Source organism: Alnus glutinosa, chromosome 8 (assembly GCF_958979055.1).
Source record: "Alnus glutinosa chromosome 8, dhAlnGlut1.1, whole genome shotgun sequence".
NCBI classification, from domain to species: domain Eukaryota; kingdom Viridiplantae; phylum Streptophyta; class Magnoliopsida; order Fagales; family Betulaceae; genus Alnus; species Alnus glutinosa.
Window position 1 is genome coordinate 15893992 of NC_084893.1, and position 72089 is coordinate 15966080.

Genomic DNA, 72089 nt, shown 5'->3' on the forward strand with positions numbered 1-72089 from the left:
CATACACACACACACACACACACACACACACACACACACACACACACATATATATATATATATATATATATATATTGTTAGAACAGATTCCGGTTTGGTGACTTGTCAATCTGCAAGAACCTCTTAATCTGCAAAAGGAAAAATTGTGTTGGGGGAATCCGACAATTCCCTCTTAATCTGCAAAAGGAAAAATTGTCAAGTGTATATCTCTTTTTATCACAGAGAGCAATCAAATGTACTAGCGTAGTTGTGAGGTATTTATAGATGGAGTGTGGAGGGTACTCCTATTTTTTCATTGGACCACATGTAGGGTCTGGAGCATTTGTAGACAATTCAGATTGTGGGATCATGGTACATGGTGCATGATGATCGTGGGGTCGGTCTTTAATCGGTTCTAGATCGATCGTGGAGCACCTTCCGTGATAATCGGTAGGTTGGTTAAATAACCGACCTAGGATCGTGGGGTGTACGCCATGATCATCGGAGGCTTGGTATTTTACCGACTCTGGGTGAGACGGTCTCGGTATTTTACTGACTCTGGGTGAGAAGATCTCCGTAAAATGTCATTGTGAACCCGTTGGGCTTTGCTGCTGTCGAGTCCAATGGGTTTGATTTCTGTAGTTTGTTGTTGGGCTTGGTTGAATAGAAACTTGGCCCATTTGGTAGGTCGAGATAATTTCCCAACTATATATATATATATATGTGTGTGTGTTTTAAAAAAGAAAAGAAAAGTATGTTTTATTAGAAAATGGAATACTTTTGTAGCGCCGTTACGCTGCCCAAATATTTTAAAAATAATTCCTGGCATGTAATATATTAATGCCGTTATTTTGTCTGATTTAAAGGAACAAAATAACAATATTTTTATACCCCTGTGTTTAAATATGTAAAAATAATATTTTATGAATATAATATAAGGTTATATTTATAGCCGTTGTAATGTCCGAATAGTGTAATAAATAAGTAGGTTAATTTAGTATTATTTACTAATTGGTTAATGCATAAATGTAATTATGCAGTTACTGAGGATAACTTTGAAGTTGAACTGTAAGTATCTTTATACTTACTGAGAGTGATGCTGGTGGACTTTTCCTTAATATGATATTTACTGTTTTATTTATTTGTTTGTGCATGCGAATTTACATATTTTCTATTTTAATTAAACTGTTTAATAACAAAGCTGGTAGGCAGAAGGGGAATAGGTCAGTAGAACCTTTGGATTCCGTGTTAACTTAATAAATAACCTAACGTTGGGACCCTTGGCTTCCAGTAACAAACCAATAAGTTTTAAGTGAGGGGACCTTTTGGCTCCCGGAACAACACACTAATCCAGACCGTTGGTTCCATTATAAGAGGAGTGCAAAAGAAAAATAATTAATATATTGCATATAAAATTGTCATATTACTACTTAAGGGTTATGTTGATATTCAATCTATATCTATGATTCATGACCTTAAACTATATATTGCATATACATGTGACTATGATGCCATATTTCATTATGTTGCATTTCATAAATAAATTAGCATTCATCATATTATTAGAAGCAGTTGACTCAGGTATTTTCTTTTGTACTATTCTCTTCTCGGTATTAAACATTAATAAAGGTTATGAGGATGAAGAGTATCAGGATTTCCCAGATGGTTAGACAGATCTTGATGATGGTTTTTGAGGCTGAGTTGCCTCCAATTTTATGGACTACTATGTAGTAGTCCATTATGTTAATATTCAGATACATTATATTTATATTTCAGCTGGATTGTAATAATAATACTTTTGTTGACATGATTGTAAATTATTCGTGCCTTGTGTGCCACAAGTATTATCGTATGTGTAATTAGCTAATTACAGTTACTAATCTATTATGAAGTATGAGTCTATTAGATAATTATAAATCTATTCTGCTGCCATTTTATAACTTTGATGATGTCATAATGACATGTGCAAATATCGAAATTTTTTACTTATGTCTTTTTGTAAAAGGTGGATCGTTACAGTGGCTAGCCCACCGTACGTCTCTCTCAAGCTCTCTGATTCTCTCGCTTGGCTGGATCTCAATCTTAAGCTCTCTGATTTGCTCCATCTCTCTCTTGGTCTCTCTGGTATCTCTCTCGGTGTTTGGTGGAAAAGGAAAAGAAAAGACTGAAAAGAAGAAGGAATGGGAGGGGAGGAAAAAGAAGAGAAAAAGAAGAAAAAAGGTAGGCGTGCGTGTGATGCCGAGATTCTCCAGAAAATGATCACTTCACTAAACAAGAGAACAAAGCATTTAAACTTAAGAGGAAATAGAGAAAAGAAATACCTGATGTGTTTGATGGATTTTCACGATGCTTTGCTTTTGCGGAGGTGAGGAGAAAATGGTTCATTTGGGTTTATATAGGAAGGAGAAGGCAGATGGCGTGGTTGCATTTCTCTGAGAAAATTGAGCATAGTTGCAACATGTTGCAGGAAGGCTGAGATGTGGTGATGGAAGTCTGCAAAGTGGCGATGGAATTTTTTCTTGTTTCACACACGTTGAGGGTTGGGTTGTTTTGCCTCTGAAAGGAGAAGGCAGGTTCTAATTCTAGAGACTTCTCTTTTTGGTTGCCATGTGGGTGTTAGTGAATGGAGAAAAAGAAATGGTTTGAATTTTTGGGCCTTAAGTTGTTGTTTATGGCCTTAGCCAAATTGGGTCAGCATAATAAAATGGGGCCAATGAATTGGTCTAAATGACAGGGCCACTACAACCTTTGGTCATACTAAAATCTTGAGAATTTATTTATCTCTTGTTATTATTATTATTAGTGTCTTTTTAATCTCTTTTAATAATACTTAATATTATTAAAAAATATATTTCTTTAGGTTCTCATATAATAAAGAAAATTATACTGAATTTTTTGAGGTGTTATATATAAGGTTTATTTTTGATCAATGATATACATAATGTGATTTCAGTTAATATAATGACTCTTAGTAGATATTTTAATTGTAACTAATATTGATAAAATATTTTATTTTTTCGCTGCATAATATTATCTTTTTAATGAGTATAGATCTATGAGTCTTATTCCTTGTGGAATGAGATTAGAGGACGAACCGTGAAGTTAATTAATTTATCGGGGCTTTACATCCTTAAACTACTACTTTATTGTCAATGCTTCCAAATTATCAATTGTGTCAATGTTCCATCCTAAAGTACCTAAAAAGTCAATGTCCTCAAGGACAAAAATATCCTTCATAATTTTTTTTTAAAAAAAAAAATTAAAAAAGAAAAAAAAAATAGAAAAAAGAAAAAAAAAAACTTGAAAATTATAATTTTTTTTGTTTTATTTGATATTTTTTAAATTTTCATTTCTTGTTCTCGTTTTTTATTTTATTTTATTTTTTAAAAAATAAAAGTGACATGAATATGAAAGTAAAGAAAATATAGTTTTATTGTAAGCATCCTGATCATGTGTATGAATGAGAAATTGAAAATAAGAAGTAAATGATAAAAGAGTAATGAAAAGTTGTGAAACGAATGATAAAGGAAAATTTCACTTAATCCCATTGAACTTTCATCACTTTTGCACCATTTTATTAGGATTTTTTTCTGTTAAATCTTAACAGATCACTCCAAAATATCTAAAATACTCATATTTTAAAAAAAAGAAAAAAATTTGCTACCGTGGGTTCCAAATTTTTTTTATTTTTTTTTAGAATTTTTTATTATTTGAAAATTAAATTTTAAATACAGGGATATAAGGGACATTTCAGTTGAATTTGGTAAGTTTAAAACCTTTAGGTTATGTTATTTTTTATTTATTTATTTTTATTATCATTTCAAAGTCATACATTTATTATTAAATTCACTACATTTATTTATTTATTTTTCATCTTCTTCTCTTTGGGTAATCATAATCGTAAATTGTATAACAAGTGAAATATTAATTTATTTAAGTTTGCATATAGCATTATTTAATATTGCATATAAATATAGATATTAATAAAAAATGCCAATTTCTTTATATGCGGATAGTAGATAACAATCATATTTAATATTGTAATAACCATACGGATGCAGATAGTAATAACATAATGCGAATGCATGTACCTAAAAATGATAACTGCATTATATAGATGCGATTATTATTAATAACTACAATCATATCCGCATCTTCACCCTTGATATGCTAGCACCTAACGCATAAAGTTCACGCACAAAAACTTTATTACTCGAAGTAAATCCAACCCGGCTCTAAAATTAATGTCAAACGAATTTTCAAGTAACTCAATATAACTTTACAAATAAATATTTATAATATATATTTTTTTATCATGGGCTGGTCCGGGGTCGCAGGAAATCCAAGCCCAAATAGAATACTATGAATTGGTACCGGACCCGTTTTCTGCAGCTCTTCTGACGTGTCCAATTTGGTCTGCTTATCGGGGCTCCCTCTCCCCGTGGAAAGAAAGTTGGCGAGCTTGACAGAGAGAGTCCGTATACCGTGTGAGTTGTGATTTCAGGGGATTTTCTGTAATGGCAGGTAAGCTCGCGTTCCTTCATTTGTTTTCTTGAGTTCATTGGAATTCTAAATACAATTTAGGAGTTTACTAGTACAAGGGCTGAATTGTTTTCCTTTTCTTATTTTGATGTAATTTTAATGGGCGATTTTGAAGGGAAAAAAGGAGAAGAGGAGAAGAAGATAGGAAGGAGAGGGAGGGCGTGCGTGGTGGTACTGGGGGACCTGGGCCGCAGCCCTCGGATGCAGTATCATGCTCTCTCACTCGCCCGTCAGGTGTGTTCAATTTTTTTTTTCGTTCATTTATATATCATGCTCTTTCCAATAATTTTGAGAACCTCAAAGTGAGCAATATGATCCAAAGAAAAATTTAAACAATTAGATGATCCTAGTTTTCTGTGGTAAATTGTGGATATAGTGCAGAACCTGCTAACTAGGATATATATTTTTTTTTTTGATAAGTAATGATAGTATTATTGAAAGCGTAAGGCGCCCCTACGTACACTAGAAGTATACAACAAGAAACACCTAACTAGAAAGCGAAAAAGAAGTAAGAAATTCAGCAAAGCTGATAGATAAAGGGTACAAATAAGCCATCGACCAGACATACAAAGTATGAAGAAACAACTCTAGCACCTCCTCAAGGGAGCTTTCTAGATTCTCAAAACACCTAAGGTTTCTTTCTCTCCAAATACACCAAAAAAGGCAATTAGGCACCATCTTCCAAGAAGTAGCGCTCCCAGATCTCCCAGACTTCCACCAACAAGCAACTAAGTCAAGCACACTCCTAGGCATGACCCACGCAATCCCAAAGCGTGAGAAAATGTTGTTCCATAGAGCTGAAGCCAAATCGCAATGCAGAAGAATATGGTCCACTGATTCCCCATCCCGCTTGCAAAGACAGCATCTATCCACAATAATTAAGTTCCTCTTCCTAAGATTGTCCAAGGTCAAAATTCTGCCTAGAGCTGCAGACCAAGTGAAGAAAGCTGCCCTCGAGGGAGCCTGAGACCGCCACACACACTTCCATGGGAACCGAGTACCTCCAGCACACATCATAGAACCAAAAAATGACTTCACCCTGAACACACCTTTCTTGGATGGGACCCATTTAAGACAATCTGCCCTCTCCATATTCACCTTGGTGGAGTCCAGCATCTGGAAGAAAGAGGCAAAAACATCGACTTTCCAATCATGAGCCTCTCTAATAAAGCTCACGTTCCATTGAATGGACCCGCCCAAACTCTCCAAATTATCAGCCACTGACGCATCCTTCACCCGAGCAATGCCAAAGAGATCAGGGAACACTTCTTTCAGAATCGAATCTCCGCACCACAAGTCATGCCAAAATCTGATCCTACTCCCTTCCCCCACCTCAAATCTAAGGAGTTTGGAGAATTTCTCCCAACCTTTCCTTATAAACTTCCACAACCCTACTCCAAACGCCCCAGCAACCTCTCGGGAGCACCACCCACCCCACAAACTTCCATACTTTGAGTCCACCGCGACTCTCCACCAAGCATCCCTATCCATGCCATATCGCCATAACCATTTGCCTAGCAATGCACGATTAAACTGAACCAACTTCCTAATGCCAAGCCCCCCATTCGAAATTGGAGTACAAACCTTCTCCCAACTCACCAAGTGGTATTTAAAAGCTTCACCCATGCCACCCCAAAGAAAATCTCGTTGCAACTTCTCAATGCGAGAAGCAACACTCACCGGAATAGGGAACAGAGACATGTAGTACGTAGGTAAGTTAGAGAGCGTACTCTTGATAAGGGTCACTCTCCCTCCCTTAGAGAGGTATAACCTTTTCCAACTAGCCAACCGTTTTTCAACCTTCTCAATAACTCCATCCCAAATACGAGTAGACTTGTAAGGAGCCCCCAATGGAAGACCCAAATACATCATAGGCAAATAAGCAACTTCACACTCTAAAATGTCAGCTAACCTACCCACATTATCGACATTCCCCACTGGAATAATGCTGGATTTGGCCAAATTAACCTTAAGCCCCGAGACAGCCTCGAATAAGAGCAAGAGGACTCGCAAAGACCGAATCTTTGAGGAGCTAGCATCACAGAAAATCAATGTGTCATCAGCGAACAAAAGATGGGAAAAAGAAGCATCACCCACTCTGAAACCATCCAACACACCCCCACTCACTGCCGCAGTAATCATGCGACTCAGCGCCTCCATAACAAACACAAACAAAAGGGGAGACAAAGGATCTCCTTGCCTTAGGCCTCGAGAGCTGCTGAAAAAGCCGTATGGAGAGCCATTAACAAGCACCGAGAACTTAGCAGAAGAAATGCACCGAGCTATCCACGAACACCATTTACCCCCAAAGCCGCATCTCCTCAACATATACAACAGAAAATCCCAATTAACGTGATCATAAGCTTTTTCTAAATCCATTTTGCAAATGACTCCCGGCTCCCTTGATATAATACGACTATCAAGGCATTCATTCGCAATAAGGATTGGGTCAAGAATCTGCCTTCCTTTGATGAAAGCACTTTGGGATTTGGAGATAACCTTGTCCATAACCGTCTTCAATCTGTTGGCCAAGACTTTAGCAATGATCTTGTAGATACCTCCTACAAGGCTAATGGGACGGAAATCTTTGAGAGACAAAGCTCCTGGAGTCTTAGGAATAAGAGAAATAAAAGAAGCATTCAAACTCTTCTCAAAAACTTCTCTAGCATGAAACTCAGAAAAAACCTCCATAATGTCCAAGCGCACCACCTCCCAACAAGCTTGGAAAAAAGCCATAGAGAAGCCATCCGGACCCGGCGCTTTATCACCATTAAAAGCAAACACAACCTTTCTAACTTCCTCCTCCTCAAAGACTCTCTCCAACCACCTTGCTTCTGACTCTAAGATGGCATCAAAGGAAAGATCATCCAACCGAGGCCCCCAACTATGCTTCTCAGAGAAGAGATCTTGATAGAACTGAACCACATGCTCCCCTATCTCTGCCGGATTAGAAGAAATGGAATCTCCAATCAACAAGGAATCAATAGAGTTATTCCTTCTGTTTGAGTTGGCAATGGAATGGAAGAATTTTGTGCATTTATCTCCTTCTTTCAACCACGTCACCCTGGACTTTTGCCTCCAGCAGACCTCCTCCAACAGAGAACATCTCTCTAACTCACTGACAACCTCCAGCTTCTTTTGAAGTTCCCCCTCAACCAAAGCCCTACTACCTTCCACTATATCAATCGCCTGAAGCTCCTCAAGAAGCTTTCTCTTGTTCCTCTCCACATAACCAAAGGCCTCTACATTCCACGTTTTCAAATTAGACTTGAGGGCCTTTAATTTACAAGCAAGCACAAAGCTAGGAGAGCCATGAAAGGAGAATGAGTCCCACCAATGTTTCACCAACCCCACAAAACCATCCACCTTGAGCCACATATTTTCAAACTTGAACGGCCTACTTCTTGCAGAAGAGTGAGCACAATCGAGGATAATAGGAAAGTGGTCAGAGAACAGGCGGGGAAGCCTCTTCTGAGACGCCTCAGGAAACCTATCTTCCCAATCAGGAGAGACAAGAAAACGATCAATTCTGGACCAAACAGGAGGATCACAGGAAATCGACCACGTATAAGAACCTCCAGCGAGCGGAAAATCCATAAGACCCTGGTCAGAGATGAAATCACAAAAGTCCCTCATGGCAGTTACACTACCAACTCCAGATCTTTCGCTAGGAAACCTAGTAGTATTGAAGTCTCCCCCTATACACCAAGGCAAACTCCACCAACTCATAATCCCCGCCAGCTCATCCCAAAGACCCCTCCGATCAACCCTGCAATTCGGACCATACACTCCCACAAAACCCCACTCAAAGTGATCATCAACATTCCTCAAAGAAACTGCAAGTGTGAATCTCCCCACGCACACATCCACTTTTTCCACCACCCTCTTATCCCACAAAATAAGAATACCCCCTGAGGCCCCACAAGCATCCAAACAACACCAATCCACATAATTACACCCCCAAAGACTACGCACAAACTGCCTAGAAGGATCCTTAACTTTTGTTTCTTGGAGGCAAATAAGATCCACCTTCCAATCTCTGAGCAAATTGCAAATCCTTAATCGTTTACGCCTATTATTCAGCCCCCTTACGTTCCAAGAAAGAATCTTCGGCTTCATGGCACTACTACTAGTCCCCTTGCCCTCCTCTTACCGCTACTCAATCCGGAACCTTTGGTATCATAGTTAATAGAGCTCTCCAAATTCTTGATCTCCCTCTTACCCTTCGTGCGTCCTTTAGCCAATCGACGCTCCTCTTTTCTCTCCTCTTCTATACAAGTCAAAAAAGCTAACAATTGCAATTTATGCCCCACGAATGTCATCCCAACAATGGGATAAATCTCGTTAGCACTCTGCATCACCCAGTCCGAGTACCCCAAGCCACCCAAGTCTAGAGAGTAGGCATTGATAGGAGAACCCACAACAACAGCCCCTCCCCCCTCCTTGAACTCCACCAAACCAACTTCCCCGGGAGTAAAGCTCCTTGAATCCTCACCCAACAGTCCAACCTGCAGACCAGGGGACACTGAATCCTCCACTGGCCCCCCCATCCATTCACAACCTTCCCCTCCAGCACTACCAAAGCATGGAACAATCTCCATATCCACCGATTGAAGCCCAAACACGTCCCCTGTCATCTCCCGAGGCACACTCAGCATACCCACACTCCTCAACTGCGAATTTACCGAGTCTTTCACCCTCACTAGACCACCCTCTAAGCACAAGACAGGGCTCTCACTACAAAACAACTGCTTCTGCTCCGAAAACAACTCATCCCCTGCTGCACCGGACCCAACTATCAGCTCCCCCTCCCTCTTCTGACCCGGCTCCTCCCTCTGCACCGCCTCTGCCTCCACCTGCACCTCAGAACTAGGATATTTAAGAAATAAGCACGACTATTCTTATCCTACTGGGTAAAATCTTAATGATTTCAACTATGTTGGTACATATGTTTTTTACTAGTGCAACGTTTTTCGTTGAGGTTGGACTTTTACTTTCCATTTTCTATATTCTTCTCCTAATCCCATTTTACTGGATCAAGTTGTTCTACCATGTGGTGAATGAATACTGTCCATGGTTATTGGAATTGTTGAAGGGGAATTAAACATACCTTTAAAGAAGAGTGGTCTTAGATAAATAGAAACAAACTTTACTTTGGTTAGCTTGATTCACATCTGCAAACATTGATTTTGCAGGTATCTCTAGAGGTGGACATTGTTGCATATGGAGGTACACCTCTGTATTCTATGGACAAATTCAAAGTGTGATATAATTTACTACAAACCTATTCTTTGATCCAATTGTTGTGGAATGCTTCTATGCTTTGCTTGATAGCAGTGTCATAAAGAACGAGACTAGGTGCTTACTTCCTTAGCAGGTGATGTGATGCAATCAATTAAAAAAAAGAATAAAGAAAAAGATATGGGCTACTTCGAGAGAGCCGTGATCTCTAATGGCTATTTCGAAGGAGCCGTGACCTCTAAGATACCAAAAAAGGTTATAGGTTTTCATAATATTCAGCATGATATTTTATTGGTTAGGGTTACACTTATATAGAAGACGGCTAAGTCATAAGACATAACCATTAGGTCTAGCCGTCATTACATCATGGAGGAAAATAAATTAGGAAGGAAATAAACTAATGGAAAATACACTCCTTATTAGCTAAAATGCTTTAGGGAAATAATATATGGCGATTATACTCCTTATTTTCTGCCGACTTGGGCTTTAAGATTGCCATGTGTGCTACCACATAGGCCCTGGAAATCTGAACGTATCATCCTTCTCCCCTAACATCTTCCTTGTCCCCAAGGAAAAATTCTGGAAATTCAGCCTTGATCATGTCTTCCTCGAGTGATATCATGCCCAGATGAGATGGATCTCCAAGCATCATCTTCGCAACCAAGTAACCATCAATTGACTAGGTTTGGAATTTACGGGTCTGCTTTCCAATGTCTCGACCCAGCTTTCTATCATAATATTCAGGCCAGTTGTCTTTTAGCAACCTGGTTTCAGCAAGTTCAATGGCACGTCTTGCAACTTGGGGCTGTTCGGCCTTGATACATGTGGCAGTGAGGGGCCCCAGTTATGAACCCCGATCCAGCGATAAAATCCCAAACACAAGGATTTGTGTTTTTTTTCTCTCTTCCGGAACCAAGCAAAAATCATGCCCTGCTCTTCCAACCTTTTCTCCATCCCTTCTTCCTTCTCCTTCACTTTCTGTTTTAGCACTTCTTTGATATTTTCAGCCCCTTCTTGATAGAGAGACACAAACTCTCTTGATATGCCGGACCTATTCTTCAGCTTATTTGGTTTCTGCTCAAGCCGGTTACTAGGTAGAACCCTCCTGTTGACTCCAAACTGCACTGGACTAGCTGTTACAAGAATTCCAGCAACTCCTCCCTCGACAACACGACCATCAGGGCTTGAAATACCCCCAGAAAAATCAAGCTGCATCGTGACGTCCTTGCCAACACGACCATAAGTTGCAAGTATCTGTGCCTTCATATCTATGAATAGAAACCAATGTTTTAAATGATATTAGGGTAAATCATGCTTGTTTCCCAAACTATCACCTTATTTGCAATCTCCCTCTGAACTTAAGAGACAGAGCAAAGTATTTTACTTATGTAAGTAAACACTTACATACCATTTTATAAAGAGCAAAGTGTGTTTTATGTAAAGAGTAAAGAATTAAGTTATTTATTTATTTATTTTTTTGATAAGTAATAAATTTTATAAAAAAAGCGTAAGGCATCTCTATGTATATAGGAAGTATACACAGGAACAAACAAAATTGCCCACAAGAAGAAACCCAAATAAACCCTCAATCCTAAGACCCTCAAACCTAGAACCCACATGGAGCATACACACTATAGCATGTGAGCCTTGCCTTTCCCTTGCCGAGAAGACACGCTTGCATCGCCGCAGTTAATAGAGGTATTTAGGTTCAACACCTCCCTCCTACCTTTGTTCTTTGGACGCGCAAGCTTTACAATCCGAAGAAGGTCCTCTTCAATAGCATCCTGAAACTCCAAGGAGGGATCCTCAACCTTCTCACCATTCGACATCCCATTCTTATCATCGACGGGAATGCCTGAGGAGCTATAACCCACATAGGAGGGAGAAATGACCGTCACTACAGGCAAGTGAGGACCATCCACAAAACCCTCATGATCATTGACTTGCGCCGAAGAAACTTCCGGCAGCTGCTGGAGGTGAGGGATTGCTGGAGAAGAACATCCTCGAAACCTAGAGGGCTTTGACTTCAGAAAACCCCTTCGGAGAAAACCCACATCTGCACTTGTCATGGTCTTGGTCTTAACAGACGATGACTTGTGAATCTCGTCCAGCGTAGGGGCTAGACCATCGACAACAGGACATGACAGAGAGGACTGAATAAGGCAAAACTTGGGGCTTCTTCGTAGACTACAACCTATGCACCATGTCCAACAGAGAGATCACATCCATACGAGAATCCTCCTTGCCACCCAAAGAAACCCTCCCTGAATGAGAAGCACCAAAAGTAACAGACCTAATCATGGAACTTACCGTGGCCGGAGAAGACCATTTCAACTTGACTGAATTTGGCGCAAGCATCATGACAGAACTGGGCCGAGTTGCCAAAAAATTAGGACCAGTGCTCACTGGATCGAGCCCATCTCGTTGAACCTTTGAAAAAACCTCAGGTCCAACCTCTGGCAACCACATCACCGAGTCTGCCACCAAAGAAAAAGCATTACTCACCGGGTCAGCTCCAAAACCTTCCTCTGTCAAGACCTCTGGCCAAGAAATCAAATCAGCAGCTTCGCGGGCTCCTTCCCGACCCGAAGGACCACGCCCAGGACCTTTGGACTGCAGGGAAGATCTGAAAATGAGCTTGAACTCCTGAACCTACTACTTGCAAACTGGTTTAAGTTGGAGAATGGGCTTCTTGTTGCCAGCCTTGGCCCAAAATCCTTTGGGCTTAAAACTCAACCCAACTAAACGACCCAGATAACTTCTGACCCGGTCTAACCCAAATCGACAAAGCCTTAGAAGTTTCTTCAAGCAACGATTGACAAAATTGCCCTTCGTCTTCTACACTGCTGCGCAGGAAGCAGCCGTCGATGACCCAGAGGACCAAGACTCAAACTCAAAACAATTCACCGCCGATCTCACCTCCTCTCCGCCATTCGCCAACTCATTTACAAGCCACCTTCGGTAGCAGATCAAGAGGGATCACCAACAAAGACCTCAAACCCACAACCTTCCCATCAACGCTAGCTGCCGAGCGTAGGACTTCCGCAAAAAAGCGACCGGACGAGAGAACCACCCCCTTCTGTTTACCCTCTAGAGAGGACACCACGGGTATCAGCGACTGATCTTTCGCCTCGAGAAACTTCAGCAATTGCTGTAGCTCGGCTGCAACCTGGGACCAACCCCAACCTTGACGGCCCTTCAATAGCCAAATAACCCCTTTGCGACCTCCCTTAGTGAACGCACCCACCTCAAGGTACCGGACGACCTTGTTACCACCCCCACGAACCATCAAAACTTTCACATCCTCACAAAAGAACTTGGCGAATTCCTTCTTCCCTGGATCCTTCATCACCTCCTCTACCGTATCCTTTGACCAAACAGAACAATGGATGCTCAGAAAAATATTCCCAACGAACCCCTTTCTCCTTTCCTCCAAGCGAAGCTCGAACTCATCTGCCTTCATAAAAAAGGAGAAGGCTTTAGCTTCCACGGACAAGCGGTGCTCCATTTCTAGCTAAACCAGAGCAGATGAATCTCGTGCAACTCCTGAAGCCATAACAAAGAGGCCAAGAAAGAAAGGAAGAAAAAAGAAGATCAGAACCAGAAGATAGACACACCAAGACGACGATAGCACTTAGAGATGACTAGCCGGAGCAAATCCCTAGCAGGATGCGCCTACACGCGCCACCGCTAGGGGAGAGAGAGGCAGGAGGAATGTTGCGCCTACACGCGCCACCGCTAGGGGAGAGTGAGGCAGGAGGAATGCTGCGCCTACACACGCCTACACGTGAAGTTATATATGGCAAAAAATGCTTAAATCTTTCAAATTAATTCTTAATTACTAAAATTATTACTTTATTTGACCAAAAATCCACCTTAGCCTATTAATAAAAACCTTTATAAATTTAAATCCTCCTTAATTCAATTCAAGACCCAATAATAAATACCACAATAATTTACAATTTCCACCTCAGATCCTTATCGATGTAATCAAAGCATATAATATTGATCAATGTTAACCTCCCACCCTTTGATAAATACAATCTCTTCGACCCCACCAATCTCTTCTCCATCTTCTCAATAATACTAGTCCAAATATTAGAATCCTTATACTTAGCACCCAAAGAAAGATCCAAATACTTTATAGGAAGTGAAGCCACACCACACCCAAGAATATTAGTCAACTCCTCCACATCCCCTACATCACGTATAGGAACAATCTTGGGTTTAGACAAGTTCATTTTCAGCCGAAAAACTGCTTCAAAACATAGCAACAAGCATCTCAAATCTCAGAATTGTTCAACATTAGGCTCACAAAAGATCAAGGTATCATCTGCAAATAATAAATGAGACATAATCATAGCCTCCTGATATTTGAGCCCATGGAGAACCTAGAGAGTCGCTCGCTTTCCACTGTTGCAGACAACATCCGACTTAAAGCCTCCATCACCAACACAAACAATAAAGGAGACAAAGGATCCCCTTGTTGTAGACCTAGTGAACTACTAAAAAACTCGAAGGCGACCCATTAATAATGATAGAGAAACAAATAGTTGATATACAATGAGCAATCCAACCTCGCCATCTCTCTCCAAAACTACATCTCTCCAACAAATAAAGCAAAAAATCCCAATTTACATGGTCATAAGCCTTCTCCAAATCCAATTTGCAAATAATACCTGGTGTTTCAGAGCGAAGCCGTCTATCCAAGCATTCATTAACCACCAATACAGAGTCCAGGATTTGTCTCCCCTTGATAAATGCAGTCTGAGAATGAGAAACAATTTTCCTTAACACTGACTTCAACCTGTTTGCCAGGACCTTCGAAATGATTTTGTACATTCCACCTATTAAACTAATAGGTTGAAAATCCTTGATTTCCACCGCTCCGGCTTTTTTTGGAATAAGCGAAGCAAAAGTAGCGTTTAGACTCTTCTTAAATTTTCCACTGATATGAAATTCCTTAAGAACCACAATAATATCAACCTTAAAACCTCCCAACACTTTTGGAAAAATGCCATAGTAATGCCATCAGGACCAAGGGCCTTATCACCTTTGAAATTCCGTACTACCTTCCAAGCTTTATCTTTCTCAAAATCTCGTTCCATCCATATTCTTCCCCTCATCATCAATAGAAAGAAAAGATAAATCATCTGCCCTTTGTCTCCATTGATATTGCTCACAGTACAACTTTTTGTAGAAGTCCACAATGTGATCCTAAATAACTGTTGACTCATCAATTAGGGGATAACTCTGTCTAGAAAGTGGGTGGTAGAGAGGGTTAAATGCTTTTGTCATGTTGTAGGTCTGTCTTGTGCTAGTATTGGAGATGAGTTTAAATTCCATCTGGTTAATTGGTCTACGATTTGGTTATCGAAGGTTTTGGTGGTGTTAGGAGTGAGAAATATGATTCAGTTTAATAGAGCTTTGCTGGGTAAGTGGCTATGGCGGTTTGCAATGGAAATGGATGCTCTTTGGAGAAAGATGGTGGATATTAGATATGGTAGTATGAGGGGTTGTTGGTGTTCTAAGGAGGTTGGGGGTTCTTTTGGAGTGGGAGTGTGGAAATGTATTAGGAGGGGTTGGGATGCTTTTGCAACTCATGTGAGATATGAAGTCGGAGATGGTTCTAGAGTTTTGTTTTGGCATGATGTGTGGTGTGAGGATTTACCTTTAAAGCTTCTTTTTCTAGAACTATTTACTATTGCGTCTGGTAAGGATACATGGGTGGCGGAGAATATGTAGAGACAAAATGGTAACATTCTGTGAAATATTTTGTTTACTGAACCTGTACATGATTGGGAGGTGGAAGTGTTCTCTAGATTTTTTGAGATGTTGTATTCTCTTAAAGTAAGGTATGAAGGAGAGGATAAAATTTGTTGAATTCCTTCTAGAAGGAAATCATTTGAAGTGAAGTCTTACTATAAGGTATTATCTAGTCCTATAGATTCTTCTTTTTTTTTGGAAGAGTATTTGGAAAGTTAAAATTCCTCCGAGAGTGGCTTTCTCTGTGTGGATGATGACTTTAGGAAAAATTCTAACTTTGGATAATTTACGCAAGAGGAATATTATTGTTATGTAGTGGTGCTATATGTGTAAGACTTGTAGAGAGTCCATTGATCATTTGTTCCTGTATTGTATGGTTGCTACAGAATTGTGGAGTATGATATTGCGGCTGTTTGGTGTTGTGTGGGTTATGCCGTGATCGGTGATAAAGATGTTGGGGAGTTGGAGGGGGCAAAGGGGCAACTAGTTGTTGGTGCCGATTTGGAGAATGGCTTTGTTATGTTTGATGTGATGTCTATGGAAGGAACGGAATGTACGCAGTTTTGAAGATTATGAGACTGGTTCGATTAACTTGAAGAAATTGGTGATACAAACCGTGTTTATGTAGAGTGATGTTATAGTTCGTGTTTGAGTGTTCTTATTCTGATTTTTTAGATTTGTGTTCATTTTTCTTGTTGAATTAGGGGTATCATGTATACATCCTGTGTACTTTGGGTTGCACACCTCTACATTTTTTTGTTGTTGGAAATATACTTTATTTATCAAAAATGCTGTGATCGGTGATAGAAATGTTGGGGAGTTGGAGGGGGCAAATGGGCAACCAGTTGTTGGTGCTGATTTGGAGAATGGCTTCGTTATGTTTGATGTGGTGTCTATGGAAGGAACAGAATGTACGCAGTTTTGAAGATTATGAGATTGGTTCGATTTTTTTGATAAGTAAGAAAAGTTTTATTAGAAAAAGCGAAAGGCATCCGTAAGTACACATGGAGTATACACAGGAACAACCAAAGCCAATCCACTAAAAGCACCCAACAAAACCCTAAAGCCCAAAAGGATCACTCGAGAAATAGCCCACAAAAGAACCCAACAAAACCCACAAGGAGGTAAGCCCTAAAACCCGAAAACCTCTAAACCCACGAGGGCACAAAACCCTACTACATGAGAGCCTTGCCTTTCCCGCGCCTAGAGGGAGCACTTGCAACGCCGTAATTAATGGAACTTTTCATATTCAAAAGCTCCCTCTTTCCTTTGGTCTTTTGGCGTGCTATCATCTTGTCCTGATGAAATTCATCTTCCATGGCATCAGGGATTGCCAAAGACTCCTCGCCCTGAACCCCATCCAACGACCAATCTAAGGGCAACCCATCCCAAAAATCACCATCCTTCTCCCAAACAACTAACTCCCCATTAAGATCAAACCTGATAAGGCATTCCTGAGATTGAGAAAAACCATTGCCCTCTACGGATGAAGGAATGATGTGACCTCCCGGGGGGGAGTGAAGCCCTATCATCCCAACATCCTTGGCCTCATGAGACGCGGTAGGGGCTATCGCAGCCGGGCGAGGGTTGAGGAACCCCTTTCGAAGGAAACCCTTCTTTGCAGAACCCATAGAATTCTTCAACGAAGGCACTGCAGCTACTTCCTTTTTAGCAGAACAGATAGGCGTCTTTGAAGCAGCCAGGGAATCTGCTAACAGCCCTCATTCCACTTCACTGAGTGACCTTACCTGAGATCCCTAGCATTCCGGTAATAGCTCTGGAAAGGTTTAGTAGACTGTAACGCGGGGAGAGAAGAACGGATCTTCTCACCCAATTCAGCCGCCCCTGAGAGAGAAGGAAAAGGGAAGAAAGGTTGAGTCAACCCAGCAACAACACCAACTGGGTTGCTAGACAGAAGGACAGAAGCATTGGGACTAGGTAGCGTGTCGGATTCAGCCGTTGGAACGAGAGGCAGATGGCTCGACACACTCCCAGAAGATGACAGCCCCAGAACCACCACAGATTTTGTCCCTGAAGAAATCTTCAGCTGAATCTCCGTCGTACCCATACCCACATCTCCAGTTGGAAAAAGTTTCCGACGGCTAGGCCCACCCCCGGAAGAAGACAACCCCGGAATCAACCCAGAGTCTGTCTGCGATGTTGTCTCCGGCCGAAGAGAGCACCCCAGAACGACCGTCGACACGGGACCCGCATCCTCGGAAGTTTCTGTCTGAAACGATGCTTTGGTTTTGATTTTCGGCAAGAAGCAACCCAACTGAAGCCCTTTCCGTTTGAGGCCCGAACCGGACCCAGCAAACTAGCCTAGAAGATTCCCAAGAGCCCGGCCCAAAGCCAATTTAAAGCTGAGGAGCATCCTGGTCCACGTATGTAAATTTGAATTCAAATGAGATGGACCCGTGCAGAGTAAACAACATGCTTCTTCTTCTTACCTAGCGGACGATGAGGTAAACCTTTGTCTAGCGGATCAAACGAAGAATTCCCTGACCATACTGGAGGCGTGGACTTCTCCGTCGACCCGTACAGTTGCTCCTCCAGATCAAAGCAATTCACCGCCAATCTCCCGTCTTCGACCACCCTACACCATGATACCGGAAATAGGTCCAACCCATGTAGTTCTCCATCCGAACCCCGCAACCCTGCATGCGTGCCGTGAGAGACAACTTCCCACCGAACCATAGTCGCATACAATGGAGGAGACCTGCCCAGCCGATTGGAAGAGACACCCCTTATCTGAGTCCCCTCCAAAGAAAACGCCTCAGAACCCATCGTCTGATCCTCAGGACCGAGGAAATTGATCATCTTCTGTAGTACCCCCGCAACTCGAGCCCAGCCCCAACCTTCACGGCCTTCAGGGAGCCAAATAGCCCCTTTTCGACCACCCTCAGCGAAGACTTCCACCTCTAGGTAGCGGCCGGACTTGTTCTCACCCCTTCGAACCATCAATACTTTCACATCCTGCCGGAAGTACTGGACGAATTCCTTCGCTGAAACCTTCAAGGCCTCCTCTACAAAAGCCAACAACCAAGCTGAACCTTGAAGACCCAAAACTATGAACCCGTAGAACCCCTTTCTCCTTTCCTCCAAGCACAGTTCCGGCACTTCAGCCTTCGCTGAAAAGGAAAAACGTTTGGCTTCCATAGAGAAGCACCGCTCCATTTGATGCAAACTGTGTTTATGTAGAGAGTGATGCTACAGGTTGTGTCTGAGTGTTCTTGTTCTGATTTTTTAGATTTGTGTTCTTTTTTTTTGTTGAATCAGGGGTATCATGTATACATCCTGTGTACTTTGGGTTGCGCCTCTCTGCATTTTTTTTTTTGGAAATATACTTTATTTATCAAAAAAAATAATATTAAATCCGATCAAATAATAAACAACAACAACAACCCCCAATTTAATTTCTATAATAGATCCCTTAACAATGTATTGATTTCAATCTCCCCCTCTTTCAAATCAAGCTTTAATCTGGACAGAAAGGCAACACGTGCGCCGTGCACTTCGCCTGAAACTATGAATGACCAAATAACCCAGCTGAAAATTAGGGCTATTAATAAATGGAGCTATTCGTAAATAGCTCGATCTCTACTTGTATAAACTCAACTCGAGTTTTATTTGTTTAATAAACGAATCGAGCATGAATATTTAGACTTATTTATCAAACTCGTATAAATTCGGCTCAACTCGTATAAGTTCATTTTTATTATTTTATATAGTTATTTTTAATGAGAACGTCTTAAATATTTAGAAGGATAAAAGGGAATTCTCTTCCTAAAGTGTAAGTATCGTTTAAATTCTTGTGATTGTGAGACTTGATATAGATATATGTGTTTGTGTGTGTATGAAAATGTATATATATACTGTAAAACATATATATATATATAGACTTAAGATTGGATTGTTTAAGATTTTAAAGAAGGTTATAAGTTATGATATTAATAGTCCATTCATGATAAAAAATAATATATGATTTATTACAAATACAAGGTTCATGAAGTTAAGTTTAATAAGTTTATAAATAAAAATAAATATATGTAATTAACACGAATGATAAAATCTTAAAAATAATTAAGTAACTAATATTTGGCATGGATTTACGAAAAAAAAGACAATGACGATACTTACTTTATATAAGGAATGAATAAGTTAATTGATCAAGTGCTGAAGAAGCTTGAGTTTTTGTTCAAACAATTAATGAACCAATTTTTATTTAGTTCACTGATAAACTTGAGCTTGGCTTGTGTTCGAAACAAAAATAAATGAATCAAGCTTGAACATTCATTATTCGGCTTGACTCGGCTCGATCACAGCCCTATTGGAAATATATGAAATACTCTTGTAGGTCTTTTCCAAATGTCTATCGACTCCTACCAATCTCTCACGGCAAAATCCACCGGTTCTCCGTAGAGCTTTTAATTCCCAATCTCCCATTTCTATTTCTCCTGAATACCCCTCTGGATCTTTACCATATTTTCTTCTTCCGCTGTGCTGGCGGAGACTATAAGTCTGAGTTTTGGTGAATCGACTTTGGCGGTCAAACCAGGTTTTTTGGGTCGGGTCTATTAGCGTCGCAACGTAGCATACCCACAATCTACGGCGGTCTGGAGAGTAAAGCAGCGGCAAACTACGTTTGATGCGGGTGCTAGTCGGAGCTGTCCTATGACTCCGGTGTCTGAGGTTGACTCGGGCAGAGGGGAAGGAGAACCGAAGGCCACGATGTCTGCTTTGAGATAGATGGAGGTATTGCCGGTTATTTCACGTGGGTTGGTCTCAGATTGCAGTTGCCAGTCTGGGTTTGTCTCAGCTGAAGTGGGAGAGAGCACCGAGTTGGTGGAGTTCAGTCCTGATGTTGGAAAATGGTCTTCAATGACTTTATCGGAAGCTGGTGGAGGTATTTTGATGGCTCCTCAGACCTCCTGCTTGTCGTTGTGCCCTGTGTTTACAGAGCTAGTGGATCACAGACAAGAAGAATGCAATCTTGAGCTGGTGGTATTTCTGTCAGAAGAGGATGAAGTGGGTGACTATGCAATAGAAGATTTTCCAGTGGAAAAGCAAGTGGAGAGTTGTGAACCGATGGTATTAACACTGTTGGCAGTAGAAGGTATAGATGGGCAGAGGGTGTCTCCTAGATGGGTGGTGGACAGAGTCAAGAATATTTATCAAATTATAGGATTATCTTGTGAAGGTTTTGAGGATAAATTGGTTGCAATATTTGAGGAGATTGAAGTTGCCAGAGACCGTTCTTTGGAAGGTTCCGAAACAAAGTTTCCGTCTTCTTAGAGGGTGAAAGGGCAGCAGGAGTTAAATAGGCTGGCTTGGTCCATTAACTATGAGAAGAAAGGGGTACAATATGTTAGTGAAAGACATAGGGGAAGGGGCCCATCTCGCTCTTATGAAGCCTAAAATATTAATATGGACCGTTAGATGGCTTAATGCGATTGAAAAAAGATTGGAGATTAGAGGGCTTCTAAAGGAGTAGAAAGCGGATATTGTCTGCTTGGTGGAAACTAAGATGTCAGTTATTTCAAGGGAGGTGGTACGAAGTGTATGGAGTTGTTGTCATGTAGATTGGTGTTATATGGGAGCGAATGGAGCGTCGGGTGGGGTTTTGTTAATGTGGGATAGAAGGGTGGTGGAGAAAGTGGAGGATTGTGTTGGTAGATATACCGTTGCTTGTTCTTTGTGCAACACTGATGATAATGCAGTATGGGCGTTTGGAGGGGTTTATCGCCCGAATGATGACAGGGATAAGACGGATTTGTGGGTTGAGTTAGCTGGCTTTATGAGTTGGTGGGAGATGCCTTGGTGTATTGGGGGAGATTTTAATGTGGTTCGTTTCCTAGTGAAAGGTCTAGTGGTGCCGGCTTCTCCGCAGCTATGGAAGAGTTTTTAGACTTCATCTTCATGCAAAATTTAGTGGATCTACCACTTGAAGATGGCCAGTTTACTTGGTCAAATAATCACGAAGATCAAATATGGTCTAGAATCGACAGGTTCTTAGTTTCTCTAGAGTGGGAGGAAAACTTTCCTGAAGCGACACAGAAGAGATTGCTAAGACTTCTTTCCGATCACTTTCCTTTGTTGTTGGATTGTGGGGCTCCTAGAGGGGAAACGTATATTTTAAATTTGAGAACATGTGGCTGAAATATGAGGGTTTTGTTGAGCAGGTTAAAAAGTGGTGGTTGTCTTACGAGTTTTCGGGTTTGCCAAGTTTCATTTTGGCTAATAAATTGAAGGCTTTGAAGACAGATTTGAAGAAATGGAATGAAGAAGTGTTTGGTGATATAGGGAAGAAAAAGAAAGAATTATTGGAGGGTATTCGAGAGCTGGATTTAGTTGAAGAATGCCATTGCTTAGAGGAGGACGAAAAGGTTCGAAAGATTGATATGTCGAAAGAATTGGAGAAGACTCTCCTTTTTGAGGAAATAAGTTGGAGACAGAAATCTAGAGCTTTGTGGTTGAGGGAGGGGGACAAGAACACAGTTTTTTCACAGGGTGGCCAACTTGCATCGTAAATTAAATCAAATAGACTCTGACTATAAATAGTGCAATTTCTAGGAACTTTGTGGAGATAAAGGAGCATATAGTCCAATATTACAACAATCTGTATTTTGAGAATTGTTCTTGGCGGCCTAGGGTGGAGGGCTTATCTTTCTTATCCATGGATGCGGAGGAGTGCATTTGGCTAGAAAGAGCGTTTGAGGAGGAGTTGTGGGATGTGATCAGGGATTTGAATGGAGATAAGGCACCGGGTCTTGATGGCTTCACTATGGCTTTCTTTCATAAGTGTTGGGATATGTTAAAAATTGACATTATGGATGTTTTTGCAGAATTTCACACTCGAGGCAAGTTTGAGAAGAGCTTTAATGCTACTTTCGTCTCTCTGATTCCAAAGAAGACTGGTGCCATGGATGTGAGAGATTTTCGCCCTATTAGTTTGGTAGGGGGGATTTACAAGATTATTTCCAAAGTCCTTGCGAACAGGTTTAAATCAGTTTTGAGCAAGATTATCTCCAACATTCAGAATGCGTTTATAGGTGGTTGACAAATCTTGGATTCAGTGCTTATTGCCAATGAATGTGTGGATAGTCAAATTTGATTAGGAGAACCTAGGTTGCTATGTAAGTTGGATCTGGAGAAGGCTTATGATCATGTGAATTGGGACTTCTTGCTATATTTGTTGCACCGTTGTGGTTTTGGGGAAAATGGAGGGCTTGGATTCGGTTTTGTATTTCTACGGTGAGATTTTCTGTTCTTGTGAATGGAACCCCGTCGGGTTTCTTTAACAGCTCTCGGGGTTTGCGGCAAGGAGATCCTCTCTCTCATTTTTTGTTTGTGGTGGTTATGGAGGCTTTGAGCCGGATGCTGAGTGCTGCATTGGATTAAGGCAACTTGACTGGGTTTTCAGTGGGATCCAGGGAGCCTGAGGCCTTAGTTGTGAACCATTTAATGTTTGCTGATGACATATTGATTTTTTGTGGGGCACAGGAAGAACAAATTCGCCATCTGAGATGTATCTTCCTTTGCTTTGAGGCAGCTTCGGGTTTAAGGATTAACTTAGGAAAATCAGAAATTGTTCCTATTGGTGCGGTAGAGGATGTCGAAGGATTGGCTCACTTACTTAGATGTCGGGTCGCTTCTTTGCCTATGACATACTTGGGTTTGCCATTGGGTGCTTCTTACAAGTCCGTGTCTATTTGGAACGGTGTTATTGAGAAAATGGAAATGAGATTGGCTGGATGAAATCATATGTATTTGTCAAAGGGTGGGCGGCTAACTCTTCTTAAAAGTATGCTTTCCAACCATCCTACTTATCTCTTGTCGTTGTTTCCTATTCCAGTGAGGGTGGCTAATTGTCTTGATAATATTCAAAAGGCTTTTCTTTGGGGTGGCATTGGGGATGAGGCCAAATTTCATTTAGTGAAATGGAATAGGATTTGTACTCCATTACACTCAGGTGGGTTGGGAGTTCACAATTTCATCCAGTTTAATCGAACACTTCTGGGAAAATGGTTGTGGAGATATGGTAGGGAGAGAGAGGCTTTATGGCGATTGGTGATTGACGCAAAATTTGAGAGCCTCAAGGGTGGTTGGTGTTCGAAAGAGGTGTCAGGTTCCTTTGGAGTGGGTGTGTGGAAACATATTAGGAAGGGGTGGGAGAAATTTCGCAATTTTGTTCGTTTTGAGGTGGGGAATGGAACACATTAGTTTTTGGCATGATTGGTGGTGTGGGGATAGATCCTTGAAGCAATGCTTTCCAACTCTTTTTAGTATAGTGAGGAACAAAGATGCAATGGTGGAGGATAATTTGGCTGTTCATAATGGTGTTATTTCGTGGAATGTTCTTTTTACGCGACAAATCTAGGTTTGGGAGTTGGATATGGTCCTTTCTTTCTTCGATCGACTGTACTCCATTTCGGCTCGACATGGAGAGGGTGACAGGTTAGTGTGGAATCCCTCTAAAAAAGGTTTATTTGAGGTGAGATCCTTCTATGAAGAGCTTATTAGGAAAGATGGTCCATCTTTTCCATCTTTTCCCTGGAAGAATATATGGCGTGTTAAGGCTCCAACAATGGTGGCTTTCTTCGTATGGTTAGCAGCTTTGGGCAAAATATTGACGCATGATAACTTGCGTAAGAGGAATGTTATAGTGATTGAGTGGTGCTGTTTGTGTAAGAAGAGTGGGGAGTCTATTGATCATTTGTTGCTTCACTGCGAAATCGCCCGGGATTTTTGGAGCTACATTCTTATTTTATTTGGGGTAGAGTGGGTTATGCCACGAACGGTGTTGGAGTTGTTGAATAGTTGGGGGGCGGCGATTGGGTATGATCGTGCTAAAGAAGCTTGGTGGTTAGCTACTCTGTGCTTATTGTGATGTATTTGGAGGGAGCGGAATGCGCGGCTATTTATAGATATAAAGACATCTATGGTGGAGTTATGGAAGCGGTTGCTCAATACGTTATATATTTGGATAGTATCCCATCATAACTATAATGTTTTTACTTATGTAGACTTTTTAAAATTATTTTCTACTCGTTCCTTTTAGGGGTTCTTTTGTATACTTCCCGTGTATAAGGGTTGCGCCCCTCTGCGCTTATTTTTATAAATTGCAATTACTTATCAAAAAAAAAAAATTTCTTTTCTAGTTTTGGAGAATTTTTGTTGGGTCAATGTTGAGTAATTTTAGAAGTCACCCTTGTGTCTCTCTAAAAATGAAACGGCTTTTAAAACTACTTTTGGATCAAAATTCAGTAATGATCTATCACAAATCAAATGGTAATTTTAAAAGGCAGCCCTTCACAGCTTGGCCAGCTCCTAGAGCGAGGGAGATTTACGGTTTTGGTTCTGAAATCCCGTTCTTCCAACCAAATCGGTCTGATGTAGTGAGATGGGGAAGAGATTTACTGTGGAGGCGAAGTCTTTTGCTTTCGTGGTTTTGGATGGGGCGTCGGTGCTGAGGGTGGTGGAGAAAAGAAAAAGCTTTTTGGGCAAAGTTGTCCTGAGTATTCAATGCTCAAAATGGCTAGCAGCGACGTTGGAGATGCTGTTGGGTATACCGGAAGAACAAGATTTTATCAAGTCATTCCGAGAAGGCTCGAAAGTTCTGATTGCTCGGACGGGTGGGAACAGAGCTGGGCGCTTCTTAGAGGCGACAACCTTTGGGCTGGGCGGTCGGAAAGGGTTCATCTTCATCCCTGAGGGTCGTGGAAGGAGGGGATGGCAGAAATTCTCCGGAGAGTTGAGTAAGGCTGTCGATTTCCTCTCTGCTACGCTGGGTACAGGGCTAGGTTCCTCGTCTTCATTGACCAAGAAAGATGCGAAGGTTTTAGGGCCGAGTTTGGGTTTGGTTTCAAAGTGGACGGGACCATCCTTTGCGGAGGTGTTGTGCTCGGTTCCGTCCACCGCTGTGAAAAAGTTGCCCTTCGTGGGGGATCATCGTTCTGAGTTGAGGGCTTCGTCGGAGGAGCCGGATGCTCTTGTTCCCCTCCCGGCGACGAGTCATGCTGAGCAAGTCCTGAGCTCGGCAGTGGGTTGTTTCGCCTTGGAGTCTCGTCCTTCTGACCCGTTGGTTAAAGACCGGCCGTTTGAATCGCTGGGTAAAAAGCCGTCTCCAAGTTCAAATTCGAATTTCGAATTTTTGATGTTGCGCACGTGGAGCAAGTTGGTCAACGATTTGAAAGTGGTCTTGGGTCGGGCTATTAAGAATTTTTTGGGCCGGTTTGTCGGGTTTGGCCTAGGTCGAAAACGTTCTGGTTTTCGTTTGGCCCAACTCTTGCCGAAACCTAAATCCCGTTCGTCGAGAATCTTGCCGGAGTTGACGCCAGAGTCTTTTTCTGGGTTGTCTCTCATTCGGCCTCCTCCTGGGGGTTTGGTGGTTCCTTCGTCGGGGGAGGGTCTAGTAGCTCCAAGGGCGTCTCCTTTTCCGGCGCCGTCTCTTGCTCTTCTTCGGCCGGAGCCTTCGTTGCCGGCTGTTCCAGGGGCTTCTCTGGTTCGGACGTCTTCTTCTAGGTTCTCTCTGGATCGTCATCCTCCTGGGGGTTTGGGGATTCCTTCTCCGGAGGAGGATTTTCCAGCCCCAGGGGTGTCTCCTGCTCTTCCAGTGCCGGTGCCGGTGCCGGCTGTTCTAGGGGTTTTTCCGGTGCCGTTTTCCTTATTGGGGGGAGGGTCTAGCTGTTTGAAGGTAGTTCCTAGCCGGGTTACTGCCCCTAAGCTTTTCGGGTTTCCCCCCTCGCCGGCTCAGGTGTCCCTTCCTCCGGTGGTCCAGGTTGTTTCTCTGCCGGCTCAGGTGTCCTCTGCGGTGCAATCCTGATGGTGCTTCTCGGACGGTCTCTCAACTCACGACCCCTCCTTCCATTGGAGCCACTGAGTTGGGAGAGAAGTTGCGCTCTTCTTTCCCCGTGGTCTCGAAGCCATTTCGAAGTTATATCAAGAAGGCGAGGATACTTAGGGAAGGGGTTTCGTTGAAGTGGAACGATGTGCTTCTATCAGATTCCTTGAAAGCCTCGAAGTTGGTTGCCGACTTAGCTGTTAATAAGGTTGCGGTTGCAGAGCCTCCAACGAAGAAGGTTGCAGAGTCTCCAGTGAAGACGGGCATTCTTAGAAAGGGGTTTCTTAACCCTCGCCCAAAGATGCCAGCTACTCCCGCTTCACCTCGGAAGGTCTTCGATGTTGGGATGGTTGGGCCTTCCTCCCCTCCTAAAGGTTGTTCCATTTCTTCACCTATTGAGAGTAATAGTTTCTCCCAATCTTGGAATTGGCCGATCGGTTTTGATCATAACGGGGAGACTGTGGTTTGGGAGGAGGACGTTGATCTTTGGGATGTTTCGCCTTTGAATTGGGCGTTAGAGGGCGCTTTTGGGGACGAGGCGTTGGCCATTCGGGATGCCATGGAAGAAGAATTTCAGCGTGACAAGATGATATCGCGCCAAAAGTCCAAAGGCAAGAGGGAGCTTCTAAACCTGCATAGCTATATCAACTATGGCGACGCTAAATCTTCCACTAGGCGTAGGAAAGGAAAGGGCCTTATGTTGTAGAGTTATGTGCCTTTGTGTGTTTGGGTGGGTTTGTGGGCCATTCCTCGGGTTTGGTTTTTGCTTGGATTATTTTGAAGGGTGTTTCTCTTGGGTTTTTCTCGGGTTCTAGGGTTTTTTTTCTTTTGGGTTTAGGGGGTCTTGTTGGGGGGTTTTTGGGGTTGGTTTGGGTGCTTTTAAGGTTTTTTTTTGTATTCGGGGGTTACTATTGGGGGTTTCTTTTGTTTTGTGAAGGTTTATATTATGCTTGTTAGGGGTTTTCTTGTGGGTTCCTTGTGGTTTTATTGGGTTTTTTATGTGGGCTAGCTGAGTTGCTTCTGTGTATACATCCTGCGTACTTAAGGGGCGCCTTACGCTTTTTTAATGAAATTCTCTTACTTATAAAAAAAAAAATTTTAAAAGCCACATCATTTTTGGATGGATACAAGAGGGACTTGTAGCATTACTCATCAATGTTTGGTAGAAGGTTATTTTGTGTTATATAGGTGTGTATGTTTGTGGGTTTGGGGCAGGAATGGGACAAGGGTTTTGTATAAATAGATGCTCAATGGTGATTGACGCACCATTGAGGTTTCCCCATCAAGAACAACTTGGTTCCCTCTCCCAATTTGCTGGCTCCATACCATTGCCATGTAAACCATGTTACAGTTCCATTACTGCCACCATGGAGAGCTTAGTCCTATGATGCTCATTTAGAGCTATTTGCAATTGCATTAGCCAAACTTGGAGTTGTGATAAGTTTCATAATAATCAAGCTATTGAATCTTAAATTTGGAATCAAATCACTAGCCTTCTGATGGTTGTTATTTTATTGAATCCATCAATTAAGTTTACGATAAAAGAAATAGGATTGGTGCAATGGGTTGGATGGGGCTGCTGAGAATGGAGAGTTGGGTGAGAATCTCGTCTATTCTGAGACAGTGCAATGTGCGAAGGGGTTGTATTCCTTTCTAGGGATTTCTTGTGGGGGTAATGAGAAAAAGCTTATGGATCTTTTGACAGAGCTGGAAGAGAAACATGGTCATGAGGTCTTGGTTTCTCCTTCTGAACCAGAAGGGAGAAGGGAGCTTAAAAACTTGGAGTGTTCTATCAATTTTGATGCTAGAGGTGTCTGTTCTAGCCGGGGTAAAGGCATGACGGTTCTGTCAGAACAAGGTATTTGTTCTAGTCCGGGTAAAGGCTTTCACCATTCTGATGAAGCCTAGGGCTCGTGGGTTGTGGGTGTATTGTTGTAATTCTTGTTCTTGGATGGGCTGCAGGCTCTCTTTGCGGGTGTCCTTGGATGGGTTCTTTGTTTTTTTTGTTTTTGTTTTTGTTTTTGGTGTTCCTTCTGTATACTCTCCGGTGTACTTAGGGATGCTTCACACATTTTATAAAATTTGCCATTACTTATCAATAAAAAGTTTACGGTAAAGGAAATAAATTGTTAATTTTGGCTGGAAAGCAGGAACTCTCTCTCTCTCTCTCTCTCTCATGCTCTCATGTTCCTTTTGGCTTTCACTTTTAAAATTCAACAGTCACTTATGTAGTCAAGTAACTTTCAAGCCAATGGTACAAGGCCCATCAATTAATGAGGTAGTCATACTTGTACATACTTGATTTGTATAGCCCATTTGCTGTGTTCACATATGGTATGCGTTATTCATATTTCCTATGTCTACAGTCTTCATATTTGGTCTATAACCCCACAGGGATAGAAAGACACATTGTATAAGTGAGGAAGTTGAAGTGGGGTGTCAATACCATATTCCTACATTAAATTGGGTGGATGGGCCGATGGCCTCCAGGCCGAATTGCACCAGTGCAAATCCTGAGAAAGAAGTAATCGTAGCATTAGTCAGGATGCTTTGCATCGTGATGCGGAAGTAGTCCTTCTCCAGCCTTGGTTTGAGCCTGTGACAGCAGTCCACAGCCATCCAAAACATCGTTGTTGTGCTGGCCACCAGCTTCCTCGCTCCTGTTACCAAAGATAAGGGTTGTGTGGTTTTCAGTCCTGTTGTGCGTTAATTGATAGTTGTCAATCAGGTTGAAGATAAGAGGCCTTAACACGTGATTGGGATGGGGGTCTTAACACTATGAAATAACCTTAGGGGTAATATGGTCATTTCATCTAGTAATGAAGCAATGTTTGAAACCAGTTTTTGAATTATAGGGTTATTAATGCAACTACAACACAAGACTCTCATTCCAAGTATGAGTCTTGTGCGGCACAACTCTATCCGAAAGTGGTTGATAAGAATTCTATCTCATCCGGTCTCATCCAGACTCCTGGTTCTAAGTTAGAGTCCTAAGTCTAATTGTATGCTAAATAGATGGGAGTTAAAGAGTCCTACTTTCAGTATGTATAGGAGTCTTAATCTATTATGATCAGCGTGTATAGGAGTCCTAGTCTATTATGCACTCTTGTAATTCTCCTATAAATATTCAATGAATGCTCAGCTATAGAGTAAGGTTTTACAGCCTAATATATTTGTTCTATCAAGGGTCGATTCAGAATTGGAAAGTTTAGGTAGAGAATTGCAAATAAGGTGGTAGTTTAAGGGGAAAAATTTGCCCTTTTTTAAAATATGACTATTTGCTTCACTCCATTAATGAAGTACAAAGATATTTTCTATACAGAGCAATGAGTTTTTTTTGTTTATGATTATGATTATTTTTAATTTTTTTTTTCAGCTGAAAAAGAAATTGATGTAAAGCATTTGGTGCCTCAAGTTTAACTGTGTAGAGAATATAAGGTGTAAATTATTTTGTTGAGGTATCTTCATATTTAACATTTCAATATTTCACATATAGTCCCAACTTTTTGAAACTGCCCTGTTTAATGGTAAATATTATCAGTGGGTATTAATGGAAAAGGAAAATAGCTAGGAATTGTTTAATGGAAATGACATTAATGACACTAAATACTGAAGAGGAAAAATTTGCAGACGGCAAAAGAAAGCAAGGAGAGGGAGGGAGGGAGAGGGGGAGGGAGGGAGTGATATTAAGAGGGAGGTAGTGATATTAGGAGGGAGGGAGGGAGGGAGTGATATTTCTTAATAATTTCCACAACTCCGAGTTCATCTATATTATTTTAGGGAGGGAGGGAGGGAGTGAGCGACATTTCTTAATAATTGCCACAACTCCGAGTTAATCCATTTTATTTTGGGGTTTCGTACTCATCAAAAAATTTTAGGGTTTCACAATATGACCCTGTAAGTTGGAACATTTTGTTTTTAGCATGGAGATCTTGAACCTTTGAGGTGTCATTATATATTATTCTTTAGCATGTGGGAATAACTGAATGGAAACTTATTTGAATTTTTCTTCTCAAGATTTTATAGACTTCACAGTTCACACCGTCGCCCATCTTCTCTTCTTCTTCTTTGCTCCTCCTTTCTTCTTCTCTTCTGAATCTCTAATCCACGCCCAGTGCCACGCTGACGACGCCCACTCCTTAGTGCCCACACCAGCTCTCACCAGACAGCTACTGAACAAGGGGGTTGTTGGTTTTTTTGTCTTCGGCTGGTGGGTCTTGAGTTTGGGTGGCACTCTCCTCCGGCGATGGACGTTTGAGTCTTCGGTTTGCTAGAATGGAGCGGTGCTTCTCCGTGGAAGCTAAGCGTTTCTCCTTTTCGGCTAAGTCTGAAGTGGCAAACTTGCGTTTGGAGGAGAGGAGAAAGGGGTTCTGCAGGTTCGTATTTTTGGGTTTCCAAGCTTCTGCTTGGCTGTTGGCTACCATCGAAGAGGCTTTGAATGCTTTTGTGAGGGATCTTGTCAAGTACTTCAAGGAGGATGTGAAAGTTTTGATGGTTCGTGGGGGTGAGAATAAGTCCGGCCGCTACTTATAGGTGGTTGTTTTCGTTGAAGGGGGTCGGAAAGGGGCTATTTGGATCCCTGAAGGCTGTAAAGGTGGGGGCTGGGCTCGGGTTGCGGGTGAGTTGCAGAAGATGATCTCCTTCCTAGGTACTAAGGACCGACTGCCAGACTCTGAGGCATTTCCTTTGGTTTGTTTGGGTGGCTCGCCCAGTCGGCTGGGTGGGTCTCATCCTTCCTATGCGGCTGTGGTTCGGGGGGATGCTGTCCCCCACGTCAAACATGGGTTTGTTTATGGGTTACGGGGTTCGGATGTTGATCTGCGTGGGTTGGACTTGTTGCCGGAGTCGTGGTGTAGGGTGGTCGACGATGGGCGTGTGGCGGTCAATTGCTTTGAGCTGGAGGAGAATCCGCACGAATCGACGGATAAATCCATTTCACGAGGATTGCCGTTTGATCCGTTGGATAAAGGCTTGAGTGTCCGTCCGCTGGGTAAGAAGAAGACTCTCAATTCTCACTTTGCACAAGGCGTATATTCTTCTAGTTTGAATTTGAATCTGCATGAGTGGTCCGGATGCTTGCCAGTTTAAATTTGGCTTTGGGCCGGACTGTCTGAAAAATTATGGGCCGGACTGTCTGGAAATTTATGGGCTGTTCTGCTGGGTCAGGATGGGGCCCCAAATGTAGGAGGGTCCGTTTGGGTCGATTCTTGAATAAACCCAAACTTAGAGCCTCGCTCCAGTCGGATACCTCTGAGTTTGTGGGTCTAGTGTTGACGACCGTTTTTGGGCGCTCTTCTTGGCCGGAGGTCTCGTCCCCGGCAGGTTCTGGGTTGGTTACGGCCTTGTCTTCATTCGGGATTGGGTCAAGTAGCTTGCAGGAGCCTCGGGTTTCTCCCCCTTCTCCGACGCCGATGTCTTTGCCTCTGGTGGTTCTGGATTCTCTTCCAGCTCCGGCTCCTCAGCCTAGCAGCTCAAGTGTTGGTGTTTTGGTTGCTTAGGTGGCCCCTGTTAAGCCGCCCGTTCCTTTCGCCCTCCTCCCTTTGCTGGTTTCGGAAGTGGTACCTCCGGTGACTATTGCTAGGTCTGATTCTTTCGATGGTCCTGGGTTTGCTGCTGCCCCTCTGCCTAGCAGTTCTGGGTTCGCTCTTCCGGGTTCTATCCCCTTGCTGGTTGGGTCTGGGTTGGATCCTTACTCCTTGTCGTCTCAAGCCCCTGCGGCACCAGTAGAAAAGAAGGAGTTTGCGCAAACCCCTGCGGTTCCAGTAGAAGAGAAGAAGTTTTCTGAAGGTTTGGAGGCTCCTAGTCGAGTACTAGAGTCTGGTGTTGCCCCTCCGTTATCTGCTGGAACGACTGAATTGGCCGAGAAGATCTCTTCAGTTGAGAAGTTGACGCCGGAGAGGGAGCTCCCTTTGAAGAAGGTTACAGAGCCTCCATAGGAGAAGGATCCGCCTTTTGTTTGCGACCAGAATTGGGAGAAGGAGGCTTGGAAGAAGGAGGCAGAGCTTTGGGGGAGGATCTTTGAGATGTATCCGGGGTTGACTGAGGAACAGAGATAGAGGCTCATTGAAATTTGGGGCAAGATGATAGAGCGCAAGAAACACGAAAGTAAGAGGGAGCTTCGAAATCTACAAAGTTCCGTCAATTACAGAGACATTAAAGCTTCTTCGAGGTGTAGGAAAGACAAGGCCATTAGGTCGTAGGGTTGTATGCCTTGGGGGTTCTTGTGGGTTGTTCGCAGGTGCTCTTTCGGTTTTTAGGTTTTTCTTGGTTAGTTTTGGGTGCGTTGCTTTGGTTCTTTTGTGGGTTGTCTTTTGGGTGTTATTTCGGTTTCTAGGTTTTGTCTTTGGGGTTTTTTGTTGGGTTTTTGTTCGGGTTTTTTTGGGTCAGCTTTGGCTCTCCTGTGTATACTTCCTGTATACATAGGGGCGCCTTACGCTTTCATTTCTATAAAATTTTACTTATAAAAAAAAAAAAAAAAAAACTAAATGGAACCTTTTATGTTTTTAGACCTGCAAGTGATTAATATTTGCGGGTGAAACTATCTTAAACTTATTGATGGAGGTGTAAACTTTTTTTTTTTTTTTTTTGATAAGTAATCCATAAATCATGGTTCCTTAATATAATTTCAAATATTACTGCTCATTGTCTAAAAGAGTATGGATTATGTGCACATGCATTTTATTAGTATGTCATCTCATGCTTTCAAATTGGCACGGTTAATTGTAGATTTCAAAATACCGTGTGAATTTTGGAATAAATTTCTCTTTTCTCCTAAGCCATTATGTGTCTAGAACAACTTGCTTGTTTTCTTGGATGCTAAACAAAAAGACTTATTATGGAGGATTTGGTATGAAATACTAATTCTGCTGCTATAACCATAAATTTGAATTTTTGAACAGGTTCTGAGCCCCACATTGCAGTTTTATCTCACCCATCTATACATATTCACACAATGGTACTGCTGTGGAGATATTTTAATATTTTAGTAGATTGGTCTATTTTGAGCCTACCATATTCTTTTTATTACTTATATATATATATATATATTTTGTATTGAATCTTCAGACACAGTGGCCAATTACCCCTCAAGGCTTACCGAAGATATTTCGCCCCATAATGCTTTTGCTCAAGCCGTTAATTCAGTTTTTCATGCTTCTCTGGTTTCTTTGTGTAAGGATACCTTCTCCTGATGTTTTTATTGTGCAGGTGAGCACTCATGTTTCACTTGAGTATATTGTGCTTTTTATTTAACAACTTTGTGGCATATGTGGTTGTAGTGGCCATTGATTGTTAGGCCAAAAAGAAAAGGTTGGCCGTTGATTGTGATTGTATTTATTATTCCTTGTATTTCTTTCGTATTTATGTTTATGTTTCTGCCTGCGTGGAATATGAAAGAGTCCAAGATTTCTTATGATGTATATGGATAAAAGTAGTTGTTTAGCAAAAAATTTACTCGTAACTTTTGTTATGACAGAGGAGGTCAATTGATAGCTAAATACAAATGATCGGGTACTCATTTGTAAGTCATGTGACCTTTTCTGTTGTTAAATGCTGATTATTTTACCGAGTTATCTGGGGGGAGACTATGTGTCCAACATTGCATAGTTGTTTCCTTTTCATTTTTCATTTAATACATTGTTATTTGACTCGTAATAAAACTTATTACTACACTTTTAACACTTGATGAAAAACGAACGAAATTAACATGTGGATATGGTGGCTTGTGTGCCAGATACATACTCTTTTGTAAATGAAGCAAATTGCTATTCTTAAAGATAATAACTTCTATAAGGACTTGGCATAAACCAGGTCCTATGTGCCCTCTAATAGCAGCAAGCCAAGTCAGCTTGTAACACCAAAACCCATTAGGACGAAAACACTAGATAATCTCTCCTATTCTTTTAAGAGAAACCCATCTGTGTAACCATGGACCCAAGCCCCATCCCCTTTTAAGAGAATAAATGCCACAACCTCCGGCCCTCCACCGAAAGCAACGCTACCGCCCTATGCTTCTATTTATTTCTCTGTTTCGATTTCTTCTTCTTGAAATTTCATCTGCGTGTGCATTGGAATTTCGCTGTTTCTTGTTGGAACGCAAGTTTTGGTTGGATCGCAAGCTTAAATTCTCACTTGATGGTGGGCTTTAGCTTGTTTCAACTGAGTGGACTATTTTGTCTCTTGCTTTGGAGTTGCTTTGGGTGTCGTGTGTGTCTGATTGAAGGCAATATTTCTTAAGTTGTGGTGTGTTGTGATTCTCCATATTGTATCTCATCTTGGTGGACGATGGATTGCTAATTAGTGGGTTGCACCACTGGAGCAACATCGGCAGAATGGGGGCGGCGTTCGATGGAGGAGAGGATCGGTGGCATTTGATTCAAATGTGGGATTTTGTTGATAGGTTGAAGAAATAGTGTAACATCTAGTGTTTTTGTCTTAATAACTTACGGTTTTCTACGCTTAGGTGTTTATCTCCTATTGGAGGGCATAAAGGACCTGGTTTATGCCAGGTGCCTTTTGAAGTTATTCTCATTCTTAAAAGCAACGTCTCCTCAATCATCAACTAAATCTAATGTCACAATTACATTTCCATAGCTAAATAATATTTTCCATGAGAGAACTTGCAAAAGTAATTATTTATGAGTCATAATGTATCATTAAACGTGTTTATACCAGGTTGTATCAATTGTTCTGTACATCTCCCTCTGGTGATTACTAGAAGAGCTACTTCATGAATAGTTTTTCGTGGATGACTCCTCCCTTCCCTCTCCATGTAGGGAGGTTTGTAGTTGGCTGTTTAAATTTTCAGGTGCTTTCGAAGGTGGTGGGACTTATGTTTGGAGAATGACAGATTATTTTGGGACATGTTACCAGTTCACTAGATGAAGCTTAGGCTCTATCAAAACCATCTCAAAGAAAGTCCATTTGAATATGCTACAATCTTCGAGCTACACTGGCTGGTAAATGGAAAAGGGACAAGAAGTACGTAGGTAAACTGGAAAGCGTGCTCTTGACAAGGGTTAGACGGCCGCCACGAGAGAAATGGATATTCTTCCAGCTAGCCAATCTTCTTTCCATTTTCTCAACTACCTCATCCCAAATAGCTTTTGACTTGAAAGAAGCGCCCAAGGGAAGACCCAAATATTTCAACGGCAAAGAAGAAATACTACAATTCAGAATGTCAGCCAACTCTTTTTGATGCGGTACATGGCCCACCACAACTAATCCTGATTTCCAAAGGTTGACCTTCAAACCCGAAATAGCCTCAAAGCACGCGAGAATGTGCCCCAAATTAAGGATCTGGTCTCGATTTGCATCACACATAACAATAGTGTCTTCTGTGAAGAGAAGATGAGAGATCTCCAAAGCGGCTGCGTTTTGGAGGTCGACTCGGAATCCAGATAAATAGCCCCTAATTGTAGCTCTAGACAACATCCTACTAAGAACCTCCATGACAATCACAAACAGGAGAGGCGAAAGCGGGTCCTCCTTGGCGGAGGCCCCTAGAGCTCGGAAAGAAACCATGCGGGCTGCCGTTAATCAAAATCGAGAAATGGGTCATGGAGATACAGTGTTAAGGACCCGGGTTTGAGACCGAGTGTCTGGTTTGGTTATGGGAAAGGCTGCAGGATCTAGTCTCCTAGGCTTACCTATGATGGGCGTAACAAGGGATACGAGGTATTTGAGGTACCTCTGCCTCCTTCAACTACAAGAGTTGTTTTGATAATTTTTCTGCATGCCTTTATTCATTCGAATCCCCATATAAATAGGGTGAATTACAAATACAGCAGTAATTGCTTGATTTCCATAATTTTGGGAAAGTATAATTCCCTTAATTTGCTTCCTATAAATCAGCTACTAATTGGAAAGTAAATTCCTTATTCATAGGCTACAACTGGGGAAACACAACCCCTTATTCTTAGGACTTTCCTACCAAAAAACCGTGCTCCTCAAGCACAGCCTTTTTTCCTCTCCTTCCATCTTTGTCTCAGCCGCCACTGTGGTTAGCATCAGAGTTTGCTAGGGTATTTTTGCGCCTAACATAAGTGCGTAACACTCATTCCCCCTTAAAATGACCCTTGTCCTCAAGGGTAAAAGTAGGAAAGCGAAGCTTGAAGTCCGAGAGAGATTCCCACGTGGCATCAGCTGGTGAAAGGTTCTTCCAGTGCACCAGTATCTCCTTATTTCCTTGCTGGAGTCGCTGGTCAAGGATGGTTTGGGGTGTCAACTGACTATCGCCTGAAAGGAGGGGAAGATCATCATGTATTGGAGTGCCAACTCCTACCAATTTCTTGAGAACTGAAACATGAAAGACATCATGAATTTTGGCTTGGGGGGGTAGAGCCAATCGATATGCTATTGAACTGATTTTCTTGACAATGCGGTAGGGGCCGTAGAACTTGGGAGCCAATTTCTGGTTATGTCGTTTCTGGAGAGATTGCTGCCGGTACCCTTGGAGCTTCAAGTAAACCCACTCACCCTCAGAAAATGATTGCTCCACATGGCCTTTATCATACACTTGCTTCATTCGGTTTTGGGCATCCAATAATTGCTGCCGCACTTCTTGCAGAATTTCGTCTCTGGCCCTCAAGGTATCTTCAACTGCAGCCGACTTGGTGGTTCCCGAAACGTAAGGCAACCGAGGGGGTGGAGGCCGCCCGTACACAATCTGGAATGGAGTCCGCTTGGTAGCCGAATGATACCCCGTGTTGTAACAATATTCCACCCAAGGTAGCCACTTAGCCCATTGTTTGGGTGAGGAGCTGGTAAAACACCGCAAGTACATCTCAATGGTGTGGTTAACTACCTCCGTTTGACCGTCTGTTTGAGGATGATAGGCGGAGCTGAAGTTGAACTTGGTCCCATGGAGGCGGAAGAGCTCATGCCAAAAAATTCCAGTAAAGACGGGGTCCCTGTCGCAAACAATAGATGCTGGAATTCCATGCAATTTGAAAATTACCTCAAAGAAGGTTTGAGCCACCTATACCACGGTGTAAGGGTGCTTGAGGGGTGTAAAGTGCCCATATTTTGAGAGGCGGTCTACAACCACAAAGATGGTGGTTCTACCATAGGAAGAGGGCAACCCATCGATAAAATCCATGGATATGTCCGACCACACGTGCTCGGGAATGGGCAGGGGCTGCAATAATCCAGCAGGCTTGGTATTTGCAGCTTTGTGGCGCTGGCAGGTATCGCAATTTTTTATGAAATTGCGTAGTTGTTGCTTCATTTGAGACCAATAAAAAACTGACCTGATACGTTGGAGGCCCTTGCGATACCCCTCGTGAGTGCAGTTGTGAAATTCTGCGATGATGGCTGCTGCAATGGGGGATACGGACCTGAGATAAATCCGATTTTTGAAGTAAATGAGTCCTTCCCGTACCTGCCACGGTCCCTTGATGTTTTGCTGCTGGATTTTCTCGGACAATTTTATAAGATCAGGTTCGTTTCGGACTTCTTGCTGGATGGGTTCGATCCAACTAGGGACAGGTGAGGATAAGGCCAAAAGAGCCCCTTCTGGCTGTCGAGAGAGAGCATCAGCCGCCTTGTTGTCATGGCCCTTCTTGTATTCTATGACGAAGTCGTAGCCCATAAGTTTGATCAGCCACCTCTGCTGCGCCTATGTGGCTATTGTTTGATCCCACAAGAACTTCAAGCTACGGTGGTCAGTTCGCACTACAAACCTGTGGCCCAAGAGATAGGGGCGCCATTTTTGGACTGCGGTGACCAACGCGAGCATCTCCTTTTCGTAAGTGGACAGGACCAGGTTACGCCCATGGAGGGCTTGGCTGAAGTATGCAATGGGACGTCGGCCTTGCATCAAAATGGCCCCAATTCCGAAGCCGGAAGCGTCACACTCAATTACGAACTGCTGGGAGAAATCTGGTAGGGCTAATACCGGAGCTTTGGTCATCGCTTCCTTGAGTAGCGAGAAGGATTCTTCAGCCTCTTCGTTCCACCCGAACGCATCCTTTTTTAGGAGTTGCGTCAAAGGCCTATCAAGACTGCCGTAGTGCTGGATAAATTTACGATAGTAGCCGATGAGGCCGAGAAAACCCCTAAGTGCCTTGAGGTTATGAGGTTTCGGCCATAGTAGCATGGCCTGGATTTTTTCTGGGTCTACTGCAACCCCATTTCTATCAATGATGTGGCCCAAATGTTTTACCCTTTGTTGCCCGAAGCTGCACTTCTCCTTCCGAACATACAAGTGGTTAACCTTCAGGATCTCCAAAACCTCATTGAGGTGCTGCAGGTGTTCATCCCAAGATTGACTATAAATGAGTATGTCATAAAAAAAAACAAGAACGAACTTACGTAAAAGGCTGCCGAAGATGTCGTTCATCAGAGATTGGAAAGTCGAGGGGGCATTCGTGAGACCAAAGGGCATGACCAGAAACTCAAAGTGCCCGTGATGTGTACGGAAAGCTGTTTTTTCTATATCTTGCTCCCTCATCCGGATTTGGTGGTACCCGGAACGAAGGTCAAGCTTAGAAAAATACTGCACTCCCTGTAGTTCATCCAACAGCTCGTCGATCAAGGGAACCGGGAACTTGTCTTTGATAGTAATCTTGTTGAGGGCTCGATAATCTACACATAACCGCCACGAGCCGTCTTGTTTCTTAACCAGCAGGACCGGAGAAGAATAAGGGCTGGTGCTTGTTCTGATCACTCCGGTGTTCAACAATTCTACAATAATCTTCTCTATCTCATTCTTTTGATAATGGGGGTACCTATATGGTCTCACATTAACCGGAGAAGACCCCTGGATCAAGGGAAGTTTATGGTCATGACGGCGCATTAGCGGAAGCCCCTGTGGTTCTCCAAATAAGTCTCGGAATGCCTCCAAGAGCTGTTGCAATTCTGGGTCCTCTATGATCGGGCACTGCTGTTCTACTCCCAGTTCAACAGCCAATAGTTGGAGTAGGATACCTTCTGAACCACGCCGCAGCTCCCTTTGCATTTTCTGCCCTTCTATCAATCGGTTACTAGGGGAATTTATCCCGGTCAGCAACACCTTCCGCCCCTGCCATGTGAAGCTCATGTGCAGGGATGGAAAATTCCACAGGATGGGGCCAAGGGTCTTGAGCCATTGGGCCCTAAGGACTGCGTCATACCCTCGGAGGTCAATAAGAAAAAATTCTAGTATGAATGAGGCACCTTCTATCAGAACAGGGATCGCCGAGCATTTGCCTCTGCTGGAAAGCCTTTCTCCGTTAGCAACCACCACTTCAAATGCCACGTTTCGGTCCGGTACCAATCCCAACCTTTCTGCCAATTGAGTGTTGAGAAAATTGTGCGTGCTCCCCGAATCAGCCAACAAAATCACCCGTACCCGCTGGATGGTTCCCGAAATTCGCATTGTTTGCGGGGTTGGCACCCCGTAGATGGCGTGAAGGGAAATCTCGGGAATCTCGAACTCCTCCTCTTCTTCCACTTCACCTTCTCCAGCCGGACTGGAATGCCCAGCTTCCTCTTCATAAACCCTCTCAATTAAGAAGAGCTTTTTGCACCTATGCCCGGGCGAGAACTTATTGTCGCAGTTGAAGCAAAGGCCCCTATCCCTTCGATCCTTTAATTCCGATGGGTTTAACCTTCGAACCACCGGGGCTCGGCTTCGCACCAGATTTGTGGAGGGTAATGGGGGCACGTTCGGCGGGCCAGTGGTCCTCCGAGGCTCAAAAGAACTGGGACTCCTCCGTTGGGACAGTAGCCGCGCCTCATACAAGCGGGCGAGCCCTACTGCTGAGGTGAGCGTCGCGGGTCAGGATGCTTGGACCTCTGGCCTAATGCTCTCCTTGAGACCGCTGATGAACCCGCCAACCTGCTGTGCTACTGAGAGTTGACCCGCCCTGCTCAGCAATCGTTTGTACTGACCCTGGTATTCTCGCACTGTCCCAGTTTGCCGCAACGTCGTTAGGTCCCCAAAAAAATCATCAAACTGCGTTGGGCCATACCTGATATGAAGACCCTCCTTCAATTGTTCCCATGATGCCCCTTCCTCCGTTTCTTTAAAGAGTTGGTACCACAATTGGGCCTCGCCCTCCAGGTGGTAAGCTGCCAGCATCACTTTGTCCTCTTTCGCAGTATTCTGGAATTCGAAGAATTGCTCCACTCTACACACCCAACTGGTCGGGTCTTCGGTGCCCTCGTATTTGGGGAAATTCAGCTTGGCCACCTTCGGAAAGGAGCCGCCTGAATCTGTTCGGCTGATTGTCTTGCTTGAGCATACGCCGGATGAACTAGCGGATTTGTTAGCCTCCTCCCTTTGATTTTTTTGGAGCTGATTGACAATGATGGCCAGCATCTCCCCCATCTGCTTCATGAGTCGCTCTTCCATCGTTCCCACCTTCTTCTCCAAGTTCTCGATCCGTTGCTCCACCATGCTGAAGCCTGGCTTTGATACCAAGCTGTTAAGGACCCGGGTTTGAGACCGAGTGACTGGTTTGGTTATGAGAAAGGCCGCAGGATCTAGTCTCCTAGGCTTACCTATGATGGGCGTAACAAGGGATATGAGGTATTCGAGGTACCTCTGCCTCCTTCAACTACGAGAGTTGTTTTGATAATTTTTCTGCATGCCTTTATTCATTCGAATCCCCATATAAATAGGGTGAATTACAAATACAGCAGTAATTGCTTGATTTCCATAATTTTGGGAAAGTATAATTCACTTAATTTGCTTCCTATAAATCAGCTACTAATTGGAAAGTAAATTCCTTATTCATAGGCTACAACTGGGGAAACACAACCCCTTATTCTTAGGACTTTCCTACCAAAAAACCGTGCTCCTCAAGCACAGCCTTTTTTCCTCTCCTTCCATCTTTTTCTCAGCCGCCACTGTGGTTAGCATCAGAGTTTGCTAGGGTTTTTTTGTGCCTAACATAAGTGCGTAACATACAGGAGGATATCCATTTCCTCCTTTTTGAACCAAAGCGAAGACACCCTAGAAGATAGGAGAGGAAGTCCCATTTGACATGCTCATAGGCTTTTTCGAAGTCCAACTTGCACAACACACCATGAATTCTAGATTTCGATATGATGTCTAGACACGTGTTAGCTATAATAGCTGAGTCTAGAGTTTGTCTCCTCCATCTAAAAGCATTCTCATTATTTGAATTGAGGGAATCCAACACCTGTTTCATTCTAATAGCAAGGACCTTAGCCAAAATCTTATAGATACTCCCCAACAGGTTGATAGGTCTGAAGTCCCTTACTAGCGAGATATGGCACTTGGTTATCATCTTATTTGGAGTCTCGTGGGTTATACCTAGCCATATCCTAAAGCTGTTTCACTTTAGGAAGACTCAAGCCTAGGGACATTTCAAAGAGGTCATCTGGAAAGTTATCTCTACTTTACTAATCTGGAGCATTTGGAGAGAGAAATCGGCGCCTTTTTTAGGATCGCGAGTCTAATGTGTTACAATCAAAATCCTCATTTTTTAGATCTCTTTTAGCTTGGGCTGTAACTTATGTTCCTAATTTTTTTTTTCTCTAATCTTGTAGATTTTGTTAACTTTTTAGATTTTCGACTCTAATAGGGTCATTGCTTCTCTTGTATACTTTGCGTGTACGAGAGCTTTGCTTCTTCTTCTAATAAATTATGATTCATAAAAAAAAATGTTACTGAAATATTTGGTAGAACATATTGGCACAATGTGTAATTGCTTTAATCATGGAGTATCTGGATCAATCTCGTTATTGTATGTCATGAAGATGGATAAATTGGGATAATCACACTTTGGCTCCTTTGTTACTGGTCATCATTTAATTTATTGAGAGCCTCTTGTCTTCAATTTTTCATTCATTTTTAGCCACTTCTTTGAAATTTTGTATGCTTTCGATATTTTTGTGTGTATCCAGGATTCTTGATTTTTCATTTCTGTTTTGGTATGCTAATCATTTGAGCTTGAATGCTCTCTTTCTTTGTAGAATCCTCCTTCTGTTCCAACCTTAGTGGTTGTAAAATGGGCAAGCTCGCTGAGGCATTCTGCATTTGTGATTGATTGGCATAATTTTGGATATACACTGCTTGGCTTGTCCCTTGGGAGAAGTAGTTGTTTTGTCTCTGTATATCGTTGGTAACAATTGATTTGTTTCTGAGTTTCAATTTGTTTATGGTGTCCTTTTTTAGTAGTACAATATATATATTTTTTTTCCTGGACACATGTTTAGGTTTGAGAAACGTTATGGGAAGATGGCAGATGGTTCCCTATGTGTGACAAAGGCAATGCAACATGAACTGGCTCAAAATTGGGGGATTCAGTAAGAGGCTTGGCTCAAAAGTTCGCAGTTTCATTTTTCTTTGTTTTTTCCATTATAAAAATTTTACTTAATGAGAATTTCATATCTTATTCTGGTCAAATTGATAGAGCTACTGTGTTGTATGATCAGCCTCCTGAGTTTTTTCGTCCTGCTTCGCTTGAGGAAAAGCATAAGGTGAAGCAAATATTTCTTTGTCAAGTTCTTACCAAGCATGTTTTTATTGAAGAATTATGTCTAACATGGGGATCACTGTAGTTATTTTGTAGAATAGATAAAAATCTCTGCGAACCTCTTGGAGTACGGGATTATGTCCACAATGGTACGCGTAAGTTTTGACTATTTTTTTTTTCTGCATTTAATTGAGGTTTAGTTGAAACAACCTGTTTGGTCAAGTTACACACTTCTTGCAGGAAGTTTAGGAATAGGGAACCATGCCCTAAACGAGACCCTGTTTACTACCCAGGTTGGCACTGACATTTTCTTGAAGCCAAACAGGCCAGCACTTGTTGTAAGCAGTACGAGCTGGTGATCTCTTCTTCCTTTGATGAATCTATTGATCTTATGATTTCTGAATATTTATTGCCATAATCTTTGAATTTGGTTTGGCATGTCCCATTATTATGTTATGTTATTTATTTATTAATAGAATTAGTGCTTCTTCAGCTGCATGCCCTTCATTAGCTGCTATGGATTATTTGACATTAATGCATTGCATATGGTGTTTTGATTATTATCTTTTCTGTTCATTGAAATTTCTCTTCCTTCTGCAGAAGATGTTACCCTTTATTTGCTTCATTTTCCAAGTATCCTCTCTTTTTTTTTTTTTTTTAATAACTATTTTTTTTTTTTTTTGATAAGCAGAGAAATATTATAAAAAGTATAAAGGTGCACCTAAACATACAGGGGAAGTATACAAAAAGGACAGCAACACAGAAAAAGAAACAAGAAAGAACGAAAATAGAACTCGCAAAACCCAAAAACAGGAGGAAAGCTAAGCACCCTAACAGGAATCAGCCCACAAAACCCAGAGAACAATACATAACAGCAAGGGCTCTCTTGCCTTTAACCGGCTAGAACCAAAACCCCTGACATCATAATTAATCGAGCACTCCAAGTTCTTCACCTCTCTTCTCCCGTTACATTTAGGAGTGGAGATTGAAAACTCTTGAAGATGCTCTTCATCAATTTTAGACATTAAGTCCCAAAAGCCCTTCGCATTTCCCTTGTGGGAGACCCCTAGTATTTGAAAACAGAAATCACCAACCCCTTCAAAATCACCTCCCCTTGAAAATTCACCCACCTCTGAGGAACACGACAACAGAGGAGGGCACCCAAACACTAGAGAGACCATAAGCCTCGACGGGGCACCAACGCCCAACATCTTCTCACCCACAAACTGGGACGACGGGAGAAGACCTGTTACCTTGGGTTAGTCCATGGATCCGTCGCTTCAAGTCATATTTCAAAGCAGCATTCACCACTTTGGAATATGTCTGAGCAGCTGCATCCCAAACCTCTTTTGCCGTACGAAGAAACAAGTATCCCTGACTGATTTCCGGTTGCACTGAATGCAACAAACATGACATGAGTTCGAACCTTGAATTCGTCATTTATCTTCTATTCCAATTAAATATTTTACGTGTTGGGCCTCACCTATTAAAATGGGAGTTTGAGCTCACATGTGAGGGATAATAGAATTTGAACTTCAATGATTTGTATTGATGTGTAGTAACATATATATAGAGAAAATAGTTACATGATCTTTTGATCAGTTAAGTAAACCTATCTAATGTTTGAATTACAAACATAAACCTTATCTAGCTTATCTAGAGTTTGAACAGCATTCAAACTCTCTATTTTAAATATTAATCCTATCTATTAGTTTGGAGTCTACACTAGAGAGGAGTCTTCACTTGAACTTGGACAAGATTCTGCGGATGCTGAGGTGGCAGTAGTGATGGTTTACAGCCCCCCTCAAGCTAATGGGGACGGAACAAACCATAAACTTGTCACATAGGAAAGAAAATCGAACAGAACTGAGACCTTTAGTGAAGATGTCGGCAAGCTGATCATGAGTGCTAATATACTTGATGGATATATCACCATTGAGCACTTTTTCACAAATGAAATGGTAGTCGACTTCAATATGCTTAGTCTTAGCATGATAAACATGATTAGAAGCAAGAGCAAGAGCCCCAATATTATCACACCATAGACGAGGAGTTGAAAACAAAGGACTACCAAGATCCTTAAAGAGCATACGCAACCAAAATAGATCGGTAGTGGCAAGGGCCATAGCACGATATTCAGCTTCTGTGCTTGATCGTGCAACCACTGTTTGTTTCTTGGCAGTCCAAGAGATTAGAGAGGAGCCCAAAACAATACCAATACCAGTCGTAGAACGACGATCATCCGGATTACCTGCCCAGTCAGAGTCACAAAAGGCTTGAAGAATCAAGGGACCTTTGGTGTACCATAAGCCGTGATCAATAGTCCCTTTAAGATAGCGAATGACTCTTTTAGCTGCTGTCCAATGAAGGGTAGACGGAATATGCATGTGTTGGCATAACTGATTTACAGAAAAAGCAATATCCGGATGTGTTAAGGTACAATATTGCAAGGCACCCACTGTTTGGCGATAGAGAGTAGTGTCAGTTGGAGATAAGGGATCACCATCTGCATTGGACATCTTGGAACCAGCAAGGCAAGGGGAAGAAAAAGGCTTAGCACCCAACATTTTAGACCTGGACAGCAAGTCGGAGATGTATTTAGCTTGCCTCAAATGTAAACCTTGAGAAGACCGAACACCTTGGATGCCTAAGAAGAAACCTAAGTTGCCGAAATCCTTGAGTTTAAAAACCTGCTGAAGCTTAGTAATAACAGAGGCAATATGGGAGGAAGATGTTCCAGTGAACAGGATATCATCCACATATATTAAGAAGTAAAGGTGTACACTTCCCTCATGAAACACAAATAATGAATTGTCAACAGTAGAAGAAACAAACCCAAAGTAAAAATTATTCTCTCTTGTCTAATCATTCCTTGTGGATCGATCTCGGACTTACCGTGATTTATTACTTGCGAAAACCTACACTTGGGTTTGCACCCTTTGTGGTCCAACAAGTTTTTGGCGCCTGTCACGCGGGTGACCCGGGTTTGATCCCCTGCAACGGCGCCAAAAACTTGTTGGACCACAAAGGGTGCAAACCTAAGTGTAGGTTTTCGCAAGTAATAAATCACTGTAAGTCCGAGGTTGATCCACAAGGAATGATTAGACACGAGATAATAATTTTTACTATTTTGCAGAAAAGAAAAATAAATAAAATAAATAGGAATTTTGCTTTTGGTTTCTACTTGAAAGTGGAGCAGAGGAATATAATTTAAATTAAAAAGTAAACTATAAAACTAAAATAAATAAATTTGATTTTGAAGATGATATTAGAAAAGACTAGGGTTTCAAGGATCCACCTAGTATTTTATTATATATTCATGAGACATAAAAAAATATAAAATAGATTAAACATGGGTTAATTGAGTATTTGATTTCAAAAACATGAAACAATAAATTAAGCATTCAATATATTTTCGAATCATAACAAATCAAACAAAGTAAGCATTTGATATAAACAAAAATTATAAGGAATCAAAATAAACTTGTCCCATTAAATTACTCTCAAATAAAAAATCAATCCCACAATTTAATCATTCATCTATGAAGAACAAACAACATGGTCTCAAGAATACATGATAAAAATACTAGGCTTCACCTCTAACCCTAGCTAGAGGAAAGTCACTTGAGCCTTACTCTTCCCAAAAGGCACCTCAAGGGAAGAAGTTTGCTCAAGGCTTATAAAGCCCACAACCCAGGCATATCTTGGCAATGTGAGACTCTTAACACGCCCCCTCACGTGTGGCATCTTTTTGGCCAAACACGTGTTCAACATCGGGAGGGAAGGCCCAACATTGTCCAAGGGCTTGTGGCTTTGATACCATAATAGAATTTGAACTTCAATGATTTGTATTGATGTGTAGTAACGTATATATAGAGAAAATAGTTACATGATCTTTTGATCAGTTAAGTAAACCTATCTAATGTTTGAATTACAAACATAAACCTTATCTAGCTTATCTAGAGTTTGAACAGAATTCAAACTCTCTATTTTAAATATACATAATCCTATCTATTAGTTAGGAGTCTACACTAGAGAGGAGTCTTCACTTGAACTTGGACGAGATTCTGCGGATGCTGAGGTGGCAGCAGTGATATGGTTTACAAGGGAGAGTGTTAAAGTATTGATTAAGTGATTAAATTTACTTTTTCTTATCAGCTTAAGTTTTTGTGGCAAGTGGTGATTTAACAGTAAGATGTGCGCCTGAACAGCCTACAGAGAATTCTGTGGATTTTCAAGTAGAGCCACCAAATGAGCAAAGTTCCAGACCCTCAAATGACCTTAAAATGGTCAATTTTTCTAATCTTCCCAACCCACCTTGTGATCTTGCCAATTCTGTGGATTCGCAGGTGTCTATGGCCCTAATTCCAGTTGTGATAGAAGTTATTTATAAGATGAATTGGTTGGTTTGCTTTGTTGGTGGACTTGCCATGGTGCATTGGAGGAGATTTCAATGTCACTCATTTTCCTAGTAAGAGGTCAGGTGAAGCTCATTTTTGTCCAGCTACGGTGGAGTTCTTAGATTTCATTTTTGAGTAGGGTCTCATGGATATCCCTCTTGAATGCGGTTGTTTTACGTGTTCAAACAATCAGGATCCCCCTTCTGGTCTAAAATTGATAGATTTCTTTTCTCTCCTTATTGAGAAGCTCAGTTTCCTGAATTGATTGAGAAGAGGCTACCAAGAATTTGTTCTGACCATTTCCCTATTGCTTTTTTAGATAAGTAAGAAAATTTTATTGAAAAAGCGTAAGGCGCCCCTAAGTACACAGGAAGTATACACAGGAGCAACTCAGCTAGCCCATAAGAAAACCCACAAGAAACTACATACCCACAACATCCAAAACCCACATGAAATCTAAGAAAACCCACAAGAAACTACACAGGAGCGACTCGGCTAGCCTATTGTTCTGGATTGCAAAGGCTTTCATGCAGGTAGAAGGTACTTTAAATTCGAGAATATGTGGCTCAAATCTGAGATTTTTGTGGATAAGGTGAAACAATGCGTGTCTTCACCAAGTTTTGTTTTGGCTCATAAACTTAAGGCTTTGAAAGCTGATTTAAGAGTTTAAAATGAGGAAGTGTTTGACAATGTTGAGAGACATAAAAAGCTTCTTTTGGAAGAATTGCAGGTTCTTGATGGTTTGGAAGAAGAGAGAGCTTTTTGTGTTGAGAAGTTTAGGAAGGAAAAAGTGGTTAGTGATTTGGAGAGGGTTACTCTTTTGAAGGAGGTGAGTTGGAGGTAGAAATCGATAGCGTTGTGGTTAAGAGAGGGTAAAAAAATGCACAAAATTCTTTTATCGAGTACCCAATTCAAATAGGAGAAATAACCTCATTGAATCTCTATTGATTAATGGTACAGTGTCGTCCAATCATTCCAAGATCAGAGAATATATAGTGCAATTCTATAATATTCTGTTTACCCAACAGTTCAGTTGGCGGCCGAAATTGGATGACCTCTCTTTTGATTCCAAGGATGAGGTAGAGGCCATTTGGTTGGAGAGAGCGTTTGAGGAGGAAGAGGTCTTTGAGGTGGTGAAAGCTATGAGCAGTGAGAAGGCCACAGACCCTAATGGTTTCACTATGGCGTTCTTTCAAGCTTGTTGGGATGTTCTTAAAGTAGATATAATGAATGTCTTCCATGAGTTTCACGTTAGAGGCAAGTTTGAAAAAAGTCTTAATGCTATTTTCATTGCTCTTATTCGAAGAAGTCTTGCCCTTTGTAGCCTTCACACGTTGATTGTGGTAATAGAATGCTTTAGATGATAATGAAATGCTAATGGATCAACTGTGTCAGTTTGAATGAGTGCAGAGTATTTTTTTTTTTTTTTTTTGATAAGTAATTGAATGAGTGCAGAGTATTTGGATTGGATACAATCTGCTATTGTTATAATTAACTAGATGATTTCTTGATATGTTTGAGGCGTAGACTAAACTTAAATTACCTTACAAGTTCACTTAGATTTTGGTTTTATACATATGGGTGTGTGTAAAAATTTCTCAATAAATTTCTGATTACCTACGAAAATATGGGTGTTGCATAACACCTGGCATCTGAAAGTTTATTTTTCAGTAAATATGATGACTTCTTAGTTTGATTTTCCACATTTCTTATGTAATATTTGTGATGTAATGACATCTGCAATATTAACAAAATCTTAGTATTTATTGGATTCTTAGACAAGCGGATTTTTGGTTTTTTGTGTGTGTTTCTTTTTGTTTCCTGATTAGCTGAGCTGGTAAATTGTTTTAAAGAATGATACCTTTCTTTCAGGACCCCAGATGAGAATTTTGGCCTTCTCTTAGAAGCAGCACTAATGTATGACAGGCGTGTTGCTGCAATATTAAATGAAGATGATTCAACCAATGAAGAGGTTATCTGGAAGGAAATCTCTGAGGGAAAACAATACTTGTACCCTAGGTTGTTGTTCATCATTACAGGTAATGTTGGATATATGTGTACATATATACACACAATTGTTCACACACTGACACAACTATAGAAGTGTAGCGTCAGCTTTGATGCAGACATATTTTGACTTAGAATCTATTTCTCTTCAACAAGGTAAAGGGCCTGAAAGGGAAAAATATGAAGAGAAAATAAGGAGGTTAAACCTCAAACGTGTGGCATTTCGTACTATGTGGCTGTCAGCTGAGGATTACCCATTGCTTCTTGGTGGGTTCTTTATTCTTGATTTCTTCTTCTCTTCTTTTTTCCAGTACGCTATTTAATGTCAACATATTTGCTACATTGGTAGGATCGGCAGACCTGGGCGTTTGTCTGCACACTTCCTCATCAGGGTTAGACCTTCCAATGAAGGTAATTCATCATCAAAGTTCCTGTTAAAACGTAAAGCTAGATAGTGGACATGTAGAATAAATGTTTAGGAACATAAGCATGCTTAAGGAATAGTATTGTAACTAAAACCAAGTTAACAATGTTGTATCAGGTTGTGGATATGTTTGGTTGCGGACTGCCTGTTTGTGCTGTTTCCTACTCTTGGTAAGTATTAATTATGGCTTCTTTAGTACAACGCCTTTATGTGTACTTGACTTACATTGTATGTTGTTTTAATGATGATTTGACATTTTTTGAAGCATTGAAGAACTTGTAAAAGTTGAGAAAAATGGCTTACTCTTTTCATCATCTTCAGAGCTAGCTGATGAACTCTTGGTAAGTTTAATTACTTGACTAAGGTCATGTACGGTCATTAATTGTCAGATAATGAACAATCTCTTCTGGTATAACACCTCATACATAGTGCGTGTGTGCGCGTCTTGTAAACCTACAGCATAGAGATCGTTGGAAATATTTAAACATATCGCATGCTATATGAAAAATATGTGAATGTCTATATATGAATATACTACAGTTGTAGTGTCATTTTTCAGAGAGAACAAATGCTGGACAATTTTCTTGTAAACAATGTCATAACATTTAAAGTGACCATTTAGCTGGCATAAGCAGTTTGTGTCACTTCACACCAATGTTTACAATATGATGGGGCATAGTTTTTTTACATGATTTTGTTTTCAAAAGCTTCACCTTAACTGAGGCGATTAATAGGAATGGCAGCTAACAATAATAATTCTGATGTTTCAAAACAGCTGCATTTCAAAATTAATACATTCTATGGCCCAGCTATTTTCTTGATGCTCCCATTCTTGACAACAATTCTATGCCTTTGTTTGCTTTTTAAAATGTAATGGATCCATTTAATTAACAGAGTGGTGATTAATTAATCTGATGTCGTATGTCCCTCAAAGGTGGTTACCCATCGGGTACATCCTCAGGAAACACATCAAAAAACATCTCACAGGCCCCTGTACTACTCCACCCTTACTACTCTCCTTACCTATAAATAGAAACACCACCCCATAAGCCAGCATCTCATCCAAAAAGTCTTTCCTTGCTAAGAGATTTTTGCCTCCCCCTTAGAGGGTTTGGGCTCAGCCTCCTTGCTCGGTTGGAGTACAGTTTTCACCTTATCGAAGATAAAACTATGGTGTTGTTCTTCTCATCATGGATAGCTGCCCTATCATGCTGCCACCACCTACCCAATGAAAGATGGCAATCATCCATCCCAATAGAAAAGGACACTAAGCACCCTTTAGAGACAGTTACCTTGTCTTCTTGCTTGAGCCATGCCATCTATAGAGACTAGGATGCTTCTGTCTCCAACCCCACTTTCTGCACATCCACCTTAAAAACTACATTCTCACAACTCTCCAAATCAGTCACAAGTTTGCACAATTTACCCCCAATGGTACAAGTAGATTGAAATATTTTATTGCGTCCCTAGTCATCCCCTTCAGACTTACGGGGTGTAATTTTACATGCGCTCCTAACGACCAACGAAGGACCCTCATCTCCTTGTACAAGCTCCTCCTCACACTCCTTTTCAGCATCATAAGTAAGCCCTCGGTCAACATCAACCAATGCATCATCAACAGATTCCTCATATTCAATGAACAATCCCTTACAGTAGCAGTCACCTTTCCTACAATTAGTTATCATATGTTCAGACTTACCACATTTCAAACAACGTGGTGGGGCACTAGTCAAACCCTCCCAATTAGGTTGCGCATTCGCTTGCCCTCTATTTTGTGCAGGTGGTGGAATATCATTGCGATTAAGGGGTGTGGGATTGTGCAACTACTATCCCCATTATTTTCTCCTACTACATCCAATGGTCTCCTAGGCAAAGTTTTCTCAAAATGTAGGGCTTTCTAATGGACTTCAGATACATTAACATGATCAAAGAAATTTAAAGAATCTTGAAATTGTTGCCTCATACCTCCAATATACCTTGACACTAACTGATCACCAGATTCTGCAACATCAACTCGTGCCACCAATCTATAGAACTTTGTGGTGTACTCATCCACATAACGTGTTCCTTGCCTGAGATTTTGAAGTTGCTGGTATATCATCTACACATAATTATGGGGCAAGAACGCCGTTCTCATGTGCTTCAACAATTTCTCCCAACTGTTGATCTTTGACTTCCCTTGACAGAGTTTACTTTGCTTCACATGTTGCCACCAAGCAGCGGCTCTCTCCATAAATTTGGTTGCCACCAAAGGAACTTACCTATCATTAGGGACCTCCCTCCTTGCTCCACGCCCCACAAATGGATTGATGGGCTCTCCTTTGACACTATATTGGTAATCTTCCTCTGCCAAACACGGATTTGGTTGATGGTGACGCCCGTTAGCAGTGACCAAAGCGGCAAATTGATTAACTAGTAAATCAAATCTGTTGCGAAACTGCTCAGATTGCTCCTCCATACGCTGCAATTGTGCCTCTAGTTACTCATGCGCTTTTGTATTGCGTTCATGCACATCGCCAATGGTCGCATGCCTTCTTCTATGTGCTCCTCTACGTGCCATAGTAGGGAAGTAGCTGGGTTCTGATAGCAATGGATGTAGCATGGTGTGGTGGGAAGTAGAATTTTCAAACACAACTCACAACCCTTCTATAAATCGCTGATAACTTAATTCTTTCTTAAATTCTCATCACATAAAGTTCTCTCTTCTCCCAAAAGATCGAGATCTTACAATTCATTTGTCTCTCTATATTGCCAAATACCTCCTCATTCCAAGCTTTTAAATCTGCTTTCAAAGCCTTTAGTATACTAGCCAAAATGAAACTTGGAGAATCCTGAAAGTGATAGGATGTCCACCATTGTTTCACCTTATCCAGAAAACCCTTTGCTTTCAAACACATATTTTCGGGCTTAAAATACCTTTAACTCTGTGGAAGTCTCTGCAATCAAGAAGAATAGGGAAATGATTTGAGCACAGCCTTTGCTACCTCTTCTAAGACACTCCAGGAAACTGGGCTTCTCAATTAGAAGAGACTAGAAATCTGTCTATTCTGGACTAGGGGTGGGGGGGATCCTGGTTGTTCTAGCACATAAAAGCTATGCCTACAAGAGGAAGGTCCATAAGACCCTGATAAAAAATGAAGTTTGAGAACTCCTCCATAGTTGAACAAAAATGGGCATCACTTGATCTTTACTAGGAAAACGGAGTGACGTTGAAATCTCCTATAATGCACCATGGCAAGTTATACCAACCATGTAGCCTAGCCAATTCATCGCATAAGAACCTTATATCACAGTCATAGTTAGGACCATAAACACCAGCAAAATCCCCAGTAAATTGATCCCCCCACCCCCCCCAAACACACTCCACTTTCTCAAGGCTATGGGACCTGTGACCTTTGAGCATATTTCTAAACCTAAGGTGCTCATCCTCCTCATTCGACCCTCCCACATTCCAGGAAAGCAACCTAGGCTTCATAAAGAACCAAAGAAAACCCTCCCCTTAACCCTGCCTCAGTTGGCACTTCCACCTTTGGAGTCATAATTGTCTTCATATTTCTAGATATTGTGATTTTCTTAATCTTTCTTTTTTTTTTTTTTCTTTTTCTTTTTTTATTTGGATTAGGAGTCTCGCTTGTATAGTTTCTGTGTGCTTGGGGTGCGCCCTCTCGTTTTTATCAAAACTCCTATTACTTAGAAAAAAGATCCTAGAAAACTCTTAAGAATTATAGAAAAACTGAAGAAAAATCTCCCTAGAGTGATCTTTATTATTTAAATTGATAATAAGAGACAACTGGTTAGCCAAAATCAGCCTTATGGTACTTAAATAAAAGTTAGGGATACAACCCTGAAAATAAAACTATGAAAATAACCTTCATTAAAAAGATCGCAAACTAGTTTGAGTGAAGGTCGATCAGACCTATCATCGCATATCCGCTCGAGCGAATCATCAAGCGAACTCTCGATCTTTTTCCTCCTGCGGTATCTCAGCATTCCGCTTGAGCGACCATCGGGCGTGACTTGAGTGAACTCTCAGGTTTTCTACAGTAGCAGCTTTACTCGAGCGATCCTCGAGCAAAGGTCGAGCAAACTCTTGGTACTTGCTGAATTGCAAGTACCCCTCCTAGAGCATTCTTCCTCCGCTCAAACTTCTCCATGTAGCTGTGGGAAATCTGGCCTACATTGGACCTAGGACAAGAAAGGAAAATTTGAGAAATAGATAGTTTAAACATTTCTATGTTTATATGAAATGTAGCAGAGGAAATGAATGTATGATAACCATAAGGAAAAGTTAATCTTCCTTTGAAGAATTGCTGAGAAAGTGTAGGGAAAGAAGCACACATTGGAAGCCAAATACAGGAAAAGAAATTAGGTCTCTTTGTTAATTTCTTATATAATGAAGGAAGAGAAGAGAACAGATGAGACAAATAAATAAAGTCAGAGGAGTACATTCCTTTTCATTCTGGTTGTTGAGAAAACTAAGGAATAGAGAAACTTATCAATCATGTGTTTCATTTTTCTGTTTCAGTTTTCTGTTTTATGGCGTATTTGGTACCAAATGGCATGGTTTGGTCACATGAGTTTCACGTCACCTAGTTTTTTTATTATTCTAAGAATAGCTCACTGATGGAGGTGTCAATTGGTCAATATTTCTGAAGTACGGGGGGGAAGAGTGCAATTAAACCCACCTGCACATGGATCATAATCTGAAAAAACTAGGTTTGGCAGTCCACATATGATGAGGTCAGTTTTTCAGAACATGTGCTTGCTAGTTATCTGGGTCACAACCGAGAATTAGTTCTTGTTCTTTTTTCCAACATTTAAGTTGCCAAAATTATAAATATTAGTTTTTGTGCTTTCAGCCTGAACTTAGTCTATCTAATTGTGAACTCCCAATTGGTTTTCAGCCTCTCCTATGAACATTTAAGTTGCGAAACTGATAAATATTAGTTTTTGTCCCATATTTAAGATTCCAAACTGATAAATATTAATTTTTTTTTTGCCTGCCCAAATATTATGAAATCCCAATTGGCGATCTTTAAATTAATCTGGTAGGTTCTTACCAATTGGAGTTACCTTGGAATCCTTGGATCCTTCATACAATGCACTCTAGTTTATGACAATATCATTTCAGATAAAAACAGCCTCCCCCCAACACCCCATGGACATCCAGGACAAGAGAAGAAAAGGCTATGCTTTGGCATCCCTTGTCAACAAATAAGTGCAATTTGCTCCTTTTGCTCACTCCACTAAAATGCATTGCTATTACATTCCCATGCATTTTACCTATTTTGATATCTTGGTGCATTATCTAATATCTTGAGGTAGTTAGCTATTGAAGTTAGTGAAAACTGGAAACATCCTAGTGCAGTAATTCTACTCAAAAGGTGCTAGTTTCAGTACATTGATCTGTCAATATCGTTGACTAAATTACTTTGGGTAGTTTTTGGAGAAAACCTTTAAGTTATCTTTGAATCTTCAGATGCTCTTCAAGGGTTTTCCAGATGGATGTAACGCTTTGAAGTTGCTGAGAAATGGAACCTTGGAAATGGGTTCATCTGCAAGGTGGGCTGCCGAGTGGGAAGCGCATGCCAAGCCATTAGTATCTGAGGCAAGTCTATTCTTTCATAGCCTCATATATAATAGTAGGTGAAATATGGGATACATAACATTTATTTATAATGATAATTGTTGAGGTTCTCCCCCCCCCCCTCCCCTCATGTTTGAGTTCCTTAGGTGGCTTTTAATTTAGGGGATAATACAATTTGCAATAGGCTGATTAGTCCTATCTATGTATTTTGTTGACTGTCTTATAATTCCGTGTTTTCCCCATTTTTTCTTCGATATCTTTATTTAATCGTATTGATATTTTTTATTTTGTTGTGTTTCTGAACCTCATGAGAGATTTTGACTTGCAGGTTATCTCTCAGAACTTTGATTAATTTTTGGTATCTGGCTAAAGATTACAATGTTGTAATATTAGCAATTTCAGTTAACGGTCGCATCTTTTGTATTATACTAAAAGGTTAGCTACTTTTATATGTTGAGTTGATATCTCAGGAAAACTGGATGTCCTGAGTTGGAATTTTCATCTGTTGGATTTTTTTTTTCCTGTCTTAAAGAACTGATAGTAAACTACTTGACTGTAATGAAAATTGAAAAATAGATTTTGATTAACTAAAATTTCTGGTTAATTGTGCTACTCGTCCTTTTCTAATTTTCTGGTGCAAGGGAGATGCTATTTAGGTTCTGTTTTTATGTTTTATCGCTTGAAAGAGTACCACATGACCACTGTTGGTGTGATCCTAACACAAAAACTGATATGGAAGAGTAGCATGCACATCTTTTGCCACTCAAACAAGGAATATCAGTTGCTAATTTCTGTTGGTACAATTTTCGGTCTGGTGATGTGTCATTTTCTGATTCGCTCCTTCAGTACCTCGCACCTTCGGTAACCTGCAAAACAACGAGAATACGTTGGGGATTGGCCGGTGTTCCTCTCTCTGATGCCTAAATTAGTAGAGAATTTCTGATAGTGAGATCAGAGAAATCTGAATCTTCAAATACCTAGGTAGTGGATTATTTATAGGCTTACTGGAGTAGTTGGAAGATCTGAGGGTCCCGGATTTTTTGGGACTCCGAATCCATTCTAGATTGGGAATGGACAGGGATCCCGGGATTTCCTCTAAGATTGATAGCCTGATTTGACCCCGTAAATCTAGGGTGTATTAAATGGAGTGGATCTCGGTCCTTAAAAATCTCTAATGTGTTAGATTAGATGTACCTTGGTCCTGCGAACCTCGGTAACACTATTGGGGCAGGGATCTCCGTATCTCTCTCACATCTTTTTATGGTGATCCCCAAGCATCTGACCCTAGGATCAATAGGATGTGGAGTATACATGGGTTCTTCTTACGTTGCCCGAAGCAAAGCTTCCTGATTAGGAATACATTCCCGAACTGGTGGTCGGGGCGTTCGTTAAGTCGTGCGGTTCACATCCGGTATTTAGAGGCCCGATCGGATCACCTTGAGTTGGTCAATCCAACCGGGTCTCGGCGCTGTCATGGGCTCACTTGTTCTCGAGAATGATAATTTTCCTAACAGTTACCCCCCAATTCTCTTATTTCTATTTTGAATGTAAGAGAATTAATTTTTTGAATTTTGAATTTTGAACCCCTTATTTGCCACCTTTTTTCGAAGTAATCATGATGAGGGGCACCTCGAATTCCGGGTTTCGGAACTTGAGGTGCCACCTTGGTGATAGATCTTATATTTCAGAATAGTGGTTGTAATGATAACGTCGATTCAATCCCTGGGCACATGCGACAATCAGTGATTTGATGGCTGTCGCTTCGGTTCTCGGGCACGTGTGACCAGTTGGCGCATTAACTGCATCCTCTCTATACATCTTCCTCTTTCGCTTCCTCATTTTTCACTTTTCACTCTCAAGCTTCCTCGCCCTCAACCCTTTCTCTCGAATCTCTCTTCCTCCTTCCTTCAACTCTCAACCAAGCCTCTTTGACATGTCTTTCGATAACGATTCCGGCCACCTTTCCGACGTTCAACTTGAGCTCTTGGAGGAGGAAAATCCGGCCGAAGAAGTTAAGGCTAGAGGCAACCCTGTGCTAGTGCCACTTGAGAACCGTTGGGCTGCGGTGTTATCTGCAAAGAACAAGAAGGTTCTTCAGCATAACTACGAAATCAACACATCTCCTCGAGAGGATGTTCATGGCTGGCCTTCAGCTTCCATTCCCGGAGTTCGCTCGGGATCTCTTGCTGTTTCTAATGATCGCCCCGAGCCAACTTGTTCCGAACGCTTGGAGTATTTGTTTGCCTCGTACATCTAATGGAGGAAAGTGCTCGGGACCTAAATGAGCATTCCTCAATTGTTTAACATCTACTGACCGAAGATGGGCCAAGACGGGGTTGTGGAGCTCCAAGTTCGTCAGAACCCGTCATTCATTTGGTTGAAGAAGGGATACTCAAATAACGAGTGGGAGCAGCAGGTCTTCCGGGTTTTTAAGGAGTGGGAATGTCCTAGCTCTGTGGTGCTTCTCGAGGAGGACTGAAGGATCCCTCAGGTGTGGAGGCCTCTAGCAGGTGATCTAAGGGAGCCGCCTCCCCTAAATGTTGCCGAACAGGTCGTAGTTGTCGAGATGCTAATGTATTCTCGGCAAGGACCGAATCAAACAAACGGGATTGACTTCGACAAGATCGTCACCGATGCTGCGATGAGGGAATATCTTGGCTACAACATCCCCGAGAGCAAGGTTTTGCTCGATAGAAAGGGTAAGTCGTTAAGGAAGAAAGTTGATGCGCCGGAGGCTTTCGCGCCAGGGGGTGTTCTGAAGAAGCCTTCTAAGGCGAAGAGCAAAACCTCCAAAATTTTCGCTTTGGGAGATGCTTCAAAGGGAGTCTCTAAAAGGAAGATTCAAAAGTAGCAAGTGGTTGGGCCTCATCAATGCGTGTGCCTCTGATGAGGAATGCAAAGCAACCGATCACTTCCCTTGCTCGAGGGGCAGTTCCAGATATCTAGGCCGAGGACACTACTGAATTCGAGAATGCCAGTTTCAAGATCGGCCCCCGAGGTTATAACTCCTTTCCACGTAGTGGGGGAAGTTGTGTCCGAGGTGAGGGAGACTCCAAGCCCTCCTCGGGAGATCGAAATGGATGCCGAAGCGAGGAGTCTGAACATTGATCAGGAAGGATTGGAGGATGTTCCCGGGGCCGACTAGCTAGAGCGTAGCCAACACTGGGTGAAGTCCTTTGCTAAACACAAAGGCAAGGTTTTGCAGAGAGACGACGCTCCAAAGAGGCCTCGGACTCTAGGGACAATGACTTTTTCCTTAGCTGAGTTTGTCATGCAGCCAAGACATTCGTTTGTCCGGAGTATGAGCTCCCAGACGAGACCTCTAATGCTCCGGATGCCTCAGTCCAAACGTCTGTAAGGAATGTTCAGGTTGTTGAAGTTGATGATGTTTCTAGGGGTGATGATTGTTGTGAGTTTTAAAAATACTCGCAAGCGCATGAATCGTTTGCAATATAGTGTTTGTGCAAGTGGCAGGTCGAATCCACAGGGAATTGTGTTGCGAAAATTAATCTCTATTTAAACTAGTCTTATTTTAACCTAGTTCCAATTTTTAGAGTTTTTATGAATAAAAGAAAAATAAAATAAAATAAAACAAAACAAAACAAAAGGTACTAAGGTTTTAAAATCCACACACACCAAATCCAACATATTCTCATGTTCATCAATACATATCCGAAGTTCTTACCATACAAATCTTATATATGTTCTACTTTGCTTCAGAAATTAATTAAATCATTTAATGAATTCGTTCTTTGCACAAATTACAAAATATATCTAGTTTAAACCAAATCATCAAATGTATCTGTAGAACGAAACACAATGAATATCCAACGTTTTGATAAATAAAAACTCAAGCAATCAATTAAATGAAACTATCATAAATTATTACATGTATTCAAAAATCACAATAAATATCTATGAATCATCTCAATAATTGACTTGAAGTAAAATAATTAGAAATAAAAAACGCATAAAATTGGATAGTATAAACTTACATGAAAATGTTGTTAATCAATGGTGAGGCTTCATCCTCAACCTTAGTTGAGAATTTAGCAACACATGATAAAAAACACCGAACAAACTTGTAATGAAAACATAAAATTAAAGAAATTAAAGAAATATAGAAGATAGAAAAACAGAAATTAAACTAAATTACAAAAGAAAGAAAAGAGCTAAAAACATGCTCTTGAAAATGATGTGTATATAAAATGTTCTATATATAAGTGATGCCTATCATGAGGTTTTTATAGCAAAACATTAGGTTAAACCTCATATTTTCAAAATGGCACATCTAACCCTCAAAACCCTAATAAGATAAAAGAATGCTATGGTTTTGGAACCATATTTTTAAAAATGGCGCATCTGCCATTCAAAATTCTAATAAGAGAAAAAAACGCTAGGATTTGGAGTGTCTGCAGCCGTCGGGAGCAAGGGAATTCGCGTCTGCCGCGGCTGCCATGTCAGCCCTAATAGTTGCTTGAGCGACTTCTAGGTCGCTCGAGCTCCCTCTAGGTGTTTTAGCTCTCCTTGTTTCTACAGCATTGCTGCCACGTCAGCCCTAATACCCTTGTTTGAATGACTCTGAAAACTTCTTTTCCTGCTTCTTAGCAAATCTCATAAAAATACCGCTCTTTTTCCGTAATGACTTGTAAATTACTAAAATGCCAAAACTGACAAAAAATGTTAGAAAATAACAAAGTTAAAGGCTTAACAAATGTAAATTAAGGGGTCCAAATATATAATATTTGGCACTTATCAGTGATACTGAGTGAATGGACATCACTTCCCCTCAGGGCCAAGAAGAAAATCTCGGAGATGCAGGGGAAGGGCATCAATCTGAACCTTCTCCCCTAAACCCCATTAATAGTCCAACCCAGAATTCTGCTCTGGATGAGGGACCCTCTTCGCTTCCAAAAATTCGGACTGAACTTGGTCCAAGCGAGAATCAACAACGTCCGGCCCAGGATGATCCATCCAGTTCCAACCCGGCTAACAACGTGGCTAGTACCTCTAGGAGGAGGGGGCCCCTAATTCAATTTTATGGGGTAGACTTGACCGGGTGTCCTATGGAGGCCCTCTTTTCTATCATTCCTGAGGGCTGCATGAGCTGTCTCGGTAGGACTACTCTAGAGAAATACGCCGAAGCGGTTGTGCACTCCCAACTTTCGGTATGGTTTCACTTCCTTTTATTTTCTTTGACATTTGCACGCTTGCTTTGGCTAACTCTTTCTTTGATATTTTAGCTTGTGGTCAAGCTTGCTGCATCGTGGAGGAATTTTTAAGACCCTCTAAGGAGCAATCCTGTTCGAGAGTGAACTTAGGGCCCGGATTGATAGCCTTCAGAGTGAACTTAGGGCTCGGGACTAAATCATCATGACTCAGGATCAAGAGCATGCGAAGGCCCGGAAACAGCGTGATACTTTTGAGGCCCGAGCTCAAGAATCCGAGGCAACATTGGACTGGACTCTGAACGACTTAACCGAGGCCAATAAAGAAAAAGACGTTTGGCTATCGAGCTCATTGCTTCTCAAGCCGAAAAGGCAATGCTGGCGGCTGATCTAAAAGCTGCGGTAGCGAAAAAAGAGAAAGCTTCAGTTGGAAAAGATCAAGCTTCGGCCGAGAGGGATTGGGCTGGAGCCGAGAAGGAAGCTGCCATGGACCGGTACAAGGAAACCTATAGCCAATACTAGAAGCTTTGCAGGAAATATAATCACTATAAAGCTAAGGCAAGGAGATTGTCAAATCAACTTTCCTTTATAAACTGGCTTCGGGATTTGGCTTGGACCCTTGGCTTCAACTGGGGTTTTGAGAACTTTAGGACTTTGGCTCTCTATCCCACTTGGTTCAACTTCTCGCTGAAATTCTAAGTTTGAGCTTCTTGCGCATACCGGCCTGAGGTATCTCAGAGCTCGAATGTTTAGGAGTCGAGCATTTTCCAAACGTCTCGGATTGGAGTGAAAATGCTCTGCATCCTCATAGTGGTACCTAACTTGTTCCACTCCCAGCTTTCGAGCACACGTCTGGTGCTGCAACCGAGGATGAAGATGCAGTCGAGGCCGAATATACCGAGGGTGGAAATACCAAGGATTAGACCTTTTAAATTTTTGTATTGGCCTTGTATTGTTTTGAAATTTCTGTAATTTCAAATGTCCTGTAATGAAGTTTTCCTTTCGATGGAATCTATTTTTTTGACTGAAATCTTCTCGTGTTGAGTTTAATTTTTTCAGTACTTGTTGGGTTTGATGCTTTTGGTGAATTTGATAGTACCGAACTACCCCCTAATAAGCTAGAAAATAACAATTTATCTAACTTAATTCCAAGGGAGTGTGTAACCAAACAAATCATGACTTAGGGACTCATACTGAGTTACCCCCCTAAATAACTGAGCAAACATTCAGATTTGCCTAAGTTATTTGCTGAGGGATTTAATCAATCAATCACAGAGTTATTCACCTATCCGAGAGAGGATAGCTGAACATGATTTTCGAGCTACCCCCTTCGTAACTTAGACAAGCATTTACCTTTGTCAAAGTTATGTTTGAGGGAAGTAACTTTTCAAGTTACCCCCCTATCCGAGGGAGGTAACAAATCAGTTTTCAAAAATTTTGAGCTACCCCCCTTTTAACTTAAGACAAACATTCAGGTTTGTCAAAGTTATGTTCGAGAGAGATAACTTCTCGAGCCACCTCCCTATCCGAGTGAGGTAACAAACCAGTTTTCAAAAATTTTGAGCTACCCCCCTTATAACTTAGACAAACATTCAGGTTTGTTAAAGTTATGATCGAGGGAGGTAACTTCTTAGGTTACCCCCTATCCATGGGAGGTAACAAACCATTTTTTCGGCTACCCCCCTATTCGAGAGAGGTAACAAACCAGTTTCCAAAATTTCCGATTTATCCCCCTTATAACTTAGACAAACATTCAGGTTTGTCAAAGTTATGTCCGAGGGAGATAACTTCTCAGGTTAGCCCTCTATCCGAGGGAGTTAACAAACCAGTTTTCAAAATTTTCGAGCTATCCCCCTTATAACTTAGACAAACATTTAGGTTTGTCAAAGTTATGTTCGAGGGAGATAACTTCTCAGGTTACCGCCCTATTCGAGGGAGGTAACAAACCAGTTTTTCGGCTACCCCCCTATTCGAGGGAGGTAACAAACCAGTTTTCAAAATTTTTGAGCTATCCCCCTTACAACTTAGACAAACATTTAAGTTTGTCAAAGTCTTGTCCGAGGGAAGTAACTCTTCTATTTTTTGGAGCCCAAGAGTCATCATTCAGATGATGCGCACACCATAACAATCAATTGATGAAAAAGTGAATTCGTTCCTTTATTCAGAAGGTTCGAATAAGTTTGGAGTACATAAGAATTACAGGTAGTACTTCTTCAAGTGTTTTGCATTTCATGCTCTTGGTATTAGCTTTCCATCGGTGGACTCTAGATGATAGGCTCCTTTCTTGTGACCTTTTACCACTCGGTATGGTCCTTCCCATTTGGCTACAAGCTTCCCTTCCACGGGATCTTTATTCATCAAGTTTACCTTTCTCAGCACCCAATCTCCGATTTGAAATTTCCTGGGATTCATGGTCTTATTGAAATAGCGAGCTACTCGGCGTTGGTAGGCTGCCCATGTTATCTGTGCCTCGTCTCTTTGTTCTTGCAGCAAATCCAAGTGCAAGCTGATTCCTTCATCATTTAACCCAAGATTATAGTGGGACACCCTGAAGCTTGAGGAGCCCACCTCGGTCGAGATCACTGCCTCAATCCCATAAGTCAAGGAAAAAGGGGTTTTCCAGGTCGGTGCCTGAGTCGTCGTTTGGTATGACCACAAGACTTTTGGGACGTAGTCTACCCAAGCACTATTTTTCTAGTTAAGTTTATTCTTCATCATTCTCAGTAACGTCTTTTTTGTCGCTTTGACCGGCCTATTTGACTGAGGATATGTTGGAGTAGAATAGTCATTGTGAATGCGAAGTTCAACGCACTACTTTTGGAACGGTCCACAGTCAAATTGTTTTCTGTTGTTTGTGATGAACGCGTGGGGTATTTCGAATCGGCACACAACTGATTTCCACAAGAAATTCGTCACATTCTCGGTAGTGATGGTAGCCAGTGCCTCAAATTCTGCCCACTTGGTGAAGTAATCTACTGCAACAATAAGGAACTTCCTATTTCCTTTTCCAAGAGGCATTGACCTGACTATATCAACACCCCACTTAGCGAACGACCATGGTGAAGAGATAGAACTCAGATTTTCAAGAGGATTTTTCATGATCCTGCCAAATCTTTGACACTTATCACAACTTTTGACAAGCTCGACCGAATCTTTGCCCATCGTAGGCCACTAGTAACCAGCCCTCATCACCTTGTGGGCTAACGTCTAACCTCTGGAGTGATTCCCGCACACTCCTTCATGGATCTCCCTTAAAACATAGTCAGCCTTGGTAGCCGAGAGACACTTGAGTAGGGCAGAGTGTACCCCCTTCGATACAGTATCCCTTCGACCAGCCTGTACCGAGCAGACTGCAGCTTTACTTTTCGTGATTGGGCTTTGCCTTCTGGTAGCACCCCCTTCTTCAAATATTGAATGACATCTGTGGCCCACTCAGTTTCGGATGTAGCTTCATCAACCTGCATTATGTCCTACTTCAAAGCGATTGAAGACTCGACTTTGATTATGACTTTTTTCTTTGCGGCTTTAATTTCCTGGTCCATCCCGGATCCCACTCGGGACAATGCATCAGCTCAGACATTCTCTTCTTGGGGGATCTTTGCCAGCACTACCCTTTCAAAAGAAGATTGAAACTCGCGTACCTTGTCTAGATACTTGATCATTCTGTCTCTTTGTGCAGCGAAATCTCCATGGATCTGGCCCATAACCACTTGGGAATCGCTTATGATCTCCATATTTGTAGCTCCCATTTGCCAAGCTATGGATAAACCAGCCAGAACAACTTCGTACTCTGCTTCATTGTTCGTGGTGACAAAATCCAATTTGATTGCATACTGAAACTTCTCTCCCTCTAGGCTAGTGAGAGTGACCCCAACACCACTCCTTTGGTTCGTGGAGGATCCATTGACGTAGATTACCCAAGTAGCTCCTTTGGGAAGTTCTTCATTCTCTAGAATATTGCAAAATTCAACCAAAAAGTCTGCTAAAGCTTGGCCTTTGATTGTCATCCGAGGATGGAACTCAATATCGAATTGTCCGAGCTCAACTGCCCAGTTCACAAGCCTTCCCGAGAGATATGGCTTCTACAACACTTTCCTCAAGGGGTATCCGGTCAGTTCTCGTATAGCATGAGCTTGGAAGTATGGTCTTAACCTCCGGACCGAGACAACCAATGCGAAGGCTAACTTCTCAATACGAGGATATCTTTCCTCAGCTCAATGAAGTGCTTTGGTGGTGAAATAGACCGGCTTCTGAACTCTCGATTCTTCCCTAACCAATGCCGAGCTCATAATCGAGGGGGATATCGCCAAATAAAGGTAGAGTATCTCCCCTTTGGTCGGTCAGTCAGTCGGCTTAGGAGTGGCGGATTCATCAAGTATTCCTTCAGTTTGTTAAAGGTTTCTTCACACTCTTCGCTCCAGGAGAAAGCTTTCCTCAAGATCTTAAAGAAGGGAAGGCACTTATCAGTGGACTAGGAGATGAACTAATTAAGGGCTGATATCCTCCCGGTCAGCTACTGCAACTGCTCTATCATTCTGGGAGGCTGTATCTCTAGAACTGTCATCACCTTCTCAGGATTGGCTTCTTTTCCCCTCTGCGACACCATAAACCCTAAAATTTTTCCGGATGAGACATCAAAGGCACATTTCGCTAGATTCAACTTCGTCTTGTAACACCTTAGTGTGTTGAATGATGAGTGCCAAATATTGTGTATTTGGAACCCTTCATTTGCATTTGCTAAACCTTTAGTCTTGTCATTTTCTGATATTTTTGGTTAGTTTTGGTATTTTAGTGTTTTGCAGGTCAATGAAAGAAAATAACGATTTTTATGTGAAATTGCAAAGAAGCTGAAAATTAGCGGCTGATTGTAGACCTTGCTAGATTGCTTTCATGTGTGATGGAGCACTTGATTGCAGAGATAGTTCAACTGATTGTCTTTGATGTTTTACAAGGGCGATGGAGTGGATGAAGTGCTCATATTTGTATGTCAGAATGAGAAAAAAAGAATCCTGAAAATTATTTAGTTACAGTAAGGACTTCAAGTGACCATAAAGGGAGAGAATAATGTTTTGTCCTAACCTAGCAGCCGTGCTTGAAGGGATATATAAACGTGATACTGGCAGCAGAGAGGAAACAATTTTTTTGTCTAAAAGTAAAGCAAACCAAGCGCCGCCAGAGAGGGAATATAAGTTGCTGACCGAGTGGGAGCTAAAACCGGAAGAAGACCTAGACATGATATCTGCACGTGATGAGATGGACAGTCGATTTCTTTTCAGAATAAAATAAGACACGGATGTTACATTCTTCTTTAAGGTGGAGGCGCCAATTGATGAAGAGCAGGTCATGCAATTTCCTTACACGTTCTCTTCCCAAAACTGGCAGCAAAAGACACGATTTCTTTCTAAAGTTGAGCATCACCGAACATCATGCACAAGCAGTTCTTTCCATTAAAAAAAAAAAAAAAAAAAAAAAAAAAAAAAAAAAAAAAAAACAGCTGCAGTTATTCACATATTTTCTTTCCATGCAAAAGAGCAAACCTGGCATCACGTTATTTTGATAAAGACCGAACCCATGCGGGCCATGCACAGCTAGCAGCAAAAGAAGACATTTCTTTCCATAACCCATAGCTCTTCACGTCTTCTTTCCATAACAGTAAGACCTAGAAACACCCAAAGCTGGGCAGCTGTGCACGTGACTTGGCAGAAAAGAAGACACGCTTTTCTCCAAGATTCTAGGGGAGCACCGAACAGAAGACTCAATCCTTATAAGGAAAGAGCTTGCGCCGACAACTGCCGGACCAAATATGTGAAGACCCGATTCTTTCTAAAAGCAGCAGCTGTGCGTGAGGTGCTGCTTGACATGATTTCTTTCCAAAAACAAAGCAGCCCGAGACACATGTTTTATGCATGACCTGGCAGTGCAAGAGACTTGGCAGCACACGTTATTTTCCAAAGAGAGCAGCACCGACTTGAAACCTAGCTTGCGCCAAATTTGCAAACCCAAAAGCCCTACAGAATATCTTTTTCTTTTTCCTTGAGGAGCCATTTTGTAAAATTTGGGTTTTAACCTAGTTTTCTTATAGGTGGTTCAAACGAAAACTTCTCTGTAGCAGTTATTTTCCAGAGAAAAGAGCGAAGGGGAAAAGCGTAGTTTGATGTGGAGGAGGGAAGCATTCCCGTGGTGCTGTGTGTTTTTGCTTTCAATAAATTAGTTTTCCTCTCATTGGGCGTCGCGGGCGCCTCCGAGGATGGAGTAGTTTTTTTCTCATCCTGATTTGTGATGGAGAAGTTGTTTTAATGTTTTGTCTGAGGTTTTCTTCATGTTCGGTGAAATCAAATGTTGGATTTGTGAAATCAGATGTTGTATCAGAGCCGATCGGTGAATTAGAGGATGTGGTTGATGAATCAGAGTGGGTTTTTCATCAATTCCTCATGCTTTGATTCGTGGGTTTCCTAGCTGTTATGCTTGGGTTTTTGGATCTGCAGGTATTATATGATGTGGCTGTCCAGGTCCTCTCCATGGTTGCCGAGTTCACCCATACCGAACCCAAATGAGCGAGGTTTCCAAGGGATCAGGCGGCTAGCTTCGGTGATCTTGGGTCTGCAGGAATTCCAGGGATCTTGTAGCGACGATGGTAACGGCGTTCTGATGGGCTGGTGGTTTGGTTGACAAGCGGTTTCTTCCTTCGGTAACTGCTCTTTTGCACAATGAGGTGCTAAAACCGCCCAACATATTTGGTAATGGGTCTATAATGGGTGCTCCGAAAACGCCGAGAAATACGGGGATGTGGGGGAATGATTTTTGGCCCCTTCCATGGTTTTCGCCAACCAATGAAGTTAAAGCTGTTCTGTTTATTTGTTTTTGTCTATTGTAATAGTCTACTTTGGCAGTCTGCGTTATTTTTTAAGATCAAAACCTGATCTGTAAAAGCTAGTGTATAACACAGATTGTATGACCTCTCCTCGATCTTGTAGAGGCTTATGTATACGTAGAGGCATCTTCTGTTGGCTAGGTTATTTTGTAGCAGCTGTGGTCTGTTATGGTGGTCTAAATCTGACCTTGCCTGGGTGGAGGATACTCTAACCCTGTGCCTCTGACTTAGTTTATTATGGATTCTTTGTAACCCTGGACATTAGACCGATTTGGTCTCGTTTCAATCTATTGAAAGGGATCTTTAACTTCAAAAAAAAAAAAAAAAAACTTTCTTCAAAGCATTGTTTTAGCTCTTGTCTTATTCTTTCTTTTGTAAGTTTAAATTTCTTTTGTATTTCCTTTAATTTATTTAAAGTTATTTAGTCTCTTTATTTTCTTTTTTTTTCTTTCTTCTTCTTTTTTTTTTTTTCGTGATTTTACTTTATTTCTTTATGTTTTCATTTCAAGATTGTTCGGTGTTTTTAGTCATGAGAGGCTAAAATCCTCAACTAAGGTTGAGGATGAAACCTGATTATTGATAACACCTATACTTTTGTCATGATGTTCGTAGATTTGATGTTTTTATCATTTTATATTCGAGTTTTATTTCAATTTATTGATTTATTTCTTTAGATTGAGAATTTTATCTTTTAAGTGGATATTTGTTGTGTTTCAACCGATGGATACATCGATTGATTTCTTTGAGATTGGGATATCCATTGTGATTTGTCTGACAAACGGATACAATAGATGATTTCTATTCTAAGGGATAATCGTTGTGATTTGTTTTTTAGTTGGATTCATCAAATGGTTTCACGTTTTGTTTAAGAACTTGAATATCAAGCTCCTTTGAATCAAATTTATGAATAGAATGCAACCGATACCTTAGTGTTTTTCTTCTTTGTGTTTGTTTACTCATTTTTATTTTTTCGTTCTTAAAAAAAAATAAAAAAAAAATCCAAAACGCGGCTCAATGTTAAAATAGAAATTGATTTTTTTTTTTTGTTTGCACACACTTCCCTGTGAATACGATCTCGCACTTGTATGCACTATGCTACATACGACTCGTGCGCTTGCGAATAAAATTTGCACAACACTAAACGTCTACCTTAAATCTACTACATGGTCAGTAGCCTGCATGCTCTTCACCAAAATGTTGTCAACATACACCTCTACATTTCTGCCTATATGATCTCGGAACATCTTGTTCACCAACTTTTGGTATGCAGCTCCCGCATTCTTCAGCCCGAGGGACATCATCTTATAACAGTATAGCCCCCGGTTGGTGATGAAGGATGTCTTCTCCTGGTTTGCCTCATCCATATGTATCTGGTTAAACCCGAGAAAGTATCCATGAAGCTCAAGAGCTATAGCTCTTGCCTACTACCCTGGAAATTAAAAAGAAACTCTATCCTCAACCCCTTCAATTCTTTCAAGGAAATGGACTTGGTAATTGGCTTTTGGACTAGTTGGAAAACAGGCTTCTAGGATGTTGAGTTGACTATAAGGTCTATCCAAGGCAACGAGAAATTGTCTTTCGAACAGGCCTTATTCAGGTCGGTGAAATCCACGCACATCCTCCACTTGTTGTTTGGGATAATCCACCTCTCTTATAAATCCCGCTTCCAGCAAGTTCTTCTTCGCTGCTTCACAGGTCTATAGCTCGGGTCCACATTCAACTTGTGGACCATAACCGAGAGATCTATCCTTGGCATGTCTTTGTGACTTCATGCAAATACATCACTGTTGCGCTGTAGGAATGCCACCAACTTCTCTTTTACAGTTTGGGGGAGTTGTGAGCGGACTCATACTTTCCTCTCCGTATCTCCAATTTCGTATTCCTCTAAATCTTCGATCGGCTCCCCCAACTGTGATTGCTATTTCCTATCTCCCTTAGTTTTCCCCCTAAGATTCGTTTCCTTGGGAAGATTTTTCAGGGTCATGTTCTAGCATAACCGAGCAGCCTTTTGATCGCCTTTCACCACCCCGACCCCCTCGTCAGTCGGGAACTTTGTGCACAAGTCTGGTGTTGACGTCACAACCTTCAATTCATTAAACGCTGTCCTTCTGAATATCGCGTTGTGAGCCGAGGGCCGGTCCACCACCAGGAGTCTGACCATGATGGTCTTCGGTCTCGGGAAAGTTCTTGCTGTGACTTAGAGTTCGATGGAACCAATCGGTAATACCTGTTCACCTGAGAAACTCATAAGAGGGTATCTAGCCAAGATAAGGATTCCACGATCTATCTTCATGAGATCGAAACCCGGTTTGTACAAGGATCTCGGGAAGGTCTCCTTGACTCCCATGTCGCGCCTGACTTCTACTTCTTTCGCGCCTATCTCAATCATCTTCCCGACGGTTAGGAACCCTCACTTGGTCTCGGGCCCTTTCTTGCTTGTCCCTATGATCCTCTCGGTATCTTGGGGTTCGGTCTCGCTCTTCTCTACGCTGGTGGTTCCGAGTCGGGTTTCGCTCACTCCTTTGGTTTGCAAGAAAGCGAACTAGTTTTTTCATTTTCTATGAACTTCTCGATCAGCACTCTCGAGGATATGCAAGTTTCGATGTTGTGGCCATTTGTATCATGGAAGGAGCAGTACCGATGTGCGGTTCTGGCCGGCGGTTTCCTGGGTATCTTTTTGGGCTTCTCATACATTAGGTCCTTCTTGATTGCCAGTTTTAATCTTGGAACTTCTTAGACAACTTGTATGTAGCACTCTCCCCTCCTTGGTTGTCTTTCTTCTTTTTCTTCTTCTTAATTTCAGAACTGAATGCTTGAGCCGAGTCGGATCCTAGGAGTGCTCGGAGCGTCTTTTCCTGGTTTATGAACTCATCAGCTCTATCCATAAACTCGTGTAGATTTTGTGGCGGTTTCCGAGCCAAATCTGCCATTAGGGGCCCGTCCTTCCTGATTCCCTGAAACTGGGCACAGTAGATGAACTCTTCTATCGGGCTCTCTGTAGCGAGCTTCTCTTGGTTGAAGCGCATGAGGTAATCCTTCAGCGACTCATTACGGCCTTGATGTAAAGACATCAAGGACCTTGCAGACTTTCTTCACACTATTCCGGCCATGAACTGTGTCAGAAACATCCTTCGGAGGTCATCAAAGTTACTGATGAATTTTGGTGGAAGCCTCCTAAACTAGTCTCGGGCAGTCCCTGACAGTGTGAGAGGGAAGGCTCAGCATGCTACTTCGTCTGGTGTCCCATGTAGATCTAGATAAGCTCAGAAATTATCCAAGTGCTCAACTAGGTCTTTGAGTCCGGTATAAATCAGGATATCTGGGACCTTTAACTTCTCAGGGAGACAAAAGATGGCCATTTCATTAGTGAACGGCGAGGTCGTTTTTTGCAACAGATTGTCCACTTTGGAAGTCTTTCCTTTGTGCTGTCATTGGACTACGTCGGTCAGAAGGTCACACCGTTGTTCCAGCTTTAGAATCAGGTCTTTTAACTTCTTCTCTTCTTATTTCTCTTCCTTCCAAGGATGAGCCTTTTGGGAGTCAGCATCTCAGTGGTCATTCTTGTAATACCCCAGATTTTTTTTTAAAATTTATTAATTGTTTTATTAAAAATAAAAAAAAATAAAAAATCACAACTTGCACGGCAAGTTGTCTTGTTTATTAAATTTTTTTTCTCTTCTTTCTTTTCTGCATCTTCCTTCTTCGTTACTTTTTCTTTCTTTCTTCTTCCTTTTTCGTTATTTTTTTTCTTTCTTCTTCTTTTCTTCTACTTCACGCTGAAGCAGACCCACCGAGCGAGAGAGAGTGAAATCGAGAGAGAAAGAGAGTGAGTTGAGAGCTGAGAGATGAGTCCGAGAGATCGAGGGAGACCGGAGGAAGGAGAGACCCGATCGTGGAGGACCCGACCAGTGGGTCGACGGTGGCGATTCCGGCGAAGCAAAGCCGAAAATCCGACGGCTTGAAGGCCGATTTCCAGCGAGCCAGTGAGCCCGCAACCTGAAGCAACTCGGGGACTCGAGTGACCGTGACCCGTAGACCCGATGCAGCCTGTAGCTCAGGGAGGTCCGACCCTCCATGTCCGGCGGCCAGAAGTCGAATTCTGACGGGCCTAGTGTTTTCCAGTCGAACCACTAAGACCCGTAAACTGAAACTTCTCAAACCCGTGCAACCCGTGACCCGTGTTTGTGTTGCAACCCATCCGAACCGTAACCCGAAAAACCCAGAACCTGATTCTCCATGGCGTCTTCCGGCGACTTTTCCGGCGATTCCAGCTCACTGATTTTCGGTGGATTTTCTGCACAATCCTTGATGTGAGTTATTCAGGAAAAATTAGGTTAATTTATTGTGAATTTCTAATTGCTATTTTGTTGATTATATGATGCTTAAATAATGGGTTTTCAGAGTTAGTATTTGTTGTTGATGATCTTGGGTTGGGTGGTATGGTGGCTATGAGTTCTGGATCGGTTGTGTTGTAATTTTTGTGGTTGATGTTTTCTGAGTGTTTGGATGACTATGTGCTGTGAGTGTTATCTTTTTGGGTGTTCGGCCATGTCCCTGATTATGCGTTTGTAGAGTATTTTCTGGCTATGTGTACTGAGTTGAGTGATCGGTGGCCTGGGTAAACCCTCAGGTTATGTTTGTGAGTGGTTTTTGGGATAATTTGCCTTAGGTTTGGGATCTAGTTGAATTGGTAGGCTTTGTATTCAAAATTGATAAAAGATAGTTTATGATATGTTGTTTTGATAACCAAATGACCTTAGTAGTGGTTATGTTGACATATTTTTTTTTTGTAAAGGATTATTATGATTTTAGTGTTTAAAAGGATTCTGGAATA

General features: G+C 41.7%; 1 protein-coding gene and 1 long non-coding RNA gene across 3 annotated transcripts in view; both read left to right on the forward strand.

Moving 5' to 3' along the window:
• Positions 1-4373: 4373 nt before the first annotated feature.
• LOC133875709 (UDP-glycosyltransferase TURAN) lies at positions 4374-55820 on the forward strand. 2 transcript variants are annotated; one of them, XM_062313917.1, is made up of 17 exons: positions 4374-4503; positions 4637-4755; positions 9717-9750; positions 33271-33326; positions 33437-33577; positions 42296-42444; positions 42539-42628; positions 42736-42802; positions 42884-42953; positions 43039-43153; positions 49071-49237; positions 49362-49472; positions 49555-49616; positions 49747-49799; positions 49895-49970; positions 55109-55237; positions 55545-55820. In XM_062313917.1, the coding sequence occupies exons 1-17, from the start codon at positions 4497-4499 to the stop codon at positions 55566-55568; spliced, it is 1470 nt and encodes a 489-aa protein (XP_062169901.1). In that variant the 5' UTR covers positions 4374-4496; the 3' UTR covers positions 55569-55820. The 2 variants fall into 2 exon arrangements, with proteins under 2 accessions (XP_062169901.1, XP_062169900.1); XM_062313916.1 differs by lacking the exon at positions 4374-4503 and having other exon boundaries at positions 4621-4755; positions 42884-42947.
• A 15130-nt stretch (positions 55821-70950) lies between these two features.
• The window catches only part of LOC133874721 (uncharacterized), a 2928-nt gene continuing 1789 nt past the window's right edge, over positions 70951-72089 (forward strand). The window contains exon 1 of the long non-coding RNA XR_009901356.1: positions 70951-71565. This is a non-coding gene — a long non-coding RNA (uncharacterized LOC133874721). The remainder of the gene's footprint in view (positions 71566-72089) is intronic.

What these genes read in the sequence shown, in the direction of transcription:
- LOC133875709 (XM_062313916.1), top strand. Translation starts at nt 4,621, where the DNA reads ATGGGCGATTTTGAAGGGAAAAAAGGAGAAGAGGAGAAGAAGATAGGA. An exon ending in TTTGTCTCTGTATATCGTTG is followed by an intron (nt 42,445 to 42,538) that starts GTAACAATTGAT and finishes ACACATGTTTAG; the next exon opens with GTTTGAGAAACGTTATGGGA. An exon ending in TGTGCTGTTTCCTACTCTTG is followed by an intron (nt 49,800 to 49,894) that starts GTAAGTATTAAT and finishes CATTTTTTGAAG; the next exon opens with CATTGAAGAACTTGTAAAAG.